The 72089-nt window shown below is 41.0% G+C and overlaps 1 long non-coding RNA gene across 1 annotated transcript; it reads left to right on the top strand.

Moving 5' to 3' along the window:
• The first annotated feature begins 26568 nt into the window (after positions 1–26568).
• On the top strand, positions 26569–46091 carry LOC122465331. The gene is made up of 3 exons (XR_006290080.1): positions 26569–26854; positions 27917–28006; positions 45957–46091. It is a non-coding gene; the product is annotated as an uncharacterized LOC122465331 (long non-coding RNA).
• Positions 46092–72089: the final 25998 nt, after the last annotated feature.

The raw sequence follows: 72089 nt of genomic DNA, 5'->3' as shown, positions 1-72089 counted from the left end.
ATCATTCTTGTAACTGGCATTGCTGATGTGGAAGTTTAAGTTGGGGATGATCTGGGAAGCGTTAGATGAGTCATAGATCATTTGTGAGAGGGTTGGCAGCTCAGTGGGGCAGAATTGTGCCACTTGTTGCAGAGGGGGATGAAGGAGCTGGCAGGGAGGACAAGGATGAGGGAGGTTAGTTTGTTTGCCACTGAAAAATGTTTTGGTAAGGAAGGCATTGACACTTGTAGCTGAAAGACGACCTCCATGGCTTGTTGCTGAACCCCTATAGCGAAACCTAATATCTCCCAACCCTAAAAATAGAACTTGGTGCCTAGATACACGGTGACTCCTCTTTGAATTTCTGTCACTTGCAAAGGCCCTGGAGGTCAGGTCAGGTCAGGGTGGGCCTTAAGTTCATAATGGGAAAGGCTGTGCAATGGCCAGAGACAAAAAAAAAAAGGGGGGGGGGAACACCACATCAACCAGAATCACTGCTGATTGCTCCGTCTTACTCACACATCATTAGTTGTTCTTCTCTTGCCTAGAATATAGTCTAATTTGGGAGCAAAAGGCAATTCTGTTTCCTCAAATTCACTGTACTTGATTATTACTATTACCCTAGATTACATGTTTTCTCTCCCTCTGCAGCTGGAATCTTAATTGTCTGCTCTGTTTCTGCAACAGCTGCTAGAAGTTTTGCTCCTCCCCAAGCTGCTCTGTTGCTTCCATGTAACACCAGATGCAATTAGACTTTGTTAACCCTGAATACTTTTTTTTGGTCTCATCCCAATTCATTTAGCTACTTAAGAAGTGGAAGTAAAAGTGCTTTAAAAGTGTCGGTGGCTTTTTCAAATTGACAGCCACTGGCATACTGGCATGTTTGTGTATAGATGGTGCCTAAATGTGCCAGCATCACTATTAGGCATGCCAGGGCTCACTAGATTTCTGCAGAGAAAGCAAGTTACCTTGGATGTGTGTTTTGTGATGATGTAGGAAAAGTTGGATCCAATAGGTGAGGCGGTTGACCTATTGATATTTCATCACCAGCAGGTGTAAGTAGTCTTTCAGAGGCACCAGCTGCACACTTCCTTAGTCTGAGTCTTATTCACCCTCTCCCCCCCCGCCCCCAGTTGAATAGTTTTCCCTCTTGGAAAACCAGCAACATCTCCTTTCCAAGCATCTCCTCTTCAGATTAAAATTCTGGGCTATATTCCAGGGATTCATAGTGTGATTTGGATCCTGGCCAGCATACACTTCGTGCTGCACATTTTCTTATCTGAAGAGGCAGCAAGCAAAACTTGATGCAAAAACAAGACCCTCCCCCCTGGCCCCCTTTCACTTAATTTTTCATAGCTGTAGTGTTCTCTGTCTCTCTCTGAAGCTGGTTGGAAAGTCTGACAAAAGACTGTAAATGAGCCAGTCAGCTCTGTCAGCAAATGGGAATATTTAATATAGGGAGCAAGAGATTTTATTGGCTTCCAAAGGACTGGATTAGTTTGCTTACTAATAAATTAGTGCTGATGATTTGCTTCATAAAGAAAATACATCTGGCTGGCCTTTTGTGTTTCATAGATTCATAGATATTTAGGTCAGAAGGGACCATTATGATCATCTAGTCTGACCTCCTGCACAACGCAGGCCACAGAATTTCACCCACCACTCCTACAAAAAAAAAACCCTCACACCTATATCTGTGCTACTGAAGTCCTCAAATCGTAGTTTAAAGACTTCAAGGAGCAGAGAATCCTCCAGCAAGTGACCCGTGCCCCATGCTACAGAGGAAGGCGAAAAAACTCCAGGGCCTCTTCCAATCTGCCCTGGAGGAAAATTCCTTCCCAACCCCAAATATGGCGATCAGCTAAACCCTGAGCATATGGGCAAGATTCATCAGCCAGATACTACAGAAAATTCTTTCCTGAGTAACTCGGATCTCACCCCATCTAATAGCCCATCACAGGCCATTGGGCCTATTTACCACGAATATTTAATTACCAAAACCATGTTATCCCATCATACCATCTCCTCCATAAACTTATCGAGTTTAATCTTAAAGCCAGATAGATCTTTTGCCCCCACTGCTTCCCTTGGAAGGCTATTCCAAAACTTCACTCCTCTGATGGTTAAAAACCTTCGTCTAATTTCTAGTCTAAATTTCCTAGTGGCCAGTTTATATCCATTTGTTCTTGTGTCCACATTGGTACTGAGCTTAAATAATTCCTCTCCCTCTCCGGTATTTATCCCTCTGATATATTTATAGAGAGCAATCATATCTCCCCTCAACCTTCTTTTAGTTAGGCTAAACAAGCCAAGCTCCCTGAGTCTCCTTTCATAAGACAAGTTTTCCATTCCTCGGATCATCCTAGTAGCCCTTCTCTGTACCTGTTCCAGTTTGAATTCATCCTTCTTAAACATGGGAGACCAGAACTGCACACAGTATTCCAGGTGAGGTCTCACCAGTGCCTTGTATAACGGTACTAAAACCTCCTTATCCCTACTGGAAATACCTCTCCTGATGCATCCCAAGACCGCATTAGCTTTTTTCACAGCCATATCACATTGGCGGCTCATAGTCATCCTATGATCAACCAATACTCCAAGGTCCTTTTCCTCCTCTGTTACTTCTAATTGATGCGTCCCTAGCTTATAACTAAAATTCTTGTTATTAATCCCTAAATGCATGGCCTTACACTTCTCACTATTAAATTTCATCCTATTACTATTACTCCAGTTTACAAGGTCATCCAGATCCTCCTGTAGGGTATCCCTGTCCTTCTCTAAATTGGCAATACCTCCCAGCTTTGTATCATCTGCAAACTTTATTAGCACACTCCCACTTTTTGTGCCAAGGTCATTAATAAAAAGATTAAATAAGATTGGTCCCAAAACCGATCCTTGAGGAACTCCACTGGTAACCTCCCTCCAGCCTGACAGTTCACCTTTCAGTAGGACCCGTTGTAGTCTCCCCTCTGGTCCTCTCGGCAAATAGATAACACTAAAGAAATGGAAAGGGTCAGCAATATAGACAATAATTTGTCCTTTGCAAATAAAAATGTGGATTAAGTGTATACTTCTACCTACTCTTAAAATGCAAGTCTGATTGTAGGAATATCAATAAGAAAAGAAAAAAATGTAATGATCTGTTTTTCTTTCTCACTTCACCCATCTTATTTTCATGCTTTTGTCTTTATCTATTGCTCTCTTCCCATCCAACCCTCTTTTATCTTTATGTTGTCTTTTTTCCCAGGGTTCCTTGGGCTTCCATCTTATGGCTGAGATTCTCAAAAGTGACTACTGATTTTGAGTGCCCAATCTGGGGCACCTTTATATATGTACAATTTTCATAAAGTGTTGAGCACCCACCCTCTGAAAATCAGTCCCCTTAAAGAGTCTAAAGTCAAGCACCCAAAACTGGAGGCACCCCAAGTCACTAGTCACTTTTGAAAATCTTAGCATATATTTTTGCTTCCCTTACTTGATTGCCTCAAGTCTTTCCCTTCCCATTCTGTACCTCATCTCTCTTGTCTTCTTCACATCCCTATTCAGCCTCTCTCTCCTTCCTTGCTGCTCATAGCCTCCTTCTTTCCCATGGCACCAGAACTTGAGAAGCAGATGTGAATTTCTTTACCTGTGCATTTAAGATCTCAATAACTATGTAAACAATAATAATATTGTGCTGGAAGGTGTTAATTGCTGGCATCAAGTGAGTGTTTGATCCATGGACAATCACAGACCTGGTTAAAGCAGGTGGTTGTGCTAAGCACCCACCTTTCAGGCTAAAGGGAAGGAGCAACTGAAAGCCTATTTAAGTAGTGGTAGCTGAAACAATAGGAAGCTACTGCCCAAGGCACTGGGTCACGTAGCAAAACCTGAGCAGGGCTAATTTTGTGGTCTGTGGGGTTTTCCTGGGACTGATTACAAAATAGGGGCTAAGGGATCATTTCGCAAGCTTTGAGTATTTTGGTGGCAGAAAGCCAAGGGACATGAACAAAGTAGTCATGTGTATGGCCCTGGGAGGGAGCGAAGACAGAGCTCCTTGGGGCACAGGGCAGGCCAGACAGGCAGACTTGGAAATTGTGAGCAAGAAATGTCCTGCTGTTGTTTATTCCTCTTGTGTTCTGGGGAACAGGACTTTTTGTATTTTTCTGTAAATAAATAGAATTGCACTAAAGAATATACCAGACTTGTATCATCCATTTCCCCTTTTAACAGAAACAATCTTTCAAGGCCTCGAATATTGATTAACTGCTCAGGTTAAAGGGTAAACAGTAACAATCTTATCTCATTTGTGGCACTTTATTTTGTAATATGAACAGTAGTTAAATAGATTGAAGCAGAGGGAACGGTCATCACATCAGTCAGGGATGAGGGGAAGCCCTCACTACATTTTTAGCAGTCAATGAGGTGAGGGAACTGTGCTCCATCCCCCCAGCCTCCCTCACATGAATTCATAAAAAAAGAATATGTGTGTGAAAAGATGTCCTGAGGATAAAATGAAGTAAACAGTGATGCAAACATAGTATCTCCACAATCAAATGTACATGATGCCACATCCGACTCTAATAGGACCGGATTCAAGAATGGTGGGGCCCTGTGCACTACAGCAATTAGAAGGAGGAGGGACAGCTCGTTCCCTGTCCCCAGAAGGTGGTAGTCAGGTCCTGCCCCTGAGAGGTTTGAGTCTTGGGAAGAGCAAGCCCACCCCGCACTCACCGTGCAGTGGTTTCTGGCCTACACTCTAGCCCACTGGCTCTCATCTTAGAGTGTAAGTGATGCCCTGCCCCTTTCCTGGCCCTCGGTTGGGTTTTGTGTGTGTGTGTTTTTCTAGTGGTTGGGGGTGGCCCTGTGCAAGTGCACCTCTTGTAAATTGGTTAATTTGGGCCTGGACTCCAAAGTACACTGCAATTCTGCAAGTCACCAGATTGCTGCTATGTTTGAGGTACACAAATCTTTGTGGAAGGCACACACAGGAGGCAAAAATTCTGATGCATGTTACCCCATTACAATTAATGTAGGTTTTGCTAGAGAAAGGACTGAATCATTGGGACCAAAGAAACCCTGCTTAGAATAGGTTTGCAGTGCCTGAAGTTCTTCTGAAATTTCCATTTTACAAAGTAAAGGCCAAATAATGGAATGAGTGGGCACCTTGAACTCCTAGTGACTGCAGGTTCAGACTCCAAGAAACAGTAATGTTACTATACTTATAACATACACAACTTGCCTAGATTTTTTTTTACTTATACCATGAATGGTCTTGAAATACACAATACTTGAAATACAGTATAAGAAACTAACAAGGACATTGGTGTATTGGAAGTGTTGGTAAATTAAATGTGGCTTTAACAAAGTGCACTGACATTTGACTATATGCTTACTGGGAAACTGTTGTCATCAGAGAGAGGTTTTTTTTTTTTAATCTGGCATAAATTCTGTACTTTTGCAAATCACTTCCGGAAACTGAACAAACAAGGAGGATTATCTGTCTGGATACTGAAGAACCAAATGTGTAATTTTGAAAAAACAGAAATTTGATGGGAATTAATTAGGTAAACTGAAGCTAAAGCTTATTATACATACAAAGATAAAATCCTTATTTGAATGCAAATACACTTTTCCTATGCAAGTAATGTATGAGGATATACTTTTGTGTCCTTTGAATACATCAGAGACATAGATTAATTTTTGAAAATGTCACATAAATAACACAAGACTTAGAAACCCCTTAATGAAAGAGAGAACAACCAATGTAGGGCCAGATCCTCAGCTAGCATAATAATGCCACTAAAGTTCATTGGGCCAGCATAAATTCTCACCTGGAATTCAGTGGAATCATGAGTGTAGCTGCGTTGACATCAGTGGATTTATGCTGATTTATACCAGGTGAGAATTTGGCCCAATGAACTTTAATGGTTTCATATATTGGAAATGTAGTAGTTTAACTGTTTTTTTGGGGGGAGGGGGAGAGGCAGGCTTGGGGATTAGTTACTTATGATCCCTTAGGCTCAGGAAAGCATTTAAGCACACGCTTGAATACACATGCGGAATAGGGATTCTTTCTCTCTTTCTTTTTTGAGTTGGGACTATATCTTGCGTTTAACAATTATGGCGATATGCAAAGGTCCTGGGAAAACATGCATGATTCCACTGAACAACACAGATGAACAGTAATTGAGATTATTGTTACAGAAGATGGAAGATTGGATATTAAAGTCAGCAATAGAATAGCAAGAGCCAAAGAGACATTCTGGAAGAATATACATATGATGAGAAGGGTCATAAAACTAAAGACTAACTTCCAATTCTTAAACTTACATTTGGTTTGTGTTAAATTATGGTTGTGAAACATGGACAATCAAACAATCAATAATAAAGAAATTAGAATCCTTCAATTTATGGTGGAATAGAAGAATTCTGAAAATATCATGGATAGACCAAATAACCAATGAAAAGGTATTTGAGATGATTGGAACTCAGCAAATGCTAGTCAGAGATCTTATGAAAAGAGATTCGATTTGCAGGGTGTATTTTAAGAGGTTCAGAGGCTCAGTCCCCCGAGCACTGGAAGAGAAAGTTGATTGCAGGGGAACACAAGACCAAAAAAAAAAAAAGATCTTGAATGGAGGATGTGGTATCCTGGGTGTATCAAAAGGATTATTCATCCATAAAGAGATTAGCAGATGATTGTATCATGGTTGCAAACCTCGAGTAATGGAGATGCCACATAATAAGAAGAAGGCAGGGACCTCCTCCAAATCCTGTTTTGAAAAGAAATTTGATCTGTGGACCTGAATCTCCTTTCATTTACACAAGTGTAAATCAGGAGTGATTCCATTTCAGTCAATGGAGATATACTTGTGTAAAAGCACTGTAAGTGAAAGCAGAATGAAGATCAGTTTTGCATTTCTTATTAGGATGATTACCAGAAAATTTAAGACTCAGATCCTTGGTGAACAGTGACTTCTCTGTGTCCTGGCATTGCAGGATAAGGAAACAACAAGCTTTCGTGGGTAAAAAAACACTTGCAGGCATTATTATACTTACACATGAAGAGAAGGGAGTTACCTCACAAGTGGAGAACCAGTGTTGACAGGGCCAATTCGATCAGGGTGGATGTAGTCTTGGATGTAGCTGTCAAGAACAGTATTCCTGATGAGGCCACGGCACACCTGATGGCTGAGCTTTGTGACTTTGTCCTCACCCACAACCATTTCAGATTTGGGGACAATTTATACCTTCAAGTCAGTGGAACTGTAGTGAGGCGGTGTGGTGCCCCACCACCCCGCCGAGGGAAGAACCTCCCCAGACACCAAAGTGGGCAGAGCCAGAGGATCCTGCGCCCACCCCCCAGAGGTCAAGGTGCAGGACAGGAAGTAGAAAAGCCCAACCCCGGAGCTCAGTTGGGCAACAGCAGCCGGAGAGGCCAGACGCCCGTGGCCTGGCTCCGGCTTGGGAGACCCCAGTAAGCTGCGGCCAATCCGAGGACTGGCTGGCCAATGCCTGATGACGCTGACCGATGCCCAGGGGAGCTGCCGAGCCTACCCCTCGCCAGCTACCCAGAGGAGCTGCCAAGTCTACCCCTCGCCGGCAACCCAGAGGAGCCCATGGTGCTGGAACCCTCCGAGGACACCACCGTGATTCGGGTACCCTACAAGGGGGAGTCCAGAAGTAGCCCGGGGGCAGCTGACCCTAGTCTGGCTGCAGAATTGCCAGAGCCAATGTCAGTGTGTTGCGGTCAGGATCCCCACGGACACAGCAGCGGGTCTTCGGCCGCTGCTAGGGCACTGGGCTGGGACGCAGTGGAGTAGGTGGGCCTGCGTCCCCCCTGCCACCCACCTATCGGTGCCACCCACCACCCCTCCCCCTGGTTGCTAAAGCTAGGAGCCTGGGGTTTGCTGTGGAAGTATTTTGCTCAGCCCCTGCCTGAGCTTTTGACTGTTTGTTTCCTGCCCTGCCCTGACCCAGGGCATGGGCTTACCTTGAACTATTTGCTCAGTCCTGACTCTTTGTTTGCTGACCCGCCCTGACCCAGGGCCTGGGCTTATATTGAACTGCTTGCAGGGCCCAGCCTGAGGGTCTGGGCCATAGACTGGGTATTCCCCAACCCAGCAGAGAGTGTAGTGAGGTGGAGTGGTGCCCCACCACCCCGCCAAGGGACGAGCCCCGGCTAGGTTCTCTTACAGGCACTGCTATGGGTACCCGCATGGCCCCACAATCCCCTCGTGCCCCTTCTGTACTTGCGCTACATTGATGGCATCTTCATCATATGGACCCAAGGGAAGGAGGCCTTTGAAGAATTCCACCTGGATTTCAACAACTTCCACCCCACTATCAACTTCAGCCTGGACCAGTCCACACAAGAGATCCACTTCTTGGACACTACAGTGCAAATAAGTGATGGTCAAATAAACAGCACTATATACCAGAAACCTACTGACCACTATACTTATCCACATGCCTCCAACTTCCATCCAGGACACACCACATGATCCATTGTCTACAGCCAAGCCCGAAGATGCAACCACGTTTGCTCCAATCCCTCAGACAGAGACAAACACCTACACGATCTTTATCAAGCATTCTTAAAACTACAATACCCACCTGCAGAAGTGAGGAAACAGATTGACAGAGCGAGGCAGGTACCCAGAAATCACCTACTACAGGACGGGCCCAACAAGGAAAATAACAGAACACCACTGGCCATCACGTACAGCCCCCAGCTAAAACCTCTCCAGCACATTATCAACGATCTACAGCCTATCTTGGAAAACGATCCCTCACTCTCACAGACCTTGGGAGGCAGGTCAGTCCTCGCTTACAGACAGCCCCCCAACCTGAAGCAAATACTCACCAGCTACACACCACATCACAGAAACACTAACCCAATCCCTGTAGCAAATCTTGTTGCCTACTCTGTCCCCATATCTACTCTAGCAACACCATCAGAGAACCCAATCACATGAGCCACACCATCAGAGGCTCATTCACCTGCACATCTACAAATGTGATATATGCCATCATGTGCCAGCAATGCCCCTCTGCCACGTACATTGGCCAAACCGAACAGTCCCTATGTAAAAGAATTAAATGGACACAAATCGGACATCAGGAATGGTAATATACAAAAGCCAGTAGGAGAACACTTCAATCTTCCTGGACATTCCATAACATATTTAAAAGTAGCTATACTTGAACAAAAAAAGTTCAGAAACAGACTTCAAAGAGAAACAGCAGAACTAAAATTCATTTGCAAATTTAACACCATTAATTTGGGCCTGAATAGAGACTGGGAATGGCTGGCTTATTACAAAAGCAGCTTTGCCTCCCCTGGAATTGACATCTCCTCATCTATTATTGGGAGTGGACTACATCTACCCTGATCGAATTGGCCCTGTCAACACTGGTTCTCCACTTGTGAGGTAACTCCCTTCTCTTCATGTGTCAGTATAGTAATGCCTGCATCTGAATTTTCACTCCATGCATCTGAAGAAGTGGTTTTTTACCCACAAAAGCTTATGCCCAAATAAATCTGTTAGTGTTTAAGGTGCCACTGGACTCCTTGTTGTTTTTGTGGATACAGATTAACACGGCTACCCCCTGATACTTGCGGATAAGGAAAGTATCAGTCAATTTATAAAGCTTAAATCCAAAACACCAAATTCTGTAATGATTTAAATACAGGGCAACTCTATTGATGTCATTGCAATCAGCCCAAAATGTGGCCAAACCTTTTTTTTAATTAAGGAAAATGTGCACATGGAAGTGCTGTTATAATTTAAGAGAAATTATCACAAATTAAAAACCAAAGCCCTAATGAGGAGATGCAGCCAAGGTAAACAAAGTACTACTTTCTTTTCTGCAGTGTCATAAGTTTTTCATTAAGTTTTTACAAAACAAAGCTGAGAGGCCGATGACTGGTTATCCCATAATGCACAATAATAAATTACATCATGTTACAGGGCAATCAAAATGCATAATTGTTAAGCAAAAGCCTATACATGCTCTGGTGGAATCTAAATAGCTATGTGGGCTTGAAAACTAAAGCTTCAGCTTGGGACTTAAGCATATGAACTGGTTAAGCATGTGTTTAAATCAGTGGTAGGCAACCTGTGGCCTGTCAGGGTAATATGCTGGTGGGCTGCAAGACAGTTTGTTTACATTGACCTCTGCAGGCACGGCCGCCCGCAGCTCCCAGTGACCATGGTTCACCGTTCCTGGCCAATGGGAGCTACGGGAAGCAGCCTAGGCTGCAGGGATGTGCTGGCTGTTGCTTCCCGTAGCTTCCGTTGGCCATAAATGGTGAACCGTGGCCACTGGGAGCTGCGGACGGCCGTGCCTGCAGACGGCCAATGTAAACAAACTGTCTCATGGCCCGCCAGCGTATTACCCTGATGGGCTGCGTGCGGACTGTGGGCCACAGGTTGCTCACCACTGGTGTAGAGGCACAGAGATATTCTACTGATTCACCTTGCCAGCTATAACACGTGTATCTCTTTAGCTCCAGGTATGTCCAGAAGGATAGAGGCCATGCAAATGGGAGAAGCTCAGGGAACAGTCTGTTTAGGGGAAGATTTATTATCTCAGTCCTGCAAATGCATCATTGTAGAGACTCATTGAAGTCCCCATGCCATTTGGGGTCATATACACAAACACAAAATTATTCTCAGTCCCCTCCATGTTAGACAGTCTTCACAGTCAAGTCTACCCTGTCTCTATAGACGATGGGGAAAGACCTTTGCTCTGAGCCTGGGCTTTGGACCCCCCTCAGGCAGGAGCTTCTAGAATTCTCTGCCTTCAGCAGCACTCACTGCAGCCTCCAGTTCTCCCTTTGTAGTGAAGCTCTCACAGGATTTGTAAAATAATTTTAATTTAATGTCTCTTAGTTTCTTCAGTGGTTCTCAGGTTTTTCTTCTCAAAATGGCTAAACATAAAAAAAATTTTTGGCTTTCTGAGGAGGGTTTGGAGGACAATGCCTCTCTTCCCCTCCCCAATGAGAAATGGCAGAGACAGCAGGAACCCAGCTTCCCGCTGGCAGGTGGGTGAGGTCCATGCCCAGAGAGTTTACCAAGCTGCATGGAAGTTCCCTTCACAGAGACTGGGTCAGAATCAGTGACGTGGAATCAGGGGTTACATTTTTAAATGCCCACTAAGCAGTGGATCCCTATTGTCACAGCTTGTATAGCAAACAGGAAAACTTCATTGGGGCCTCCTGAATCTCAGGGGAATGCACGGTCTCCCCCTGGCAATTGTGAAGAAGAAATTCTGCTGCCAGCCAGCACATAAGCAAACTCTGCGCTGAGAAGGCTGCAAAGCATCCCTCCTTCCTACAAGCTGGGTTACTTGCAAGGCCTCAAGCTGCCATTAAAGATGCCAGCTCTGCAACCTCTGTGATATCAGAGAGTCATTTGTGTCCAGTGACTCCACCTCACTACTCATTGTGTACAGCCTTGACCCAGCAGCAGAGGTCACAGCGTGAAGTGATTCAGATCACATTCCCTGGGAGATGGACTTCCATGGGTCCCATAGGAGGTCATAAAGTGGCTACTATTTTCCTTAGGGAAACATGAAGGAGATATGGCTGCAGACTCTCCTTTCTGTCTACCTGGTAATGCGCTCCCACTGTTTCCCACCATCTGGGAGAAAAACCTCAGGGGGAAGAAGTCCTGCTGCACTTAACCATCTTGAAATGACTCCATGCCCAGATGTAGGTGCTTAGTAGTAGATGTAATGTTTACACTGGAAGAGATTCGCTCTACCATAAAGGAAATGAAAAGCATTCCCAATATTTTCTTGAGGTGCTGCTGCCCCGACAACATAACATCCAAACATCTCAGGTTGCCATAGCGCCCATTTGCATAGTATTACACCAACTTTTTGTCTCATCACTCCACTTTATATCGGGAAAGACTTATGCACTGAATGCAGCAGCTTCCAGCCCAATAACTCTGCTTTCTGTTCCCAGAAAAGTTTTTACACATGTTGTCAGGGTTCCTTCCCCACTCTGAACTCTCGGGTACAGATGTGGGGACCTGCATGAAAGACCCCGTAAGCTTTTTCTTACCAGCTTAGGTTAAAAACTTCCCCAAGGTACAAACTTTGCCTTGTCCTTGAACCCTATGCTGCCACCACCAAGCATGTTAAACAAAGAACAGGGAAAGAGCCCACTTGGAGACATCTTCCCCCAAAATATCCCGCCAAGCCTGACACCCCCTTTCCTGGGGAAGGCTTGATAATAATCCTCACCAATTTGTACAGGTGAACACAGACCCAAACCCTTGGATCTTAAGAACAATGAAAAATCAATCAGGTTCTTAAAAGAAGAATTCTATTTAAAGAAAAGGTAAAAGAATCACCTCTGTAAAATCAGGATGGAAAATACTTTACAGGGTATTCAGATTCAAAACACAGAGGATCCCCCTCTGGGCAAAACCTTAAAGTTACAGAAAATAGGAATAAACCTCCTCTTAACACAGGGAAAATTCACGTAAAACAAAAGATAAACTAATCCACCTTGCTGGCTTATCTATACTGGTTGCAATATTGGAGACTTGGATTAGGATGGGTTGAAGAAGGTGGATTTCTGTCTGGCCTCTCTCAGTCCCAAGAGAGAACAAACATGTAAACAAAGAGCAAAAGAAAAGCCTTCTCCCCCCCCCCGACAAGATTTGAAAGTATCTTGTTCCCTTATTGGTCCTTTGGGTCAGGTGCCAGCCAGGTTAGCTGAGCTTCTTAACTCTTTACAGGTAACAGGATGTTGTCTCTGGCCAGGAGGGATTTTATAGCACTGTATACAGAAAGGTGGTTACCCTTCCCTTTATATTCATGACACATGTCCTACTCGCTCAGCTCCAGCCTCGACGTGTGAAACACCATTGCACAGAGCAATTGGACTTCACTGCTGGGCGATCTATAATGGATGCTGTACTTGCTCTTCAACTTTTATCTGAGATCCATAGTGAATTCAATCATCTGTTAACAGCAGCATATGTAGACCTAAAGACAGCCCTCTATTCTGTCGATAGAATAGACAGAAAAGCCCTATAAGGCACTGGCGTTCCCAGCATAGAGAGGTTAATTCAAAAGCTACTTAATGACTCAGGGATACAGGTGTGATGAAGGACACATAGATCCAACCAGTTTTATACTAGATCCAAGGTGAAGCAGGGTCCTGGGCAGGAGAGTGAAGAAGTAGTTGGGGTGGCGCACAGATAAAGTACTCATTCTGCGGACTCTCGGTTTTCAGCTGATTGGTTTTTAACGTAAGTCTCTAGCTGTTGTTGTTGGGGAAAAATACTTCAACATATGACCGGAGTATAACCAATACCTGAGTCTGCAGAAAGAATGAAACAGTAGCTCTGAGTGTGATTTCAATGGATGCTAACTCAAATGCTAATGATAAGGTAAATGCTCTATGCAATGTTGTTGTAGCTGTGATCAGAGACAAGATTGGTGAGGTAATATCTTTTATTGGACCAACTTCCACTGGTGAGAGAGACAAGCTTTCAAGCTTATACAGAGCTCTTCTTCAGGTTAATCATTTCATTGCTCAGCAAGGCATTTAAGAAAGAAAAGGAAGTATCATTTTATGAAGAAGTCTGCAACCTATTCTGTGTGACAATCCATTTTGACCAGGCCAGGTCTGAAGGGGGGTAAGAGAACAGACTGTTTTCATTTTCCTGAAGGAGGACCCAGCTTTCCAAAGTTTGGGAAACAGTGAATTAGTTAATGGGCTTGGTTCACTACCACAGGCTGAACCCAGACAACTGGCCCTGATGGGGCAAGAGTGATCCAGGGAAGGTTTCTGTAGTGCATACTGCCTGAAACTTGTGCACCACTCAGGGCGCTTAAGCATATTGAAGAACTATCATTAATTTTGTAACTGACATGGTGTAAGGTTTTCTGACCCACTGCAACGTTCATTCACATTCTCACTTTTCATTTAGCTATTTTTATTCTGACTAACTTTTCACATGACTGAAAATAGTCTTAACTGTGTGAGAAAGAAACAGCAATTTATAAAACATCAAAGCACATTCCATGCTTCTTCCACGTAAATTCAGAAAAATCATGGTCATAATGCAATCCTCCCTTTTCATAAATAGGTTCCTTTGAAACCTTTGTTATCACATAACATGCTTGCAGAATTCTTACTTAACCAAGTAACTGTTTTCATCCAGAGATAATTTACTTTCCATCTGTGGTTGTTTTTATCAGCATACTATGGTTGGCTTTTGCTCAGTAGGCAATGTGCTTAAAGTGTGTGGGATGCTATTGTATTCTCTGTATTTCAGTTCACGTTGTTTTTAAGGATATTTTTAGAATAACATACTTCCTGCATCAGATTCACAACTACTGCCTCATGTTGTTGTTTAAAAGTTTGTATTTATTGTAATATAATGGATAAACAAACAATTTAAAGGGATTTAAAAAAACAAACACACACCTCTGCTTCATTCTCTACACAGTTGTAGTGAACTTGCAAATTATTTTGCATAGGTGTATCTACCCACAGTGAGCTGCAAGTTCAAGGCTTAAGAACTTTGATTTCAATGGGATTTTTGGATATGTAGAGACCGCAGGATTAGTCTCTAAATCTGTGGCAAAAGCAGCCACCTTAGACAAAGGAATGTGGTTTTCCGTCTGGTACATTAAAAGCCAATGGGAATGCAATTTACACAGAAGGTAAACAGAACCATCAAGCCAAGAAGGGGAGGAGATAACCACTTAGCATCAATGTAGGTGGAGGAGATTGAAGGAAACAGATCAGTTTGCCTGATTTTATCAAATGCCAGCAGGAGAAGAAAACAGCATGAAACTTCCTTCACTAGGAGTCTCCATGTTGCCTTCCCACAGCTTGAATGAACTTCACTTGGGGGAGTAGCCTTCAGAAAAATCCATTTCAAAGGTTCATTGAACTATACAAGAAAGGGGCAAAAAATCCCATGGTTTTTTTCACCTAAAACAGAGGATCCAAGTGTTGTGTACTTTGTGGGAGATCCTAACCAGAGGGGTTGTCAGGCACTTGCTGGAAGGTACATTGGTAAGGAAATTACCTTGTTTCATTACGTCTTAGCCTCTAGAAAGTATTTTTCACTTTTATTTGTTGTAAACATTTCTAACTGTATCCTTTGTACTTGAACTCACTTAAAATCTATCTTCTGTTGTTTTACTTTTAATCTAAACCAACCCAGTGCTTTGTTTGAACTGAAGTGATAGTTAACTTTGGTTAAAGTGATAAGTGGTGCATTTTGTCTCTCTAAAGGAGCAAACAAACCTCATTATTTCTCTGAGTGTTCCAGGAGAAGGCTGGACACTTCAGGGCAGATGGTATTTGGAAAATTTGGGATGGGGAGTGTGTTGGGGGTAACCCCTGCACAAGGTAACTGGGTGATAGAGACTAGAGTGGGGTTGCTGTGTTGTAGGCAGGGCCCTGGAATCAGAGTTGTTAAGTCAGAGTTGCTTAACACTGAGACACTCAGTGCATGCTTGTCTGCAGGCTGCCAGTGTCCAGGCTGTGTCACAGAGCATTTAAGGCACCCACAGTTATAGGGCAGGCAGAGACACAACCATTCACCGATCTAGATTGCACCAATGAATGTGACAGTTTCTTTATAGGCTTTTTTAGAGATTTCATTATCAAAGTGACTGAACACTTTACAAGTATTAGTGGATTTGGCCTCACAACCAATGGGAGATAGGGAAATATTTTTATCCTCAATTTATAAAAGGGGAATTGAAGCACAGAGTGTGTGCATTTTGTGCAATGTTACCTAGTAACTCTGTCACAGAGCCAGAATAGTACTTAGACCTCTTGAGGCCTAGTTCAGTGCCTTAACTTGAAGGCCACTTTTCCTCCATAGAGCAGTGGGTGTTACCAGAGAGAGAGAGAGAGACCTCATGGAATCATTTTGTAAGCACCTGGAGGATATGGTTATAAGGAATAGCTAGCATGGATTTGTCAAGAACAAACAATACCAAAACAACCTAATCTCCTCTTTTGACAGGATTAATGGTGTAGTGCATAGGGGGAAAGCAGTAGTTGTTATATATCTTGATTTGAGTACTTTTGACACAATCCTACATAACATTCTCATAACCAAACTAGGGAAATGGGGTCTAGATGAAATTATAATGAGGTGGTGTACAACTGGTTGAAGGACCATACTCAAAGAATAGTTATTAATGGTTTACTGTCAAACTAGCAGGATGTGTCCAGTGAGGTCCTGCAGGGGTCAGTCCTGGTACGATTCAATATTTTCATTAAGGACTTGAATAATGGATTGGAGAGTATGCTTATAAAATTTGCAGATAATACCAAGATCGGGGGGTTGCAAACATGTTGAAGGATGGGATTAGAATTCAAAACCTTCTTGACATATAGTAGAATTGGTTGGAATTCAACAAGATGAAATTCAATAAAGGTAAGTGCAACGTACTTCAGTTTGGAAGGAAAAATCAAATGCACAACTAAAAAATGGGGAATATCCTATTAGATAGTAAGTAGTACTGAAAAGGATCTGGGGTTATAATGGATCACAAATTGAATGAGAGTCAACAGTGTGAGGCAATTTAAAAAAGGTTTAATATAATTCTGGGGTGTCTTAACAGGAATGTTCTGTGTAAGACACAAGAGGTAATTGTCCCATTCTATTTGTCACTGGTGAGGCTTCTTTCTGGACTACAAAGTCTAATTCTTTAGTAAATACTTGAGGAAAGATGTGGACAAATTGGAGAGAATCCAGAGGAGAGCAACAAAAATGGTAAAAGCCTGACCTATGAAGAAAGGTTAAAAAAACTGAACAAGTTTTGCCTTGAGAAAAGAAGACCGAGAAGGGAAACCTAATAACAGTCTTCATGTATGTCAAGAGTTGTTATAAAGAGGACTGTGATCAATTGTTCTCCAAGTCCACTGAAGGTGGGACAAGATGTAATGGGCTTAATTTGCAGCAAGAAAGATTTGGAGTAGATATTAGGAAAAGCTTTTGAATAGGGGTAGTTAAGTTCTGGAATAGGCTTCCAGCAGAAGTTGTGGAAAGTTGGACAAACACCTGACAGGGATGGTCTAGGTTTAATTAGTCCTGCCTAAGAACAGGGGGCTGGACTTGATGACTTCTCAAGGTCCCTTCCAGCCCTACATTGCTATGGTTCTGTGAATTCAAGGTTTTGTCAAAAACAAACTATTTGAAAAACTTGTTCTACACGTTAGGTATAGAAGATGTCTGCTCTTCTTTCCCTGAAGCTATTCTGATGCACGTGGGGTCCTTAATATGGCATCTCTATAGTACTGTATCTGTTTTTTATTCTCTGCTCTTTTTTCTCTCACTCTGCTCACTCTTTGCTCCATTTTCACCCTATATTTTCAGTATAATTTGTTCTCTCTGTCTCCCTCTCTATTCCTTTTGGGAGAGATGGTGATTAGAAACTCAGAGTGCTCAATTTTGAACCAATAATGTCTGAGTGCGTTTAGGCAAATATGAAACTGTCCATCCCTGATACAAGCTCATTCTTTCTGGCATTTGGCACAGGATACCAAATATAGTCATTTCAATGAATCAACCAGTTTCCCTTTGGTAAATGCAAATCCTTCCCAGGATAATAAGGAAGAAGAGCTTATGCCAGTCATTAATTAATGGTCAGTTCATTGATGCTTTCACTGATATAAGTATAACAGATCTGAAAAACAGCAACCAACTTCACTAAATTTGAGGTGAAAGTTAAGAACATTGTCAAGTGTAAAATGGAAGCTGCTGACTGTAGTACAAAATTGTACTTAACCATTCAGAATTGGGTTACATATTTTATATATAACATGTCTATTATATGTTATCTATTATTATATCACATAATATATATTGTAATTTATGGACTAAATCTTCTCCCATTGATGTAGATGGATCTCGACCGAAATATTTATACATATAATGAGGGTAACATGATCACTGAACATGATGCTGATGGTCTCTTTAGTAAAAATAGAGGTCTCCCCTAGGCCTACTACTGATGTTTACAAATGAGTGCTAAAGAAACCAAAATTGCTAGGGAGTAATACAAGACTTCATATTAGAAGCCTCCATGCATTTTTAAATATATTGAAAGTATCATTCTGAGAGAATTTATATGTTTCAATATGCAATATTCTTATTAGCATTTAATGTTATGCAGTAGCCATGAGAGTTTCAACAATCTGTAACAGACAAACATAAACCATTTGTGAAGTAAATATGATATCTAAAGGCAGAATCAGTCCCCAAACTCCTGAAAACAAGAGGAAATGGGAATATGCCACTTTTTGTTCCAATGAGCTACAGTTGTGTGATTGCAGCATGCTGCCAAGAATTTTGGTCTGCCTGTGTGAGCTTCATACTCATAGATTTAGTTTTATAGTCTTATAATGATGGTTCTTCCTTCTGCTATAGTTAGAGGTCTGTCAGCATTCCCATTACAAATGGGGTGTCTGGTTTTTAGTTTAAGCTGGTTTTTGCTGGTAAATGCTTTCTGACTTAGAAAGAAAGCTCATTTCCAGTACATGTTAGCTTGTACAGCTGCACTTCCTTGCACAAAATATTTCAGGCTGTTCTTGGTACCTGCATCTTGCCTCAGCTTCATGCCACTTCTGAGAGACACAAGTTATGTCTACCCATTTTTTTTAAAATACACTGGTGATAGCAATGTTAGGAGTGTTCTTGCTAGCATCTCTGCCTAGACTTATTCTGTACTAGTGCTTTCATTGTTTGCACCATTCTTAGCAACAAAGGAGGGAGGAACCCTCTAGTGTAGACAATGTCAATGATGTGGTGAAGGGACCATGTAGAGCTGAAGTGCACAGAGTTTGAGATTAAATGCTGAAAATATATCTGGAAACTGGGTTTTCTGATTTAATTTTATTGGCAGAAAAATACCATTCCACGTGTATTAAAATGTTAGAAACAAGAAGCCCTAATTTTAAAACCAAGTTTTCATTGTTAATTTGATTCCGTTGATGTCCCTGACATTTTAAAATCAAAAGATTATGGGGTCAAAGTTCTACTGAGGATGTGGGACTCTCAGTATTCAAGTGCTGACACTGCAGTTTGGCACTAGGAGTAGGTGTGGTTGAGGCATAGTAATGAAAGAAAAAGTTTGCATTGTTGTATTATGGACTCTTGAAATGAGATAAACCAAAGTCCTTTCTACTCATGTCAGATGACTGTCCTTATGGAAGTTCAGACAAACCTATGGCACTTTAAACTATTAGAAATCTTTATAATCTCTGAAGGTCAAATCCTCATGTGGGTGTAAAGGGCAAGTGATGGCCTGGCCCTCAGTGAGTCAGTGAAATGGAGCTTGAATGTTTACTATATTTTTCATATGTGACAGAACCTAAACCAGTGCCTGTAATATAGAATAAATTTACTTCCCACTTTAAGGTTTTGTCTTCTCCTGTCAATCTGTAACTTTTCTGTGATGGAAGCTCCTGTTCTCCTTTTGCATATGACTTTGCTACATTTGGAATTTCCAAACCTACGTTTCTTAATGGAACCCTGTGATAAATAAAGCTAAATACCTACTAGCATTTGGTTATCCATTTAGTGCTTTCCATGTTTTTTCCGTGTAAATTCAGCAAAGTTATTAACGCAGTGCAGTTCTCTCTTTCTGAAATTTGCTATTTTGATTCTTTCATAATAATTTCCTTGCAGAATTCCTACTTATTATTTAAATTTGTTCGCTGAGCTGTCAACATATTCTTCAACTAAGCAACTGTTTTCATTCAGATAAAATTACAATTCACCCTATACTTCCTTTTATTAGGATATTATAAGTGTTTTATTATGGCCAAGTTATCATCATTTGAAAACTGGCTAATTTGCATGTACAATAATTTCTTTTTATAGCATTTTTAATAGTGTGTGCTTATCCATATTAACAGTGTAACAGCTCCATATCACAAATTGAGACAATGTGATACCATTATGAGATATCATGTAAAAATCCATTTAAGGACCTTTTCATACTGCAGATGGATACTGTAGCTCATAATATCTCAGAAGAAGCTGGGTATATACGCTTTAGTTATTATGGTTTGTGATATCCTAGGTTGCAAGTTTTAAGGTCTACCAAAATTGCCTATGCACAATCGAGACTCTATAGTCTTCCATATAAATAAAATATATTTTGAAAAGTCTCTAAACACATACTTTTCAGAAATGGTTGTTATGGTTATTTATAAAAATATGTATTCTCAGCATGTGGAATTCAGAGCCACAGGAAATCATAAATAAAATATTAGAGTTGGATTTAAAAAGCAGATGGACAATTTTATGACCGCAACTAATACATGTATATGTAATAATTGTACACACTAAGATGAGATCATCACACTCCAGCAGAAGTACATCAGCTGATTCACAGAATTTAAGGACAGAAAGGACCATTATGATAATCTAGTCTGACTTGCATAACACAGGTCATGGAACCTCACGCAGTAATTTCTGCATCATACCCATAAACATTTATTTGAGGTATAACATGTCTTTTAGAAAGATATCCAGTGCCGATTTAAAGATTTCAAGTGATGGAGAATCTACCATGTCATAGGTAACTTGTTTGAATGATTAGTCCCTTTGTGACAAAGTTGTATCATATTCTGAATTTGTCTAACTTCTGCCTTCCAGGGTTGTACTGAATTATTTATGTTTCTTTTTGCTAGATTAAAGAGCCCTCTATTAGCAAAAATATTCTCCTCATGTAGGTACTGATGAACTGTGATCAAGTCAACTGTTAACCTTCATTTGGGTAAACTAAACAGGCCGAGTCGCTCACTATGAGACAGTTTTCCAGACCTAAAATTATTCTTGTAGCTCCCTTCTGAACGCTTTCCAACTTTCAACATCCTTTTTGTAATGTGGCTACCAAAACTGAACATAATATTCCATTCATGGTCTCACTAATGCTGTTTACAGAGGTAATGCCAACTCTCTACTCCCTCCCAATATTCCTCTGCTTCTACATCCAATGATTGCGTTAGCCCTCTTAGCTACACATGATTCTGGGAGCTCATGCTCACTCACCTATTCATCATACTTTCTGAGTTCTTTTCAGTGTCTCTGCATTCCAGATACAGTCCCCCATCTTGAAGTGTGACCCATATTTTTTGCCTCTAAATGTCTGAAGTTGCATTTGACTGTTTAAACTGCATGTTGTTCCAATGAACCCACCTTACCAAGCAATCCAGATTGGTCTGTATAACTCTCCAGTCCACATCATTATATCACTCTATCAATTCATGTGCCATCAGCAAATTTTACTAGCAATTATTTTATATTTTCTTCCAGATCAGTGATTAAGATATTGAACAGCATTTGGCCAAGAACAGACCCACAAGAAACATCCACATTTGATGATTCTCCATTTCCAATTATTTTCTAAGATCTATTAGTTAACCAGTTTTTACTGTTTTTTTACTGATTTTATATAGTGTTAATTTTTTAAACAGACTGTCATGTGGGTCTTAGTCAGATGGCTTACAGAAGTCTGTTGTTACAATGAAGGGCTAGAGTCACAAAGAGCGTTGCAACACTCAACACTGCGGCACCTAATTTTGATGTGTCTCGGCACCTGCTGGGATTCACAGACTTTGAGTTAGGCACCCAGGCTCTCTACACTATGCATGGGGAGAGAGAGGCACCCAAGCATGGGATTCACAAAAGCCAGCACACTGAGCGGGGAGACACCTAAGCTAGCCAATAGGAGAGGGGTGAGTCTCAGGGACATAGGGACCTAATTCTGGGCTGGAGGAAAGTGCCTATCTCTGCTTGGGATTCACAGCCACTAACTCTCTCCTGAAGTTGTGTCTTTCTTGCAAGAAAGATGGTGGCACATGCCTAAGTCAGTATTAAACACTGTGGGGGGAGTAAGCCTCCCTTATAGGCACTAAGGTGATTTTATAAATCTCTCCAGGCATCTTTAAAAATCTGGCCCTGAGCACCTAAATTTTTTCCGTAAGAGTCCCTAGCTGCCTATGTTCCTGCCACCGAGCATGCCCACTTCTACCCAGGCAGATGCCTAGAGGTCTTTCTCTCACCAAAGCCCCTGTCAGACACGCCAACTCTCATGAATGAATTGTGAGAGAGGAGATTTCTGAGTAAAATGAAGCCTCATTCATGATCTCGCTATAGAACTCTCAAATATCAGGGTTTATTTTTTCAGCTGTGGCAGCTGGGCCTCCCACTGCCAGCCTGGGAAGTGGGAGAGGGGATCCCAATGCAGAACCCGCCCCCAGGCCAGGGGAGGGTGAAGAACCCTAAGAGGAGCAGAAGTGAGGCTGGAAGAGCTGAACTATGGCCTGGAGGCTGCAGGGGGGCTGAAGTGAAGGTGGGGGCTGATATGGTGGAGGGGCTGTATTGATGGTGGGTTCTGAGCAGATGGGGTGAGTGCTGGGGAGGGTGAACTGAGCGTGGTGGTCACTGGGATGGTGGGCTGAACTGATGGGGTGGTGATGATGGGAGTTGGGGCTGCTGAATTGATGGGGGTTGAGTGGGGACAGAATTGATGGGTGACTGGGAGACGGGATTAAACGCTGGGCAGGAGATGGGCAGATGTGGAGGTGAGAGCTCCTGTTGCAGGGGCCAAAATCACCTTATCCAGTATGTGTGGAAGAGTGGGAAACACTAATTGTCACATGCACAGACCCTGGGGATGGGAAGGGGGGGATCAAAAATCAAGAGACTGACTTAAAAAATACAGTACAATCCTTTTTGAACATCTCATGATTTTTTGGTCCCATCTAATGATTTTGGGGGATCTAACTCATGATTTTTGATCTCTTGAAATTGCACTACTGGCCCCCGTGGGATTCTCAAACTAGGTGTTGTCCTGCTTAACTTGCCTGCAGGGCCTGATCCAGTAGGTGTGCCCAAAACAGCTGTGGAGGAGGCCTCCTTTAGAACCTTTAGCCCAGTGATTAGGGCACTTTCCAGGGATGTAGAAGACTCAGGTCTTTTTTTGGTGCAGTTTAATCCAAGGTCAGTAGCTAATAAAGTTAACACTATCTGTGATTTCATAACAAGTGAGGCCGGTGATCTGCATGAATAACAAAGACACTGCAAGACTTCTGGCTGGGTATGTTGTTAAGCAAGAAACAACGGAAGATCAGGAAGGGCATGCAACTTTGCTGTTTGCATGAGTCCTCAAATGTACAGTACGAGATGTACTTTCACAAAGTTAGATTTGTTCGAGGGTGTCCACCTGAGTCCCAGGATGGTGATGATCTGTAACTTATCCTTCTACAAACCAAAGGTTTGGGTAGGTTCCTTATTATAGTGACTTGTGTTGGTCAATTCACTGTCCCTGTAGATGACTCTTCTTCTGGATCTACACAGAATTTTGTGATAGCTGTAGGGTCCAGTCATAAGGCTGAGCACATACTGCATCTGGCTTTTGGATTCAGAGTGGTGTTGGGAGATTGATGTCTCTGTCTCTGTCATGTAATGATCACTGTCTCCTTCGATTTGAGGTAGTCATGCATGTATCCCATGAGAGACCAGTTTTGACAACTTGTCCTGGAAATTGACAGAACCAGAAAGCTTCCAGTCATTTGTTGAAGGAAGGTGTCATTCATCTGACTGACAACTTTACTGAAAGACAGATAGGATTTTGTCATTAATCTTTTGTTCTCTGCTGCTGTTAGGGTTGTCCTTAAATACTTTCTCTGCCAACTTTGCCCTCGCAGGGTACCACGGCTCACAAATGGTCTGTGACAGATGAAAGTGAGAGGGCAGATATCTAGAGCTCCAGCTGTGGAAGTTGAGTTGAATTTGAATTATGGAAACATACAAAATTTTAAAGATCATACATATACTGTTGCTGTGCAGTAGACAAGGAAAGAGTTCTTTGCTATAATCAAAATGTCTGCCATCTTACACGGCAGAGTGATTCTTGCTGGTTGATAGTTTGGTTTGATAGCTACCTTGAGTTGCTGTCACTGTGAAGGGTGCCATTCTTAAAGAAGCTATTTGGTGGGTTGCTGGGTTTGATAGGCTGTGGGATGCCTCCAGAAGAGTCAGTGGTGTGCATTTTAGTATCCCTAGTTAAGAGAATGTGATCGCCTTTTCAAACTAAAGTGCCCAACTTCTCCTAGATACCCAGGTGACAACTGTGAATAATTTTTTTTACTCCAGTGCTGACCTTGTCACAATTATCTGTGCCTTTGTCAGTTTGAAATTAGATTACTGTTATGTGCTCTACATACTGAGACCACTTGGAAACTGAAGCCAATACAAAATGAGCTGCCCACTTAAATAAGCAGAGCTTTATGTTAGTAGCACATTACACTACTGCTCTGGGAACCACTGACTGCCAATGAGTTTCTGGATGGATTTAATCTATAAAGTCATAAATAGTATTAGACCCATTTATCTGAGAGACCTCCTCTCTCCCTGTGTCATACTGCTGCAATTACAGTCAGTTGGAGATGCCTCAGCTGGAGCTCTCTGATTAAAAGACAGCGAGCTGCCAGCAAGATGTTCTTCATAAGGGGTTCTTGAGTTTGAAAGAAAGTCAATCTGCCAGAACTCTGTTCTATCGACTTTCAAGGCAAGCGGCAAGGTTAATCCTTTTGACCCAGCATTTGGGGCCTGGGAAGATTGAAGGTTAGGGAGATCATGTGGTTTGCTGTGTGGGTTATTTTATCTGCTGGAAAGTATTTTACATTGGAAAGAGCAGTCCACTTTAGCTGAGCTTTTGACATTGAATTATCCCTAGGTGCTCACTACTTACTTACATTTTTAAAATATGAAAAATTAACCTAATAAGAATATGCAGACCACTATAGAAGGGGACTTGAGGAGAGGCTAGGGCATGGCCCATGTCCTTGTGAGTATATGGATTCACGAGTCAAATTCTCAGTATGAAGTGGTGCAGTGGCCATGGCTACTACTTAAGCCTATGGACTATAGTAGTACTATGTTGGTGCTCCACATTACTGGGGTGGATTACACACATACACTCACTCACTCACCCTTATGAAGTTCCCCTGGAGGAGATATATGTATCTGGTGTTCACACAGGGTCTTGGATTTGGTCCATAATAGCGCCTTTGTATTTACTGATCCTAGTTCCTTTGCTAAGCTTCTCTTTTTAACTCTTCTTAAAAGTCTGTGTGGTTGTGGTGATCTTGAGAGTGAAGGGCTGTTATCACCATCTGAAACTACACATAGTGCAGGTGCATGGCGTGCAAGCTTCACTTCATTAATTTTTCAGATAACCTCCATTTAGAGCTGTAATTTATATGGCAAAACTCCAGACCTGGGCTTCTACTGAGCTGACCCAGTTGTGTCAATTTTTGCAAAACTATGTGGTGCTTTGGTGAAGTGGACATATGTTCACAGGTAAGCGAGGAGTTCACAAGTTCATTTCCATTTGTTATCTACTGTAATTCATTACATGAGTCAAGGTCTTGTGAGGTCACAGGCTAATACACTAACTCACAGTGATAGCTGCTAGTTTGCTAGTAGTTTTAAAATAGTCAATAAAGAGTGTATTTTGTACTTCCACCAGTGCAACTCATTGGTTCTAAATGGGATTATTGATGGGAGTTTTGCCTGTGGGAGAAGGGGAGAATATGCATCCTATTATGAAACTCCTTGTTCAGTTGAAATGTTGTTCTAACAATATCTATGGTTTTCTTGTTTGCTCATTCACCATCTTGAAAAGGGAAAATGTACCACAAATCAGAAACTCTATAATGTACCTTTTTTTCCTCTCGTTTCTATATGTTAGTGCAGTGGGTGAATATTTGGTCCCCTTTCTTTCATTTCCCATCCTATGGATTGCATTCAGAGAGATCTCAAAAACACAGTCTACCACAGTGAATAATTTCCTCTTCCTCCTACATTCTTTATGTCTCACTGTAGAAAAAATCTCTAGGGACATTGAGTTTCTATCCACTTCCTCTTCCCCACATACAGACACAAACCACATTCTCAATAAGTGGGTAAATGTTTTGTCCCGTTACAAGATTTTAAAGGCCAAACTTCTGATACTGAGTGGCTTTCAACCTTGAAAAATATTGTTCATTCTTAATATAAATGTCATTTGATGCAGTTTATTACGAAGCCTTGTTTGCTTATAAATATTGCAAAAGAATGCAAGGAATTATTTTGGTTTCAGAGTGAAGGGAGGATTTTTTTTATGAGTTAGTGGGGGAAGTATGGGGAAAAAAAAGCCTTAGAACAGAAAGGCAGCCTTAACAGTGGGGTCACTACTGAGCAACTCTGTGTGTCTAGGTCTGCTTGGATTTCTAAACAGCCCATCACCATCAGAGGCAATGTATAATTAAATCTGAACTGTGTATCTGAAAAGTGGATCTTGTTCATCTTCCTATTTTTAGCTGCTTTCCCAAAGGAGATTGGTCTTAATGGTGGTTATCTGTGAAGGAACATTATAGTTAACACACAGAATCTTAAGAACATCCTTTAACATTAAGGGCCACATTTTACAATTCTGAGGCAGGCAGAGCCTCTGAAGTTGACGGGAGATAGCAGGATTAGGCCCTAAACTTCTATGTGTTTAATTGTTTTTTTTTTATATCAGGTCCAAATGAAAAATGACTTCCCTCAAACCAGCAAATAGTTAATAAGCATAGAATTTATTTCCCTTTCACCAGACAGAGTGATCTGTTAGACATTTCAAATATTGCCTTATCACAATAATAAGTTGTTTATCCTTTTGTTGCAGCATAAGCAAGCAGAGGTGTTTCAACTGATTTAGAAGCTGACATTGAATGAGTGTTGGGTAACCTGTTAATGGAGCTATCTAATAACACAAGGCACATATGCAAAACTAAGCTGAATGATAAAGAACATTCCTGGACAATTTCAAATGCGTGGGCCAAATGTGTGAGGTATTAATGTTACCTAATGAGAAACTCTATTTGCTTAATTAAAATACAATGCCTGTGTGCTAATACAAATCAGAACAGTCAATATGTAGCTAGCAGGCATAAACAAGAGAGGATTACTTTACCTGAAAAAACACATTTACCTTAATTACAGCACTCAAATTCTGAAAAACTTTTCCTAATGAAAATGAGAGAGCTTTATATTAAGAATTGAAGTTAGCATAGTATTCATGAAACTCATTAAAAAAATTAAGCTTCTCATGCAATGATAGTATATCTTTGCCATTTTTCTGAATCCAAGAATGTTGCTCAAGAAACTTTATTCGTGTTTTATTTTAATTAAGCTTTAACTTTGATCTAATTTACTCATGCAGCTACCCTTTGTGACTCTCAGGGGACAAGAAAGATTTTCCTGTAATTTATACTAATGAAGCTGATAATAGAATGATCAGTGCTCTGAAAGGGACAAATTAATCCAAATATAGATACCTGCAGCATGGTAATCAGCAGGAAACACAACAATTTGTCTTTATACAGAAAGTAAAAGTATGATCCTTCAGACTCAAATGCCCACTTCTGAAGCACCACCATAGAGAGGAAAACATATTTTGGCATCAGCATGTCAGTGTTTTTGGCAATGAAATGTTCAGTATGAGGAGTTATTACTTCTGAAGGTGACAATGAACTTTATACAGGCATGACACTTTTCTCACCAGGCACTGGAGCTGGTAAAAAGTTACCCCACCTTATTTGTGATCTAGTATATTTTCCCACCTTGGGAGGTGTTGCAAGGATTTTTGCTGGAGGCCGATCTGATCAGAAGATCTCGGGGAGCCTTACAGTTTACCTCCCGCTGAGTCCCCCTGTTAAGCCCGTCTATCAAAGCTGGATTCCCATAAAAGGACACACACACCAAATGTAAAAGTAAACAACAACAACACTTTATTTAACTAAGGGAAGAGAAAGGAAGAAAAGGGGAATGGATTAACAATACTGGAGATTTGGGTTGACACTTGCACTTACACATACACTCAATGGTACCAAAATGTTCTTCTACCTTTCCAGACATCCACGATGAAGATTGTAGGATCCAGATGACTGAAGACAGCAATGGACTGATGGACACCGACTGTGAATGGCAGATGGAATGAACAGGTATGTATCCCTATCTTAGCTGCTACCCTAACCCGCTTTGTGTCATCTGTGCATATGAGATTAATATAACTAATCGGACCAAGTCTGTGTATGCAAGTCCGCTTTCCCAAAATTAAAGAATAAACAAACCCAAACTAATTAGTATGTAGCCATTGCAGGCCAATAGCTAGTGCCAAGATGGTATCACACCACGAGAGAGAACTGGACACTTGAACCTTTGACAACTTGAAAGCTCCAGAGACCAAGATCCCCGAGCTCCTCCCCCCATACAGTTTTATAGGAAGCTGTTGCCGGGCAAACCTAGTTTCCTGCCTTTGTGATTTCCCACCTTTCCTTTGTACCAAGGAACAAGAACCTGACACAAAATGGAGGTCACCTTGTCCTTTTATCAAAACAAAATGGCCTTTGATTTACAGAACTTTATTTTAACTTTATACACATATGGACATGAACAATTTGGCAGAAATAAACGGGGTTTAAAACCAAAATTAACAGTGTGTAATGTTCTTACAAATGCCTACAGAGTGATGCTTTCACATATATGCTGTATTTCTATATAGCAAATATATTTATTCATTGTCTTTGAACAAGTGAATGAATACCAGGGTGAAAGAAGAAATGAATGATTATACAGGTACTGTATTCCAGAGCTTGATCTAAGAGCAGGAGAATTGTGTGATTCTATCCCAGGGCAGGTAAACACCTCACATCCCATGCAGGAGGTGCAGCTAGCCATGACAGCCAGACTCAGAAGTGCTTCATAGAGCCTATGGATCCCACTGATACAAATGAAAGCTGCTGAAAATCACCTTTGAAAATCAGACCACATACATTTAGATTCCTAAATATGGATTTAGGAGCCTAACATTAGGCAGGCACCCAGAGTTGAGAATTTTAGCCTTAAGACTTTTTTTAAAGTCCAAACATGTTAGAAACCACTCCTAAAGCTGTTCAAGTCTGCTTATCTAAATGCAGATTAATGAAAAACATTTCTCAATATGATCTGTACTAGCGTATTTGCATCCAGTCTCAACCATTTAAAAAAATTGGCTGTGAATACATTTAATTGAGATTACATGATAAATATCATCATCAAATACTTTAAATTTGGTCACTAATGCTAAGGTTGCTAATGGACCTTTTGCTGACAACATGTCAGAGTCAGTTGTGCGGTTTTCCACACGCATCGTTCATGGGGCAGTGAACAGCTGTGCTTCCCCAGAAGCAGATTCGACATAGTAGGTATCTATCTCATGGTTTCCCCTGGCTCTGGTTGAAATGTATCCTGCACCACCTGGTGAGATGTACATTCCCTGGTAGTCAATATAGCTGTGGTGCTTGGAGTTTGGCTGGTGGATGTCAGGCTGGTGGATTTTGCCTCACATGCTCAGGGTCTAACTGGTCACCATATTTGGGGTTGGGAAGGAATTTTCACCTCGGAGTCAGATTTCAATTGCATCAAACTCCATTTAAAGCAAAGCACTAATGGCCTTGTGTCACCAGATCTTTAAATGAACATTAGTCTGTAATTGGTTCACCCATCAGTGTGAACTTTTCATTCACTTGATGTGATAATTACCTTTGGCTCATATTATTTTATCACTACGTTCTCAGAAAACAACCTGATGATTGCATGTAGACTTTTAATAAACAGCTGCACACAAGGCATACTTCATTTGCATTTTATGGGTCCTAGTTCTACATACTTTAGCTTCCGAGTGTGCTCTTCATGGACCTCATTGGGACTAGGAACAGAAATAAGTACTTGTTGTAAAGTGGTCTTGACAGGGTTAACTGGGTTACCCATAGTATTATGAGATGGAGCCATGCTTTACCCCTTCCTTACTTCTGCTGCTAGTTAGTGGGATTAGCTCACTCTGTAGTGATTCAGTTAAATAAAACAGCAAATTCCCATCATTCACTCTTGGGAATAGCCTTTATTTTAGTTGAGTAGTTCCTTTACAAAAGTACTGTAGATGAAAGTAGGGTTTGTGGATCAGGCTGTGTTTGTACCGGGAAGTTATCAACTACCGAGCCCAGGAAATTATAATATTATTGCAGGTAAAATGTTAACTTTGGTGGCTGTAGAAATTCTCTCAATAGAAGAGACATAAGATTGTCACTGTAAAAATATGGATTACACCTACAAACAACTTCAAGATCTTTATCAAGCATTCTTAAAACTACAATACCCACCTGGGGAAGTGAAGAAACAGATTGACAGAGTGAGATGGGTACCAGAAGTCACCTACTACAGGATAGGCCCAACAAGGAAAATAACAGAACACCACTGGCCATCACTTACAGCCCCCAGCTAAAACCTCTCCAGCACATCATCAACGATGTACAACCTATCCTGGAAAACGATCCCTCAGTCTCACAGACCTTGGGAGGCAGGCCAGTCCTCGCTTACAGACAGCCCCCCAACCTGAAGCAAATACTCACCAGCAACTACACACCACACAACAGAAACACTAACCCAGGAACCAATCCCGGTAACAAACCCCATTGCCTACTCTGTCCCCATATCTACTCTAGCAACACCATCAGAGGACCCAATCACATGAGCCACACCATCAGAGGCTCATTCACCTGCACATCTACGAATGTGATATATGCCATCATGTGCCAGCAATGCCCCTCTGCCACGTACATTGGCCAAACTGAACAGTCTCTACGTAAAAGAATAAATGGACACAAATCAGACATCAGGAATGGTAACATACAAAAACCGGTAGGAGAACACTTCAATCTCCCTGGACCTTCTATAACAGATTTAAAAGTAGCCATCTTTCAACAAAAAAACTTCAAAAACAGATTTTAAAGAGAAACTGCAGAGCTACAATTCATTTGCAGATTTAATACCATTAATTTGGACTTGAATGGGGACTGGGAGTGGCTGGCTCACTACAAAAGCAATTTCCCCTTCTTGGTATTGACAGCTCCTCATCAATTATTGGGGTTGGGCCACATCCACCCTGATTGAATTGGCCTTGTCAGCACTGGTTCTCCACTTGTAAGGTAACTCTCTTCTCTTCATTTATGCCTGTATCTGTAATTTTCACTCCATGCATCTGAAGAAGTGGGTTTTTTACCCATGAAAGCTTATACCCAAATAAATATTTTAGTCCTTAAGGTGCCACCGGACTCGTCGTTGTTTTTGTGGATGCAGACTAACACGGCTATTCCTCTGATAATGAATTACATCAAATTTTAATTTCTTCTGCTTGTTTCCTGTTCTTTAAAAATCTATGCTTTATGCTAATTCCTATTCAAAAAGAAAAAAAACCCTCCTAAGCCCTGTTTTTCAGTGAATTCTAAATATGAAGCAGATAGATTTTCTTCTGTCTTTCTGTGCATTTCCAAAAGGAAAAGATCATCTACAAAATTCTTCCTGCAGAGTTTGAAAATTGACACTGCCTGTTGTCTTCTTGAGATATTGAAAATCATTACAGGCTCCCTGCACTAGCTCAATATTGTCCACAGGATGCTAAAATACTCTCCACCCACAAACTCCCTCCAACTAGTTTCCTTCTATATGCAGTAGAATCGAAGCACATATACCTTTGCAAATGCACATGACAATGTCCTTTCTTTCTGGGTTTTTGCACATTGTATTCAACTGCAATTTTATAAGCTTTCCTGGCCCCTATTGCTATATTACTAATGCAATTTAGCATGGATATTTTATTACACAAAATTCCAAACCTTCTAAAAAAAAAGATGGAAGCATCTTGTCAGATCATCTTGGAAATTAGCGGTGAGGCCCATACTAGAAGGACAAATACTATTCTGTCATGATTGATTTGCTAGTTGAGAGTATGATCTGCAATTGCCATGAAATGGCTAACCTGGTAGCATATAAAATGATACCAAGTATTTCAATGTGATGCAATTTGGGTTTATTTTTGTTATTTATAGGAATAATGCCTCTGCTAGGAGGATTAGATTGGTTACTGGCAAACTCTCGTTTGTCTTTATAGTTGTGAATCCCCTTAATCTTTGCCCTTGAGTCCTTTGGGCTTGATTTTGTATTTCATGTACCCTATCTTTTTTGTTATTAATACTGATTTATTTTTAATTTACTTTTCAAGTAAGTTACTTTGAATTTTGTACAAACAAAGCCAGACCACAATTTTATATTTTCAGCTAATCCAATTGAAATTTATTTAATATAGATGACATTACCCTTCTTGACTTTTTAATAATACTTATCACATCTTCATATTTGCAAAGTTATGTGTTCATATTAATTAGCAAATCCCCCTATGCAGAAAGTAGAAGGGTTTCAGAGTTTTCAGTGCAGAATATTAAGGTGAAATCCTGGCCTCATTGAAGTCAATAGGAGCTTTGCTGCTGGCTTTTAGTGGAGTCAGAATTTCGTCCTTAATGTGGCTCTTTCTCCACTTTGCATGAGGTTGGGGGCCTTTAAATTCAGAGACTACGTGGAGAAATGGATATATAAATATGTACATGGTTCTGTAGATTGGAAGAAGTTAAGAGGTGGCGCCATACTGCAGTGGTACATTTTCAAAAGTTGTTTCAAAAGGCATCTTGCAGTCCCTGAACTCCCAGACACACAACAACTCTAGGAGCACTTGCTGATGCAGTGTGCTGCCACATCACTTCCTCTGAAGGCTATGACTAAAAGTCACAATTTAGACTATAATCCTGGAATTTTCATCATTTGAAGCACAACTCTTATTAACTCTAAGGAAACTACATATATAACCTCCCAATTGTATTATTGGTAAAAGAGACTCTTTAAGATGTAGTCAGAAACTTTGTTTTGTCTTTAGATGATTATTTTTCCTTACTGAATTTTTCCTTTCTGCCACCACCATGAGATTCCTTTAAAGCTGACACAGCAGAAGTGGATCTTGAGAGAAGGGATTTGAAAGAGGAAATAGCCTTGCAATGATTGCAGGGGAGAGCGTAAAGGTCTATATGAAAGAAGAGGCTGAGACGTAGGTTGAAGAAACTGATAAGTGGGCAATGGGGCTGTCCTAGTGGCTGGCAGCATAGCCATCTCTGGCTCAGAGAATCTCTCTCTTGGAATGTCAGTGTTCACATTACAAAAGTACTGTATTAAAATGAGAGCAAAGTGTTGGCATACAAGGAGATATTGTCAAATATATTAGCAGGCTGGGGGATATCTTCAGATGACCAAGTGTAGACTCTTTTGTCACAGACCTCGCCCATTACCTTCTTCACTTTTTTCATTCATGGTTTCATTTAAGGTATTAATCTATAAGGAAAATAAAATTTAATAGTCATTCTAAGAACATTATGGGAGGGAGGTGGATGTTTCTTATTTTCCTTCTTGGCTGGGTCACAATGCCATTTTTTCTCTATGATCATTTTTTAATGTTAAACTTTTTTATCTCTATTTTCATTTCTTTTTCACATGGTTGTTTTTTGTTGTCTGATCCAATTTTATTTATAATAATAACAAACTGTGTATATTCAATACACCTAATAGAACTAAGAGAAAACAAACTGACATTATTATCCACTTTAAGCACATTCAGAAAGGTACATTTTGCTTGCCTTTGCTGTGAAACAGTCATTTTCTGATTTGTAATGCTGGCAGAGGCCACAGTTTTAGGTTTATCAGTTACTGCACTCAGTCTAAGCCAATAGGCTGCCTCTTTGATCATTTGCTGCAACTTTCGAAATATCAATGCAGAGAGCCCAGAGGTATTCTGGTTGGATCAGATTGCCAGCTTAAAAATATTTGACTCCTTGCTTGATGGTGGCACTTCACTAATAAGCAAGAAGTATGACAAATGCTTATGTTGGCACAGAAAGCCCACTAAGTAATGCTTCTATTTTACTCTCCGTGAACTTAAGAGTGAACCTGCCTTCCATTACACATTATTTACTGGTTCTAGGCAGACATAAAATACAGAGGCCTCAGAAGGAATAGGTGCAGCGACAAGAACATTTAAACAATAAATGACATTACCTCAAACAGATTTTATATCAATGAGTAGTGAAGGATCCTTTAATGAACTGTCTTGTACTAATATTGCAATTGTGTATATTGGTACCTGTCGAGTGCCATAAATATACAAAGTACTTTACCAGCACATATGTTGACAAGGGTCAAGTCATGAAGCACTTTCAGTCTGACTCAGAAAAATACAATATGGACCAATGGTTACGGCTCATGTCTAGAAGCAGATGTTGAAGAAAGCACCTAACAGAGAAAAAAGACTTTAAAAGTGGGATTTGGCTAATAACAATTGGTAACTTGGTATTTAATCAGACTAATAACTATCCATAAAATCTGTATACAGAAATAAGGTATCCCAAAAGAATCCAGATTGGTAAAATGACATATAATACTACTTATCTCTTATATAATGCTTTTTATTCCTAACTATCAAAGTGTTTTTAAAAGGAAGATAAATATCTTTAACCACATTTTAAGGAGAAAATGAGGCACAGAGAGGTAAAGTGACTTGTCCATGTCTATGTATACAATAATCTTCTGATGTTTATTTAATAGTTGCACATTTTAATGTATTCCCCTCAGGTTGTTGGGCTCTCTGTGCCTAAACCTTCCGAGTCCTCCTTAAATTGGCTTCTCGTCAGACTTCACAGTTTCTTGTAGTTAATGAAAAAAGGAGTACCTTAGTCTCTAAGATGCCACAAGTACTCCTTTTCTTTTTGCGAATACAGACTAACATGGCTGCTACTCTGAAACTTGTAGTTAATGAGAAGCACAAAGACTACCTCATCCACATACCCACCCCTGTGTTACCTGCCTGTGTGTAATAGGTTAGCAACCACATTCCCCTTGAAAGTGTTTACCACTATTTTCCCCCAGTGTAAGTGAGAATCAGCCCAAACAAAAGCCATTCCAGAAAATATTTATTTAGAGATGCAGTACAGGAAACATAAAATAAATGAAATAATTAACACCTGACAGGAAGTCTAAGAAACAATCTTACAAATTACATTATATTGCAAAACTTCAGAGACAAAATGTTGTGTTGTATGGTTCACAACATCATTGTTTTGTGATGGCCTAAACTATTTTTCATTGTTCCTCCCAGATAGCATACCTAATCTATGGTATAGATAAGGCTGTCTTTTGGAAAATGTACCCACCTCCTGTGTCTGTGTCTCTGGATTTACCTTTTCTACTGGCAGAAAATACTATTTTCTGCCAGTCATTTCACAGGAAGAGAGCTTGTCTCTTGCACGGGAGAGGCCAGCACTTTCAAGACTGATTTTAGACAAGACATTCAGTCTAGATTCAGCCAACCAATCCCTGTGTGGAAGAGGCTTCCCCTTCTCCCCTGTGAGCAGACTTTGTGAAAGCAACTTGGGACTCTTGCTTTCCTTAATGGAGATTATCCCTATCACTGACATTTGAAATCCCCAAGTGCCACACAGGTGAGGGGATTGGTGGAGCACTCTCTTCCCTCAAAAATTCCTTCTTTCAGTTAGCCTTCCACTGGTGACCTGTACCCTGGCCTCTGCTGTGGACATTGTCCCTTATGTCACTATTTTCTTTAAAAAAGGAACAACAAGATGTGTAGATGACAATAAAACTAGCACATGATCTGTTACTGTTGTAATCCTCATCCTCATCCTCTTTGAGCTGAAATCCCTTGACTGCAGAATTTAGCCCTTTGTTTATTGCCATGCTATGTTAAATCATACTGTCTCCTCAGGACAGGAGTCTGTCAATTGATTGAAGACCCATGCATACCTGTGGCTCTGTGTAAATACTTGCAGCCTAATCTGTAGTTTTAAAATTAATCTTAATTTGGCATGCAGCTGCCTGAGGGGGTTTGGCCCCCAGATCAGCTACAGGAATGAGGTTGCCATTTGAATGAGGACCCTGAGGAGCACACGAGGCAAAATTCAATACTTTTGTTTGCAATTTGATTAACAAGCAATGTAGGATTTCACACACTGCAGTACAGCGAAGAAGAGAGAGATAATACAGAATACTTCATCCCTTGCAAAGATACCCGACAGTCAGGTGGGTATTAGCATATCAATCACACCTTTCCCTAGTAGGGATTATCTTTTATAACATTGATGCCCTCTTTATTTCATGCATATTTATATGTCTCTTAGCCACTTTTTTCCTTATCTAAGCTTCTACATCCCATATCTTTGGGGGTTCACACTGTTAATTGGTTATTTACTTAGTGATCACATTGTCATTACCATTTACATCAATTAGTTGCTATGGTGTTTCTATGGTATTCCCACAGTTTATACATACAAGTTTTGGTTACAGTTACTCCTTAAACTTACCCTAAAATACCAATAACATTGATTTTGTACCTTTTACCAGTTAATTGCTTTATGATTTGCTTAATCTTGTAACTTTCTGCCACTGGCCTGTCATTTCCTCATGTCAAGCTAAACCTATCCCTTAATTAGCATTGCTAAGCAAACTGCCTTATAGGTCTTGGGCCCATTGGTTTTCTATTTGCATTACATCATTAATCAATACCTCACTTAATTATAAATATATATTTAAGGCTACATACTCATAATTAGCAGTGTATGTGATTTAATCTCATCTTGTATGTATAGTCTTATGGAAGACTACGATTTTTTGTTAGAGCTAGGATAATTAGATTTTGAGGAGATTCGTTTCCCTGTTTCATTTCATTACATGAGATCTCCCTCACCCCGCATTCCAACAGTTCTTGTGGTGCTGCATTATATTCTCATTTCATAATGGTATTTTGCAAAATGTTTCCTTATGGAAAACAGTGCCTCATTCTTTTAGATATCAGGTATTTAATGGGATATGGAGGGAAGATAGGGTTAGGCATATAAAAGGGCAAGGGATGTTTCATTAGCCCCTGGGCTCTCTATTTGATCATCAGTTGTTTTTTGCACAGGGCTAAGCCTGACTGTCAAGGTTCCTTCCCCATTCTGAACTCTAGGGTACAAATGAGGGGACCTGCATGAAAGACCCCCTAAGCTTATTCTTACCAGCTTAGGTTAAAAACTTCTCCAAGTTACAATCTTTGCCTTGTCCTTGAACCATATGCTGCCACCACCAAGCATGTTAAACAAAGAACAGGGAAAGAGACCACTTGGAGACGTCTTCCCCCAAAATATCCCCCCAAGCCCTACACCCCCTTTCCTGGGGAAGGCTTGATAAGAATCCTCACCAATTTGTATAGGTGAACACAGACCCAAACCCATGGATCTTAAGAACAATGAAAAATCAATCAGGTTCTTAAAAGAAGAATTTTATTCAAAGAAAAGGTAAAAGAATCACCTCTGTAAAATCAGGATGGTAAATACCTTACAGGGTGATCAGATTCAAAACATAGAGAATCCCTCTAGGCAAAACCTGAAGTTACAAAAAGACACAAAAACAGGAATATACATTCCATCCAGCACAGCTTATTTTACCAGCCACTAAACAAAAGGAAATCTAATGCATTTCTAGCTAGATTACTTACTAATTTAACAGGAGTTGTAAGGCTGCATTCCTGATCTGTTCCTGGAAAAAGCATCACACAGACAGACCCTTTCTTCCCCACCCCCTCCAGATTTGAAAGTATCTTGTCCCCTCATTGGTCATTTTGGGTCAGGTGCCAGCGAGGTTACCTTAGCTTCTTAACCCTTTACAGGTGAAAGGGTTTTGCCTCTGGCCAGGAGGGATTGTATAGCACTGTATACAGAAAGGTGGTTACCCTTCCCTTTATATTTATGACAATGACTGAAATGAATATTCCCAGATGCCATTACAAAACGATGGCTTCCACTATAAACACTTGTTTCTGAATCCAATTGAATTCCACACTGGGGCAAAAATCCTAAATCCGCTACAGATGAAAGCTAGGGTTTCAGCACAGAGAATTGCAATAGAATGAATTAATTTTGCTCTCTGTACAGAACAGTCTAATTTTACACTTCCTATGGTTGATAAGATAACCCATTGGTGAAGATAAAGATACTCCCTGTCATGCTTTAAGGATTCATTTTACTTTTTATTACTCCTTCTCCCTCCCACACCTCACCAAAGGAAAGCAGAAAAGGTCCTGGTGTTCTCACAATGTTTGATTCTACTCAGTATATTAGAATGACTACATAAAAGCAATTTTAGATGCTGAGGAGACAGATTTTTAGAACACTGAATGAGACGTAACATCAAGCGTATTGCAGTAAAACTACATATTTTAACATATAGGGCTGATGCCACTCTACTAAAGTCAATGGTGTTGTATGTAACGGCAGAATTTGGCCCATTAGCTCCAGCTTTCAATGGCTGCTAGAATTTATAAAACTTAAAAATACAAAATCTTTGGCAAATCTTTTTACACTTTTACATTATTTGTGTTCTATGCTGTACATCATGGGGTCAGATATGCCATTATGACACAACCCTGAGGAATGGGAAGTACAGAGTTGTATTGTCCCATAGGGAGCTCTGGGAGGGATTATGCTTCAGGAGGTACAATGCCTTCAGCAGCTGCAGGAGGCATGTTTAGCATACTTATCCCTCATGATGGTGCTGCAACATTCCCTTCTCTATGACTGATCAGTTCTTTCTTTATTCTCTGTGTTTGTGTATGTGAAACGCTGTCTCCTCCTCAGCCCTCCCAAACCTTTGGCCTCTCTCCAATGGGCTGACCCTGGCTTGGGAGTGGGGAAGTCTCCTTGGGTTATTGGGTTTTTTTTTTTTTTTTTTTTTTTGCACCTGCACAGAAGCCAATGACTAGGGCTCTACCAAATTCATGGTTCATTTTGGTCAATTTCATGGTCGTAGGATTTTTAAAATAGTAAATTTCATTATTTTAGCTAGTTAAATCTGAAATTTCATGGTGTGGTAATTGTAGGGGTCACAAGGTTATTGTGTGTGGAGGGAGGGGGGGTGTCACGGTTCTGCTACCCTTACTTCTGCACTGCTGCTGGTAGTGGCACTGCTTTTAGAGCTGGGCAGCTGGAGAGCAGTGGCAGCGGTCATAAACGCACACAAAAGACCAGATTTCATGGAGGGAGAGCAGATTTCATGGTCCCTGATGCATTTTTCATGATCGTGAATTCGGTAGGGCCCTACCAATGACAATCTCACCCCATATATTTGCACATATAAACGTATGGCACATTTTATAAATTGGTTTAAGCTAACTTTTCCTTACGTTTTGTGATTACAGCAACTAAAACATCTGTCTGCAGAATTATATAGACAGTATAATAAAGGAAATGAGATGTGTAATTACTATATACAATAAAACCGCAATTCTCCTGAAATAATAATCTGCCTTTGGGTGTAGTTTGGGAGGAGACTGGATTGTCTATAATGCATTCAAGCGTAGATCATTGGGCAGCTAGGATTACAACTAAACAATACATTGCTTTCCAGTGAAAGAAAACAGAAAGATATGATTTTATATAGTATTCACTCATAATTACTGAATTTATTCATCTTTACTCTTACCATGTAGCAAATCTGCTACAGTCAAAAATCATGAAAACGATGTCATGGCAAAATGTATTTTGTCTCGTTTTCTTTTCCTTGAGTTACTGCTACCAGTGCACTGTGCATCTCAGAATAGGTCTGTTGGCTCAGATCATCTGTCACAATCGGATTCCTCATGAGCTGAAGAAATCAAATTACAGAGAGTAATGAAAGAAACTGAGTGTTGGCGCACAAGGTCCCATACTGCAGGTTAGGAATGAAGCTTTCTTTATGATATTTTAAAGTGAATTTAGTGCTTGTGAAAGCTGCTGGATTGATATTTTCAAACAGGGACAGAACACAGATATTATCCTCAGACCAGGTGTAGGTACAGCAGTGCCAGACCACCCTGCCACTGTGCTTTAACAGCTTGGGAGCCCACCTCCATGAGTGAAAGGGAAATTCAGCCTCTGGCGCATTTGGTCTTTGGCCTCTCCACTGAGACTGCTAACAAGGTTTTCAATTAGTTTCAACTGTAGTGGTTGTTTTTGTGATGTGGAACTATGCTTTGAAGGACATTAAACAGGACCAGTTGTAGCTGGCAGAGTTTCTGACCCCAACTGCTACTGCTGGTACAGGGGGTAGAAGGGAGTGGGGCACACAATCACTGGAGACTAGCTAGGCTGCAGCCATGTTGGTAGAGTGCCAACCCTAGCCCTGGCTGCTTCTGGTCCCTAACTGGTGGGTGAGGGGAATGGCTGGTCCAGTGGCTTGCAGTCTTGGGGCAGAAGGCGGGTAACAGTCATAGCTTTGCAGTATTCAGAAAATGATCAGACTCTAGGTGGCTGCCAATCCATCTCCTCTCTAATCTGAGAGCATAGGAGGGAGAGAGAAAACAATATGAAAACAAAAACAACCCCCCTGCTCCCCTGTTGGAAAAATTAAATGTTGATCCACAGATTTGGAAAGCTAGGTTAGGTCTATGATACTTATCACGAGGGATAAGTACTCTAAACAGCTACAATACCTTACAGGTTTCAGAGTAGCAGCCGTGTTAGTCTGTATCCGCAAAAAGAAAAGGAGGACTTGTGGCACCTTAGAGACTAACAAATTTATTTGAGCATAAGCTTTCGTGAGCTACAGCTCACTTCATCGGATGCATTCAGTGGAAAATACAGTGGGGAGATTTATATACATAGAGAACATGAAACAATGGGTGTTACCATACACACTGTAACCAGAGTGATCACTTAAGGTGAGCTCTTACCAGCAGGAGAGCAGGGGCGTGGGGGAAAACCTTTTGTAGTGATAATCAAGGTGGCCCATTTCCAGCAGTTGACAAGAATGTCTGAGGAATAGTGAGGGGTGAGGGGGGGATAAACATGGGGAAATAGTTTTACTTTGTGTAATGACTCATCCACTCCCAGTCTTTATTCAAGCCTAAGTTAATTGTATCCAGTTTGCGATTTAATTCCAATTCAGCAGTCTCTCGTTGGAGTCTGTTTTTGAAGTTTTTTTGTTGAAGTATTGCCACTTTTAGGTCTGTAATTGAGTGACCAGAGAGATTGAAGTGTTCTCCAACTGGTTTTTGAATGTTATAATTCTTGACGTCTGATTTGTGTCCATTTATTCTTTTACGTAGAGACTATCCAGTTTGACCAATGTACATGGCAGAGGGGCATTGCTGGCACATGATGGCATATATCACATTGGTAGTTGTGCAGGTGAACGAGCCTCTGCTGGTGTGGCTGGTGTGATTAGGCCCTATGATGGTGTCCCCTGAATAGATATGTGGACACAGTTGGCAATGGGCTTTGTTGCAAGGATAGGTTCCTGGGTTAGTGGTTCTGTTATGTGGTGTGTGGTTGCTGGTGAGTATTTGCTTCAGGTTGGGGGGCTGTCTATAAGCAAGGACTGGCAAGAAACTCCCTGAAAAAGGACAAGAACAAATCCGCACAGACACACCCCTGGAACCCCGACCTGGGGTATTCTATCTGCAAGGGAGAATTTACAGAGAGGAGGGAAGGAGTAGGGACCACTTCCTGACATTAATTACATATTAAGGAAAAAGAAAATACTTAAGACAAGAATAATACCCCCACTTGGATACTAAATACAGCAAATCAGAATCTGTAGACACAAAAGTGAGGAATATGTGAGTGAACAGTGTATAAATGAGGATATTGAGGAATTCTGTGATAATATTAGTAAGGGAATTGTAAAGCCCGCCATCTAGTTATTCCTAGGATACCAATTCTAAAGATAGGAAAAGTGTACATTGGTGGAACAAGGAATGTGACAAGAAAATTAAAGAAAGGAACAATGCATATAAGTAAGCATAAACTACACTAAATGGTGAGGACTTAACGACATATAAAAAAGTGAAAGCTCAAAAGCTTGTCTTTTTCTTCAACAGAAGTTGGTCCAATAAAAGATATTACCTCACCCACCTTTTGTCTCTCTAATATCCTGGGACAAACACAGGTACAACAACAGTGCATATAAAAAATGAGACAGTTGCATAAAGGGCTATAAAAAGGGCAAAAAGAGAAAGCTGGAGGAAATACTGTGTGGGAAAGTAAATAAATATATCAATATATCAGTGGTATACAAGCAACTTCAGACAATGAATGGAATAAAGAGTAAGCAGAATAAAGACCAACCTTGCAGTGGAAAGCTATAGAGTAATAAGCCCCAGCAAAGAAAAAGCAGAAATTCTGTCCACCATGTTTCGAAATGTCAGTAATAACAAGAATCAGAGGAAAGAAATTAGAGAAAGGAAAATAATATTCCTTAATGATGAGATGATGAAGAGGTGGGAGGAGGATGTGCATTTTATTTTAAATGAAAACTTCAGTATGAGGCAACTCCACAAAGCAATAATAAGGACCAAAAGCACTGCACCAGGCAAGGATGAAATAAGCTTTGAAATGCTCAGACCATCTAGATGATGAAAGCCTCAGGGTAATATTAAAATTATACAATAGCGTATGGAGGAAAGATGAAGAGCCTAGGGACTGTAAAAGTGCAATTATTGCTTTAGTGAGGAAACCAGGCAAGTGCGCTATTGCCCTCTCAACATGTTGGGATGGTGCCAAATTATTATGAATTGTGATTGATATGAATGAATGTGGTAACCATGAGTTTGGTATGGCTTGCTATGTCTGAATTTGCTAGAGGATTCTGGGAGCAGGATTCTCTTAGCATCAGATAGTTGGTGTGGAAATTTACTGCGAGTGATTAGAAACCCTATTTGCGTGTATGTTTCAACATCGAACATTGGAATATATCAGGCAGGGGACCAGCTTACCAAAGTAAAGAAGACATAAAAACATGCGATCAGTGGGCTTGGTACAGGCTGACCCAGGTCAAAATGACCTCTCTGGATGGCATCACGCTAAGAGCTCAAGTGAATGATTGATGAGAGGGTAAATGTTGATTGAGCTTTGTTCTGTGTCTGTTTTGCAGCCCCTTCCAAAATATTGGGGCAAGAACCTGTCAACCCTCAAACTGATAACTGGGGATTCTTAAGTAATCAATATAATTAATACATAACCTAAGATCATTCTATAGAAAGAAAACAAGTCCCCATCTAGAATCGGTAGATATACCTGCTTTGTTTGCCAATCAAGATACTGTGTAAGGTCAGCATAGTTACTGAGGGTTTATGCTTGGGGAATTGAAGCTTATTAGGGAGATGTATTATGTAACCTTTACTGCTTGTGTGATTCTTTCTCAAATAAATTACTATGCATTAAGTATATTGTTCCCAAATCTTCACTGGTACTGGTAACTATCTGGCCAGCTGTGGACTGTTAAAGATCCATTTCAACAGCATGTATAGGTAAAAGTATGGAAAAACTGGTGACTGAGAGATTAGAAACAGACGTAGAAAGAAAGAGGTTCATAGATGGAATGCAAACTGGGTTCAGAAGAGGTAGGAGTTTGACTGCCCACATTGAATAGATAGAGTCAGAAGCTCTAAAAAGCTTGAGAACCAAGGAGTATGTGATAGTAACCTTTCTGGACATAGAAAAAGTCTACGATGTGTTCTGGAGAAAGGGACTATTATATAAAGTGCAGGGTGAAAATAACATTCCACACTTACCGGTATGGAGGCTGGCTCCGGCCCCCGGAAGGGGCAGAGCCTTGGGCAGAAAGGTCCCCCAGCCAGCCCATCCACACTGCCTGGCCGCACCACCCGGGACTCCAGCGGTGATTTAAAGGGCCTGGGGCTCTGGCCACTGCTGTGGTAGCGTCAGCAGCAGCTGGATCCTCGGCCCCTTTTAAATCACAGCCCCAGGGCAGCTTCTTCTTCCCCCCCCCGTCATGTTGGCAGCCTGGGTGCGGGGCAAAAGGGGCGATGACGTTAAAGCGCTGATGCGGCAGCGCTTTATGCAGGGTCCTTTGCCACAGCAGCGCTTTAATGTTGCTGCCCCTTTTGCATCCCTCGCCTCCTCCCCCTCATTGGTGGCCCTGCTGGTAGGGATCCAGTGCTTTAATGTCTGCTGAGTACGAGCCGGTACCAGCGGCCCCTTTTTACCAGTACGCCATACTGGCTTACTTTCACCCTTGGTAAAGTGGCAACCATGGGTACTGCAGGAAGAAGGTACAGATGGATATGGGATTTCCTAAGCAAAAGAATTATATAAGTCTGGGTAGAGAAGACCTTTTCCTCCATTTATTCCATTACAAAGGGAACTCACGGGGAGTCTCATTAGTGCAGTCCTTTTAAACCTCATGATAAATGATCTTCCAAAGGAGATGAGCGCAGGAGTAAGCATCATATTATTTGCTGATGACTGCATCATAGGGACCAAAAGAAGAAACTTTGAAAGTGCCACCAAAAGAATCAATTATGCACTTCAAAGGAGTACAGTATGGGGAAACAGGTCGGGGCCTCCAGTTCTTCATTGACAAAATTAAGGGAATGATCTTGACAACATGGAAGATTCAAAAGGACGTAAAATTATATATATATGATCAGCAGATAATTATAGTAAAAATATCTTTGGTGTGATATTTGATAACAAGCTTACCTGAAGGAATCATATTGAAAGTATTATAGATTAGTGCAAAGGAAGAATCAATTTACTTAAAAATGTACCTGGAACCTCCTGTGGAATGGATAAGAAAACAGGGATAATGCTATACAGAATGCTGATCAGACCTATTATTGACTATGCCTCTCAGGCCTTCAAGTCTGCATCAAAAACAAATTTGAGAAAAGTAGAATGTATCGAAGTATAGACATTGCGTCTAGTATGTGGTGTTTTCATTACTACGCCTCTGTGTAATGCAGATAGCAGCCAGAGAAATGCCTATCACTCTTAGACTGAAGCTCCTAAATGTAACCTTTTGGGCCAAAGAATTAAGTAATAGTGAAGATGATAATACTAAGCTAATATATACTGATGGCTGGGAATTAAGTGGAGACTGGGTAGGACAAAAACCTCAAAATTCTTCATGTAGGTAGGGTAGCGAAATGGATAAAGGATCTCAGTGAAAAGAAATACTTAAAAGAGGAGAAAATCGATAGTTATGGGAAAATATTCTATTACTGGGAAACCACCCCTTCAGATAGACATGTCATTATATAATAAAATAAGCTAAAGAAGAATGATAAATATACAGGATATAGCAAATCAGTTTGTCTGTGATAACTGGGGACACTGTCAAATGTAGCCTGGTGGCTGCAAAGAGGAAGAGTGGGAGCAGTTTTCTGTGTGCTCATGTTTGGACTCAAGAAAGCCATATAAGGCTAACTAACTTTAGCTTCATCTTAATATCTGAGCTAACTGCGATATTGCTGGAACTAACTTGGACCTTAGCTGTGTGGCCATATAGTGTGGCCATTCTGTCTGATTCCTTATCAGGGTTACAGGCATTATACAAAGGGAAGTCTGACAGCATAAACAATATACTTAATGAAATATTACTGCTAACATCCAAATTTGCACAATTAGATGTGACCATAGTAATAGCATGGATCCCTGTGCATGTAGGGATAGCTGGTAATGAATTGGCGGACAAAAAGGCAAAATTATGCTATTAAGCATAAACAAGTTGACTTAGAGATCTCCTTAAGCAAACTAGAATTTAAACTTAATCAAAAATTAGATAAATAAGGAATGGCAAATACTATGTGTGGGCACATGAAATGAAGGGGAAAAAAATCTGTGAAGTCGGCCCAACAGTTGAAAATGTTGATATAAACCAAGGCCCTGAGAGGAACAGTAAAGTGGCTCTATTCAGAATTTTAACAGGTCATTGTGAATGTCTAATAAACAAACATAATGATGGATTATGTTAAACGTGTTCAGTCCAGGAGAAAATAGATCATCTCCTGTGTAATTGTAAAGACTGTACCAGTGAAATGAGATAGTTATATGGAAAACTCAGAGGCCCTGGAGTAACAAAAAGTCTTCTTTTTGCAATACCTATCTAGAATACATGGAAAATGGGAGCCAATTAAAAAAGCTATTCTGCAATTCTTTAAAAATACTGGAAAAGGCAACAGACTTTAAGTCGTAACCTATCTATCAAATCCAGTGAATGGTGGTCATAGACTCAGGAAATGAGTCTGCTGAGCCACTAAACCCAAGAAGAAGAAGAAGAAAGAAGGGAAACACTGAGGAGAAGAAAGCCTGAACTCCAGCTGGAAAGGGCTGAGACTGGTGGCTTGGAGTAGAGCAGACTGGAAAACAGAAAGGGGTCTGTGTGTGGCAGAAGAACCAGGGCTAAGTATTGGCTTTTGTATTATGGTGATGGACTTTATTTTGGGGACACTCTGGGGATGGTTGGAACCTTTTATTATTAAGGACTCAGAGGACTGTTGAATCTTATCTATTATTAAACCAGCCCCAGGTGGGGTTCTGTTAAACACAACAGACTGTGTGGAGTACGTAAGAGACCCACAAGAGAGAGCTAACAGAAGAAGCGTGCTGGAAAGTGACCCCCTGGTCATGAGGGGATGTTCAATAAGTAGCCATCCCATTACAGTTACCCACCGACTATTATTTATTACCTTATGTTTACATCTATATAAACTTTCAGCCTATCCCATCTATATTAAATTTAAGTTTCTCTTAGAATACCAATGTTAACTACTCATTCACCTATGAAACCAAAAAAATGTTTCAAATTGGCTTTATTCTTCCTAGATTTTGTTACCTGGTCTATGTCTGCTGTCAAGATAAGTAGAAGGTTTATTATTATTATTATTATTATTTTATTATATACTTTAAATTTCTATAGTACTATTTTATACTTGAAAAAATATTTTTAAAAATACAGAAGTGGACCTTTTCAGATCTGGTTAATGCCAGATGAATTTTGGCAAATGTTTTTACAGCTTTTGTTTTTATCATACAGTCTCAAGTTTTATATTACTTTCATGCATTGTGAAACCACATTTGTCTTCCAAGCCATCCAAAGGTTTTATTATATACTACCAAGCAGGAGTCTTGTTACAGACTACTAAATGATCTCTTGCACCTAGAGGCTTGAATTCACTTTCATTGAAAGAAATGGGAGTTTTATCATTGACTTCATTGGAAGCAAAATTGAACCCTAAGCCAGCAGAGGCTGGAAGCACTGTGAAGATGACTCATTTCTCATGCGGGAGATAATGTGAAAGGAAAGGAATCATACTACTCAATAACAACTGCTAGCTAGCCCTCCTTGAGAGACCTTGAAAGTACTCTGAAGGAAGCACAGTACAGGCCTCTCAGTCTGGTACACTTTGGTGATATGAAGCCTGTGGTCAGTAGTCATGACAGGGATAATATAGAAAGGTAAACATTTAATTCTATATCCAAATACATCCTTCTTCCTGCAGATGATACTTCTGGGAGAATTCTGTGCCAAACATTTAAAAATTCTGCAACAAAAAATTAAAAATTCTGCACACAATATTTTAAAATTCTGCATATTTTATTTGTCAAAATAACAATATAATTACACCATTTTCAATTATTTTTGGTCATTTATTTCAAAATACCTATCAGCAAGTACATCTGTAAAAATACAGACAACAAAACAGATTCAGGAAATATTTTTTGACAAATAGATTCCTTACTAGGCATATTAATACAGAACTCTGCGTAGTAATTCATTTAAACTACAATACAGAACCACATTTCCTGCAACCCTCAGAAGAAGTGCAAAGGCTTGGGGGAGAGGGAAGTAAATTGCTGGGAAGCAGCCTGGATGTGAACACGGAGGGTTGTTGGGTACGGGTGGGGAAAGTATGGAACCGGTTTTTTGGGTGGGGGGCAGAGAGGGATTGTTAGGAAGCTTCCCCCATGCAGACTCTGGCTGACCCCTAGCCTCTCCTATTCAGTCAGGCACATCTGCCCTATCCCCAAGTGTTTCTGCACCCCCATGTGTCCTTGCACCCCCTGTTCACATGTGTCCCTCCATCCACATGTGTCCCTGCATCCCCCATCCCCATGTGTCTCTGTGCTGCCACCCAGCCACTTCCCTGTCCCTATGTAGCTCTGCACCCCCTCCCTCATGACCATGTGGCCCTGCACTCCCTCCCCTCTGTGGCCCTGTGCCTCCACTCCCATTCAGCCCCTTCCCAGTCTGTCCTCCCACACTAGCCCTTACAAGCCCCTGTGTGACTCCCCAGCAGCCCCAGACTGTCTGTCTAGCCATATCCCCTCTCTCCAGACCTGGCCTGACAGGCGCTGTGAAGAAGACAGGCTCTTTCTCTTTCCTAGCTGTCTGGGAGCTGCTGCTTTGTTTTATCACAACAGCACCCTCTGGTGGGCAAAAGGCAGAAGTGCAGCAACATTTCAGCAGAAGCTTTTTTCTGCATCAAATATTTTAAAAATGCATGTCTCATTAATTATGTGCACGTGCAGTAGCGCACAATTCCCCCAGGAGTAATATGATAACCCTAAAGAGATTAACGCACTCAAATCAGCGGGACCAGATAATTTCCATCCCTGAATACTTGAAAGAATTGGCACATGAGATTACTAGTCCAGTAGCAAGGATGTTTAATAAATCTGCGTTAGTACCATATGACTGAAAAATAGCTAATGTCATACCTCTATTTAAGCAAAGGGAAAAAAAGTGATTCCAGCACTTACAATCTGTTAGTCTGGCTTCAGTGGTATGCAAGACTTTAGATCAAATTGTGAAGGAAAGAAACAATTACATTCATGGAGATAAAAGGAATGTAATAGAACACAGGTTTACCCTTCTCATAACACAAAAGCTAGGGGTTACCAAATGAAATTAATAGGCAGCAAGTTTAAAACAAACTAAAGGAAGTATTTCTTCACACAATGCACAATCAACCTGTGGAACTCCTTGCCAGAGGATGTTGTGAAGGTCAAGACTATGACAGGTTTCAAAAAAGAACTAGATAAATTCATGGAGGATAGGTCCATCAATGGCTATTAGTCAGGATGGGCAGGGACAGTGTCCCTAGCCTCTGTTTGCCAGAAGCTGGGAATGGGCGACAGGGGGTGGATTATTTGTGATTACCTGTTCTATTCATTCCCTCTGGGGCACCTGGCACTGGCCATTGTCAGAAGACAGGATACTGGGCTAGATGAACCTTTGGTCTTACCCAGTATGACCATTCTTATGTTCTTACCACTGGTAGACCATACCAGTCTAACCTGATTTCCTTCTTTGAGAAAAGTAACTGATAAGAGCAATGCAATAGATCGAATATACTTGGACTTCAGTAAAGCATTTGACATGCTACCACATGGAAAATTATTGGTTAAATAACAGAAGACAGGGATTTGTACATGAATTATAAAGTGAATAAGCAACTGGCTAAAGAGGAGAAGGCAATGGGTTTTGATGAAAAGTGAATTATTAAACACGAGAGCCGTTACTAGTGGATTTCCTCAATATTTTTTTATGAATGACCTTGGCACAAAAAATAGGAGTGTGCTGAAATGAAACTTGCTGATATAAAGTTTGGAGGCATCACCAAGACAGAGGAAGATCAGAATATTATATAGAAAGATCTGGATGACCTTGAAGACTGGATTGACAGAAATGGGATCAAATTCAATAGCACAAAGTACAAGGTCACACACTTAGGGTCGAGTAACAAGAATTTCTGCTATAAACTAGGGGCTCATCATTTGGAAGTGACAGAGGAGAAGAAACCTAATTGTGTTGATCACAGGATGATTATGAGCTACCAATTTTATATGGCTATGAAAATGGCAAATGCAATCCTAGGATTTATCAGGTGAAGCATTTCCCATAGAGATAGAGAAGTAGTAATGTTGTTATACAGGACACTGGTAAATCCTCATTTGGAATATTAATGTTAAGTGCCTAGTCAAGAAAAACTTAACAGACAATGGATCTTGGAAGGCTCCAATCCATATAAGATGTCTACTTGAGGATGTTCAAGGTAGCATGTGAACAATGGCTGCTACCTGTAAGTTCTGAGAAATGCATGGACATGTGACTTGCCCATGTGACTCCAAAACTTCATCTTGTAGCTAGGATTCTACACTGGGGGAAGGAAGGGGTGTCCACCCACAAGAGAGAGTCTATTTAAACCTCTGGCAGACCCCTCCATTTGGCCTTCAGCTGGCTCAAGAGATAGACTCTCCACCCCCAAAGGATACCTGAAAGAATCTGGAACAAAGGACAGTAACCACGGGGGTGTGAATGATTGCTGGACCCAGACTAGAGGGAGCCTAGTGTGTAAAAGAAGCTTACTGGAACATCTCCGAGGGTGAAATTTCATCTGTAATCACTTTATTACTGTATTAGGTTTAGACTTGAGTGTTTTATTTTCTTTTCTTTGGTAATTTACTTTGGTCTGTCTGTTATTACTTGGAACCACTTAAATCCTACTTTTTGTATTTAATAAAAGCACTTTTTACTTAAAAAGAAAAGGAGTACTTGTGGCACTTTAGAGACTAACAAATTTATTTGAGCATAAGCTTTCGTGAGCTACAGCTCACTTCATTGGATGCTTCACGAAAGCTTATGATCAAATAAATTTGTTAGTCTCTAAGGTGCCACAATACTTCTTTTCTTTTTGTGAATACAGACTAACACGGCTGCTACTCTGAAACCTGTCACTTTTTACTTATTAATTCATAGAATCATAGAATATTAGGGTTGGAAGGGAGCTCAGAAGGTCATCTAGTCCAACCCCCTGCTCAAAGCAGGACCGATCCCCAACTAAATCATCCCAGCCAGTACTTTGTCAAGCCTGACTTTAAAAACCTCAAAGGAAGGAGATTCCACCACCTCCTTAGGTAACACATTCTAGTGCTTCACCACTCTCGTAGTGAAAAGTTTTTCCTAATATCCAACCTAAACCTCCCCCACTGCAACTTGAGACCATTACTCCTTGTTCTGTCATCAGCTACCATTGAGAACAGTCTAGATCCATCCTCTTTGGAACCCCCTTTCAGGTAGTTGAAAGCAGCTATCAAATCCCCCCTCATTCTTCTCTTCTGCAGACTAAATAATCCCAGTTCCCTCAGCCTCTCCTCATAAATCATGTTCTCCAGCCCCCTAATCATTTGTGTTGCCCTCCACTGGACGCTTTCCAATTTTTCCACATCCTTCTTGTAGTGTGTGGCCCAAAACTGGACACAGTACTCCATATGAGGCCTCACCAATGTCAAATACAGGGGAACGATCACGTCCCTCGATCTGCTGGTAATGCCCCTACTTATAGATCCCAAAATGCCGTTAGCGTTCTTGGGAACAAGGACACACTGTTGACTCATATCCAGCTTCTCGTCCACTGTAACCCCTCGGTCCTTTTCTGCAGAAACCCCGAGGTTTAACCTAGAGTATGTATTAATACCTGGGGAGGGGTGAAGGGGGGCAAACAGCAGTGCGTATCTCTCTATCAGTTTTCAGAGTAGCAGCCGTGTTAGTCTGTATTCACAAAAAGAAAAGGAGTACTTGTAGCACCTTAGAGACTAACCAATTTATTTGAGCATAAGCTTTCATGAGCTACAGCTGACTTCATCGGATGCATTCAGTGGAAAATACAGTGAGGAGATTTATATACACACAGAACATGAAAAAATGGGTGTTATCATACACACTGTAAGGAGAGTGATCACTTAAGATGAGCTATTACCAGCAGGAGAGGGGGAGCGGGGGAGAAAACCTTTTGTAGTTATAATCAAGGTGGGCTATTTCCAGCAGTTAACAAGAAAGTCTGAGGAACAGTGGAGGAGGGGGGGAATAAACATGGAGAAATAGTTTTACTTTTTGTAATGACCCATCCACTCCCAGTCTCTATTCAAGCCTAAGTTAATTGTATCCAGTTTGCAAATTAATTCCAATTCAGCAGTCTCTCATTGGAGTCTGTTTTTGAAGTCTTTTTGTTGTAAAATTGCAACTTTTAGGTCTGTAATCGAGTGACCAGAGAGATTGAAGTGTTCTCCGATTGGTTTATGAATGTTATAATTCTTGACCTCTGATTTGTGTCCATTTATTCTTTTACGTAGAGACTGTCCAGTTTGACCAATGTACATGGCAGAGAGGCATTGCTGGCACATGATGGCATAGATCATATTGGTAGATGTACAGGTGAACGAGCCTCTGCTGGTGTGGCTGGTGTGATTAGGCCCTATGATGGTGTCCCCTGAATAGATATGTGGACACAGTTGGCAACGGGCTTTGTTGCAAGGATAGGTTCCTGGGTTAGTGGTTCTGTTGTATGCTGTGTGGTTGCTGGTGAGTATTTGCTTCAGGTTGGGGGGCTGTCTGTAAGCAAGGACTGGCCTGTCTCCCAAGATTTTTGAGAGTGATGGGTCGTCCTTCAGGATAGGTTGTAGATCCTTGATGGTGCGTTGGAGAGGTTTTAGTTGGGGGCTGAAGGTGATGGCTAGTGGCGTTCTGTTATTTTCTTTGTTGGGCCTGTCCTGTAGTAGGTGACTTCTGGGTACTCTTCTGGCTCTGTCAGTTTGTTTCTTCACTTCAGCAGGTGGGTATTGTAGTTGTGAGAATGCTTGATAGAGATCTCGTAGGTGTTTGTCTCTGTCTGAAGGGTTGGAGCAAATGCGGTTGTATCGTAGAGCTTGGCTGTAGATGATGGATCGTCTGGTGTGGTCTGGGTGAAAGCTGGAGGCATGTAGGTAGGAATAGCGGTCAGTAGGTTTCCAGTATAGGGTGGTGTTTATGTGACCTTCACTTATTAGCACCGTAGTGTCCAGGAAATGGATCTCTTGTGCGGACTGGTCCAGGCGGAGGTTGATGGTGGGATGGAAATTGTTGAAATCATGGTGGAATTTCTCAAGGGCTTCTTTTCCATGGGTCCAGATGATGAAGATGTCATCAATATAGCGCAAGTAGAGCAGGGGCATTAGGGGATGAGAGCTGAGGAAGCGTTGTTTTAAGTCAGCCATAAAAAAGTTGGCCTACTGTGGGGCCATGCGGGTACCCATAGCAGTGCTGTTGATTTGAAGGTATACATTGTCCCCAAACATGAAATAGTTATTGGTGAGGACAAAGTCACAAAGTTCAGCCAGCAGGTTTGCCGTGACATGATCGGGGATACTGTTCCTGATGGCTTGTAGTCCATCTTTGTGTGGAACATTGGTGTAGAGGGCTTCTACATCCGTAGTGGCCAGGATGGTGTTTTCAGGAAGATCACCGATGGATTGTAGTTTCCTCAGGAAGTAAGTGGTGTCTCGAAGATAGCTGGGAGTGCATTCATAAACCAATCGGAGAACACTTCAATCTCTCTGGTCACTCGATTACAGACCTAAAAGTTGCAATATTACAACAAAAAGACTTCCCACCTCCCTCCACTGTTCCTCAGATGTTCTTGTTAACTGCTGGAAATAGCCCACCTTGATTATCACTACAAAAGGTTTTCTTCCCCCCCCCCCGACCCCCCGCTCTCCTGCTGGTAATAGCTCATCTTAAGTGATCACTCTCCTTACAGTGTGTATGATAACACCCATTTTTTCATGTTCTGTGTGTATATAAATCTCCTCACTGTATTTTCCATTGAATGCATCCGATGAAGTGAGCTGTAGCTCACGAAAGCTTATGCTCAAATAAATGTCTCTAAGGTGCCACAAGTATTCCTTTTCTCCCTATGTGTTATAGAGGGCAAACAATTTATGAGTTTACCCTGTATAAAGCTTTCTAAAATGGATTTATTTGGGGTTTGGACCCCATTGGGAGTTGGGCATCTGAGTGTTAGAGACAGGAACACTTCTTAGGCTGTTTTCAGTTTAGCCTGCAGCTTTTGTGCGACATTGTTCAGACTAGGGTCTGGATTTGTATCAGGCAAGTGTGTCTGGCTCAAGCCAGGCAGTGTTCTGAAGTCCCAAGCTGGCAGGGGAAATGGCTCAGAGGTAGTCTAAGCACATCAGTTAGCAGTTCCCAAGGGGGTTTCTGTGATCTAACCCGTCACAATTAGTTTTAAGAGAGAGCTGGAAAAATGTATGAATGGATTGTACAATGGGGTTGCTTGTGATAGTAGGGAGCTGGGCTCAGCAGCCCTTGGGCTCACTTTTGGTTTATATTTTATGTTCCTAAAAGCTCATGCTTCAGGGTTTCAGTTAGCCACCTGAAGGGGTCAGGATAGGTTTCTTCCTGACCCTACCCATGTATTCTGCGTATTTTTTTTTGTCTTATCTCTTTCCTCTGAAGCATCAGAGATGCTGGAGATGGGACATTTGGCAGGGTGGGCCAGGGTTCTGAGGTGGCACTGAGCATTCTCTCTCAGGTGTTTGGCTGGCTGGTTCTTGCCCACATGCTCAATTTCTGACTGATTGCCATATGTGGGGATCAGGAAAGAATTTTGCCTCAGGTCAGATTGGCAGTGACCTTTGGGTTTTTTTGCCTTCATCTGCAGAGCCTGCGTGTGGATTACTTGCCAAGATTATCTGGGTATTTCTCACTTAATTATTTTCTGTCCATTGCAGCAGCCTTGAGTGTTGATGCACGTCAGTGCCTCCTAGTCTCTCCCTGTGGCATATAATAGTTTAGCCTCCTATAATATTTTTGTTTAATTTCAGTTGTTGAGTTTAGTGTGCCTGCGCTGGGTAGTGTTTGTGGCCTGTGATATACAAGAGGTCAGACTAGTTGATCTCGTAGTCCACTCTGGCCTTAAACTCTATGACTCCATAATTCAGACAAGTTCCATTCACCTAGAAAAGACCCAGCCAAGTGTGGCAAAAAATAGAAAAAGGGAGGTGGGTGAAGGAAAGACATTTTCTTGTTTAGGTTTTTGCTTTCTTTTCTGACTCCTGCCAGTTTTAAGAACATTTTACCTGCTTCAATGAAATGAAAAAAGATTTATATCACAAATTGTACAGACATGGGCTGCTGTGAATAGAGATCTATATGCATATAATTTTACTCAATCTGATTTGTGGCACCTTCAGACATTTAAATAAAACATGATAGAAAACAAATGAAGTTGGGCAGCTGTTTTCTGTGGATAATGACAACTCTGCTTTGTCATCACTGGGTCTCTGGTGTGTCATCTGTGTCATCAGTGGAGTCATTCCTGATTTACGCTGGTGTAAGCAGGAAGAGAATCAGGGCCCTATGTTTCAAATGACAATGTTTTTTCCCCACTTGCTTGAAAAATTGTTTACGGAAATTACATTTTCTAGTTCTACACTTCAGGGCAAAAGTTTTCCCTTTTCCATTCTCTTCTTTTCATTTTCTCTTCCTACTCTTTTTCAGGGTTAGCAAATATACAGGGCTTTTCAAAATACTCTGTTTCTGTCTCTTCTTTCAGTCCTATGGCAGGATTTTTAAAATTAATTAATTAAGTAGCCGGATTATACCAGTTCAAACCACAACAGTAACTCATACCGTCTGCAGACTTCATCCGCTGCTTCTCTTGCAGCCCTGCTGTTCTTTAAAATCAGTGGTAGAACCCTTCCTCTAGTTGTTGTTCTGTTTTTAGCTGAATTGGCATTTGCAGCTGCACTTCAGTCTCCTTCATGTTTTGTTCAGTGCCCTTTTTAAAGTTGATAAAATTACTTTTAATTAATTCTGCTGCTTTCTTTAATAAGTAGCCTTGATTAAGGCCTTTAACTAATCTTTCCATGCTGGATTGCTGCTTCTTTGTGTAGTTCTCAGAGAATAATTTTTAAATTTAATTCAACATGTTTGTTTCTTTAAAAAATATTTTAGTCATTCTGTCAGCTTTCCTGCAGTATGTTAGACATTTAAGGTCGTACCTACCTTAAAATGAAAACTGTAAACAAATCTTTTAGATAGAAATCTAGGAGTAACAATCACGGTATCTCTTTGGGTTCTTGTTGATTCAGATGGTAGTTATTCCCAGTGTAAATTTCATTTTCAATTTAATTTGATAAGTATATTTATCATAATAGGAAATCATCTATGGTTACATTCATGGTACATTACTCTGGATATTGTATTCAATAAAATATTTGTAAAGTGTTGAGGTTGCCTGTCTGTCTTTTTCTCTCATATGAATTTGTTAAAATTTCAAAAGGTCTCAGTTTTGTTTCACATTGGAACAAAAAAAAAACCCATACTTTTAAATCTCAACATTTTTCTTGAAACGGAATTAATTTCCAGCCAGCCATCCTTCACATCAGTGGAGTTACTCCTGATTTATGTCACTTTAAGTGTGAGAAAAATCAAGCCACCAGAATGCTGCTCTCTCTGTGTGTGTGTGTGTGTGTGTGTGTGTGTGTGTGAGAGAGAGAGAGAGAGAGTGTGTGTGTGTGTGAGAGAGAGAGAGAGAGTATTTTGCCAGAAAGTGAGGGAAAGGGTTGATGATGTATAGATAAAAAGCTTGTGGCTTTAGACACAGGTGGGTGAGAGAATGGGAATGTGTTTTTTTTTTTTGAGGGGGTGGGGACAGAAAGAAGTCCGAGAGCCATATGCCAGTCAACTATTTTTTAATACAAACAGCACTGAATAGTTTCTCTGCTATAGTAAATCAATGTAGCTCTCTTGTCTTCATCGTAGCTATGCCAATTTACATTTGCTGAGAATTGGATACATATGTGTTCTTCTTATTTTTATTCTTTGTGGCTCAGACATATCATTCTAATGAAAAGTTTCAGACTGGAAAGGAAGTATAACTAGCCATTGGTCCATAAAGATTTTTGCTGGTTATATCATTCTTCTTAATTAGAAGAACAGTGATAGAATGAATTAATTTGCAATAGGTATATTATATAATAGGTGCTCTAAACGACACAATTTCTATCTTTTTCAAGATCTTAGTTCATTAAGAATAGTAAAGGTGGAAGGGTTAATCCTAAAAACAATTTATACTTCATTATGGAAATCTTGGCAAAATAAAGAGATAATTCTGCCAAGCACATTCATGTCAATTAGGGCTGTCAAGCCATTAAAAAAAATTATCATGATTAATCATGCGATTAATCGCACTGTTAAACAATAATAGAATACCATTCATTTCCACATTTTTAAAATATATTGATTTCACTTATAACACAGAATACAAAGTGTACAGTGCTCACCTTATATTTATTTATTACAAATATTTGCACTGTAAAAAACAAAAGAAATAGTATTTTTCAATTCACTTAACACAAGCACTGTAGTGCAATCTTTTTATCATGACAGTTGAACTTACAAATGAAGAATTATGTACAAAAAAACCTGCATTCAAAAATAAAATAATGTAAAACTTTAGAGCCTACAAGTCCACTCAGTCCTATTTCTTATTTAGCCAATCGTGTAAACAAGTTTATTTACATTTGCAGGAGATAATGCTGCCCGCTTCTTGCTTACAATGTCACCTGAAAGTGAGAATAGGTGTTCGCATGGCACTGTGGTAGCTGGCGTCGCAAGATAGTTACATGCCAGATGCGTTAAAAATTCATATGTCCCTTCATGCTTCCACCACCATTCCAGAGGATATGCGTCCAAGCTGATGGTGGGTTCTGCTCGATAACAATCCAAAGCAGTATGGACCAATGCATGTTCATTTTGATCATCTGAGTCAAATGCCACCAGCAGAAGGTTGATTTTCTTTTTTTGGTGCTTTGGTGCTGTAGTTTCCGAATCGGCATGTTGCTCTTTTAAGACTTCTGAAAGCATGCTCCACACCTCATCCTTCTCAGATTTTGGAAGGCACTTCAGATTCTTAAACCTTGGGTCGAGTGCTGTAGCTATCTTCAGAAATCTCACATTGGTACCTTCTTTGCATTTTGTCAAATCTGCAATGAAAGTGTTTTTAAAATGAACATGTGCTGAGTTATCATCTGAGACTACTATAACATGAAATATATGGAAGAATGCAGGTAAAACAGAGCAGGAGACATACAATTCTCCCTCAAGGAGTTCAGTCACAAATTTAATTAACGTGTTATTTTTTTAATGAGCGTAATCAGCATGGAAGCATATCCTCTGGAACAGTGGTCGAAGCATGAAGGGGCATACAATGTTTAGCATATCTGGCACTTAGATACAAATGCCGGCTACAAAAGTCCCATGCCAATGTCTGTTCTCACTTTCTGGTACATTGTAAATAACAAGTGGGAAGCATTATCTCCTGTAAATGTAAACAAATTTGTTTGGCTTAACGATTGGCTGAATGAGAAGTAGGACTGAGTAGACTTGTAGGCTCTAAAGACTTACATTGTTTTGTTTTTGAGTGCAGTTATGTCACAAAAAAAAATCTACATTTGTAAGTTGCACTTTCACGATAAAGAGATTGCACTACAGTCCTTGTATGTAATCAAAAATAATAATATAAAGGGAGCAGTGTACACTTTGTATTCTGTGTTGTTATTGAAATCAGTATATTTGAAAATGTAGAAAAACATCCAAAAATATTAATAAATTTCAATTGGTATTCTGTTTCTTAACAGTGTGATTAAAACTGATTAATCGCGATTAATTTTTTTTGAGTTTGTCAAGGTTCCTTCCCCACTCTGAACGCTAGGGTGCAGATGTGGGGACCTGCATGAAAAGCCTCCTAAGCTTATCTTTACCAGCTTAGGTCAAAACTTCCCCAAGGTACAAAATATTCCACCCTTTGTCCTTGGATTGGCCGCTACCACCACCAAACAAATACTGGTTACTGGGGAAGAGCTGTTTGGAAACATCTTTTCCCCCCAAAATACTTCCCAAAACCTTGCACCCCACTTCCTGGACAAGGTTTGGTAAAAAAGCCTCACCAATTTGCCTAGGTGACTACAGACCCAGACCCTTGGATCTTAAGAACAATGAACAATCCTCCCAACACTTGCACCCCCCCTTTCCTGGGAAATGTTGGATAAAAAGCCTCACCAATTTGCATAGGTGACCACAGACCCAAACCCTTGGATCTGAGAACAATGAAAAAGCATTCAGTTTTCTTACAAGAAGACTTTTAATAGAAATAGAAGTAAAGAAATCAGCTCTGTAAAATCAGGATGGTAGATACCTTACAGGGTAATTAGATTCAAAACATAGAGAACCCCTCTAGGCAAAACCTTAAGTTACAAAAAAGATACACAGACAGAAATAGTTATTCTGTTCAGCACAATTCTTTTCTCAGCCATTTAAAGAAATCATAATCTAACACATACCTAGCTAGATTATTTACTAAAAGTTCTAAGACTCCATTCCTGGTCTATCCCTGGCAGAAACAGCATATAGACAGACACACAGACCCTTTGTTTCTCTCCCTCCTCCCAGCTTTTGAAAGTATCTTGTCTCCTCATTGGTCATTTTGGTCAGGTGCCAGCGAGGTTACCTTTAGCTTCTTAACCCTTTACAGGTGAGAGGAGCTTTCCCCTGTCCAGGAGGGATTTCAAAGGGGTTTACCCTTCCCTTTATATTTATGACACAGTTAATCACTTGAGTTAACTACAATTAATCGACAGCCCTAATGCCAATATAAAAATAAAGATGAAATTGGTTTATTTGAAATTGTCTGTGAGTAGTTTTTTTTAGAAATTTAAAAGACTAAATGGGCAAGTATTCAAATATATGAATACTAGAGTCTTAATGGGACCCCACCAACTTAAAAAAAATCAGGTTTCAGTCTGAAAATGTTTTATCTGAAAATGTGGATACAAGCAACAGCTAACTTACTAAAACTCAGAGATAAGAGAAAATCAGTTATTATTTTTTTCAATTTGAGTCCTTTGTGTATTTAACAGCAGTTTTTGTACAGTCAGTTTTACTTTTTCCCCTATATAGTCAGTTATGTCCCCTGAGTGAGTCAGCCTTCACCCAACAGAGGAGAGAGAAACATTTTTTAAAATAGGAAAAGGTGATAGTAAAAACACAAACTACTTTTAACGCGCTATTTCACCATGACTAGAGTTGACATTCTCAGTGTCCCTTTAAATTGACGATCTTACTTTTGTTATCTCTAGGATGGATGTTACGGTGTTTTGCTTATCACATAGGCACTTGAACATTGTGGAGCAGAGAGTCATATAAGTGCAGTCTGTGTAAATAATTAGCCACAGAAATATCAAACCATAAAATTCACTGAAGAGTAAATTGGTCTTCTATCACATTTGGACTGTTCTGTTTTACAAACCTACACTGTAGTTACCATCACTACAATTGTCAATTCTGTGATTCAAATTTCGCTATTGGAAGGCTGGAAAGTTTTTCTCTGGTGTGGATAACTAGATCTTAAAACTATTTGTATTTAGATGTTTTATTGCCATGCAGGTATGGGTCATGTTCATGTGATGACTTGTTTTATCATTCATCTTGGACCATCTTACCGTCTATTTATCTACTAAATCAACTCCACTGACTTATTTTAACTTCCAAACTGAAGAGAATCCAGAGGAGAGCAATGAAAGTGATTAAAGGTTTAAAAAAACTGACCTGTGAGGAAAGGTTAAAAACATTGGGCATGTTTAATTTTGGAAAAAAGAAGACTGAGGGGACCTGATAACAGTGTTGGGATTCCCTCAAGACCTTTCCCACTGGGCTTATCCAAAACAATTTGTTCAGTTCTGGGAGAACACTTCATCCAATTTTCTGAGATCCAAAAAACTCAGTTCAACTCCAGATTTCATTACTCAGATTCCTTTATTTGACATACAGCAAAGCTATGCTGAGTTAATCAGACATAAGAGTAGGGGGTGGGTATAGGGCATACCACACATCCAAAGTTACACAGAAACCCTCTCCCTTCATATACATTTACACATTTCATTGCATTTACTATATATTACATCACACATGTTTGGATAGGCTTGATCACTTTGCAGGAACCAAACCCTGTGCACCTTGCTCTGTCCATGCATTGTCCATGCTCAACCTATTTCTTACCTCATGGCTATATTCTTAGTAAATGGTTCCTCGGTGTTCTCCCTCTTATCTTAGCTGGTTCAGACATTCTGTCTTTTTCAACCTAATGTTCTATTTAAGTTCCTAATTCTATCCTCCAAGAAACGTGGCCTCCTTCAGTTGTTAAATACTCATGTCAGGCAAGGGAATGAACAGGTAATCATCAAGTGATCCATTGCCTGTCGCTCACTCCCAGCTTCTGGCAAACAGAGGCTAGGGACACCATCCCTGTCCATCCTGGCTAATAGTCATTGATGGACCTATCCTCCATGAATTTATCTAGTTCTTTTTTGAACCCTGTTATAGTCTTGCCCTTCACAACATCCTCTGGCAAAGAGTTCCACAAGTTGGCTGTGCATTGTGTGAAGAAATACTTCCTTTTGTTTGTTTTAAACCTGCTGTCTATTAATTTCATTTGGTGACCCCTTGTTCTTGTGTTATGACAAGGAGTTAACAGCATTTCCTTATTAACTTTCTCTACACCAGTCATAGTTTTATAGACCTCAATCATATCCCCCCTTTAGTCGTCTCTTTTCCAAGCTGAAAAGACCCAGTCTTATTAAACTCTCCTCATACAGAAGCCATTCCATACTCCTAATCATTTTTGTTGCCCCTTTCTGAACATTTCCAATTCCAATATATCTTTTTTGAGATGGGGCGACCACATCTACATGCAGTATTCAAGATGTGGGTGTACCATGGGTTTATGTAGAGGCAATATGATATTTTCTGTCTTATTATCTATCTCTTTCTTAATGATTCCCAGCATTCTGTTTGCTTTTTGACTGCCGCTGCACATTGAGTGGATGTTTTCAGAGAACTATCCACAATGACTCCAAGACCTCTTTCTTGAGTGGTAATAGCTAATTCAGACCCCATCATTTTATGTGTATAGTCGGGATTATGCTTTCCAATGTGCATTACTTTGCATTTATCAACATTGAATTTCATCTGCCATTTTGTTGCTCAGTTACCCAGTTTTGAGAGATCCTTTTGTAGCTCTTTGCAGTCTGCCTGGAACTTAACTATCTTGAGTAGTTTTGTATCATCTGCAAATTTTGCCACGTCACTGTTTACCCCTTTTTCCAGATCATTTATGAATATGTTAAGTAGGACTGGGCACAGTACAGACCCCTCGGGGACACCATTATTTACCTCTCTCCATTCTGAAAACTGACCATTTATTCCTAACCCTTTTTTTCCTATCTTTTTACCAGTTACTGATCCATGAGAGGACCTTTCCTCTTATCCAATGACAGCTTACTTTGCTTAAGAGCCTTTTATGAGGGACCGTGTCAATTCGAACGGTGTAAACATTCAGGCTTGAGCTGCATCCTGAGCTCTCGGACCCTCCCACCTTGCAGGATCCTAGAGCCCAGGCTACAGCCCAAGTTCAGAAGTCTACACTGCAATTAAATAGCCCTTCAGCCCAAGTCCTGTGAGCCTAAGTCAACTCAAACAGGCCCACCATGGGTTTTTAATTGCAGTGCTGACTGTGACTACTTCTGAATCCCTGTAGCCCTGGACAGGAGCATGCACAGTCATTCTGTGGGGATGGCTCATGTCCAGTCTCGGCAGCACTAGGAGCTGTGAGAAGCTTGAGCATGCTCATTGAAAATGGAATATTTGGAGATTTTAGCTGTTAAATTCTAAGAAGTGTCTACAGAGTATGTGAAAACTTACAATTTTTTGAAGACTTACAACTTGTCCTAAATTGCGGAGATTTTCACAGGGATAGCAAAAGGCAAATCCCTCATTCAATGGCTACCCCCTGCCAAAATTCAAGTTCCTGATTCAAAGCACGGGAGTGCTAGAGCTCTTTAAAAAAAGTTTGTCAGACTTTTTAACATGGGCAAACAATGTAGCCTAAATTTTGTACATAGCTAGACCATTTTGGCTGAAATTCTTCCCTCCCTCTTCACCCCCACAAAAAAGAAGAAAACAAAACTACACAGCCTGAGTCAGACACCCAGCATGGAAAATTTTGGCAAAAATGGTTCAAGTTTGGCAAAGGTATAAGCAACGGAAAATAGGGTCTTTAGAATGTGAAGTGTTGGTCATATTTAATAATGGACTGTGCTACCAGCTCAGAGTATAGCATGCATGTGTATGAAATGAATTATCCCTTATGCATAGTCCCACCCTCCCAAAGGACTCTGTAACTAAGCCACACTCCCTTCAGATCTCTCCTTTTCTACTCTGAGGACCACAGGAAATAGCTAACTGCTAATGGCTAAGAAGATAGCTACTAGAGATTAGTGATTTAGAGAGTCTGTTGTTTATTCACATCTTATAATTAAAGAGAAATGTTAAATGATACACTAAAAACTAGTTAGTTGTGCATATCACTGCCACATTTTCCTGTTCTTGTTATCCCTGTCCTCCCTCTCCAATTCCTTCAGATTTTGTTACATTCACTTAAATTAGGGGCCTCTGATTGCCACCGTAATATATACCAATATCAACAACCTGCCACAGAAATGTTTCCTTTTTCTCTCTCCCAAAATGTGGAACTTCCTTTCACAGTTATACCTGCCAGAGACCCAGGATGGGTAAGATTCAGTCTTGTCCTGATACCTGCTTTCCTGTATGTATGGAATGATATTCACAACCTTTAAGTACAGTACCTTGGAGCTCTGCTGGAATAAAAATAGGAGCATCACAACATTTCAAACGCGAGCTTCTTGGCTTCCCAAAGGGATCCTCTTGGCTTCTAGCCCCAGAAGGGCTCAAGATATCAGATTTCAAAGTAGTGGCATTTTTAAATGTAGAAAAAGCCATTTTATGTCATTTTAGATTTTTGGCTTCCTCCACACTGAGCTTTGTACAGTTGGATTCATGGTAACTAAGGCACCAGACTAAAAGAAAAGGACTATGAAAACTAGTAGCAACGACATTTAAAAAACGTTCTAAAACATTTCTAAAATAGTGTTTCAGTAACCTTTGGCATTTGGAGAATACATGGTGGGGTGTTTTGGTGTAAAAGGTTTTGTTAACACTTAATTGGCGTGGCCTACTTCACCACCAGTGAGTAATGCAGCCACCCCAATCTCATGCCAAGGGAACTTTTATACCATACCATAGACACACACATATGTATGTGTGTTTAATTTTCAAGTTTATAAAATAAGAACAAAGAGAAGTAATAAAATATATTTACTGAACTTATACCAGTAAAATATATGTTCCCTATCTTCTTATCTTATAATACTTTTCTAGCTTTTCAAAATTGGCCAGATGGTCTCTATGATCTCCTCTCTCTGAGTGGAATTGTCCAGTGATCTGTTTATATAAATGTTCAAATCCGTGATAAATGCCGTGGCAACTGAAAAAACCCTCCCAAAAGGAGATGAAAAATAAGACCAGAGAGTTTAAATAGCTCAGGGTTTCACACATCCACTTCAGCTCCACAGGTGTCAGCATTACAATATGAAATGATTACACACTTCATAAGCTGTAATGTTGCAAGGGTTAAACTTCCCAAAAAAACCCCAACTCTAACCCAAGTCAGATTATATGGCCTGTTTTAGGGGTGTAGTAGGTCCCTTCCATATTGACAATCTCATTTCTGTGTGTGCACTTGGGCAGTGTCAGCCTTCTCCAACACAAGGAAAGTGGAGAGTAGAATTCCTCTTCCCTGAAGGAGGCTGTTTAACAGAGAAACACGATGTCTTTACCTCTCTTGCTCACCCCACTTCTGTGTCTGTCTCTCCATGCTGGGAAGCATGTTTCCCACTGCAGTGTAGACATACCCTTTGAATGAGTGTCAAGATTTTTCAGAACTTTTTAAGCTTCATCACGAAATGTTACGCTATGAGGAAAGCAAAGTTTCAGTTTCCCAGGCAATTGGATCCACACTAGAGCGTAGCTTGAGGCAGAGGGTAGCTACAAAATAGTTCCTGCTCTTTTTTTCCTTGGTACCTGCAACACTTGGGGGATGAAGTGACACAAAAACAATGCCTGCCCTATCTGTATGACAGGAGTTTGGCTTAGATAACAGATAAATGTGCTTTCTTCAGCCTGAAGTGCACGCTGTCAAATTAAATATGAGCCACTCTATCAGCTGTCAGCTTAGTCTTTGTTCCAACAAATGACAGGTATGAACAGCTACTCGTATTTTTTTCCACACCCCAAGAGCATGTGATGACATGGTGCTCATATAGAATGAGATGCAATATTCCATTGGGAATAGCATTCAGCGTGCAAAAACTGTCACAGGCATGAGAAGTCATTCCTGATGTGGCTACACAGTTGCATGGCTCAATTATGGGTGCTGTGGGAGCTCCGCATGAGTGCATTGAAGCCCATCTGGGAATAACACAGTGTAACATTTTCTTTTTGTGACACTTGACCCATGGTATTTCATTTCACTGTAAAGAATGACTTTTGAATAACGCAGAAAATCAAAGTCCTCACCACTTGTAGTCATTAAAGCTTCCCACGGTACTTTATAAAGAATAAGGGCTTTAGCCTCAGTGGCGTGGATGAAATCCATGTGGGGTAATTCTATTATGCCTAGCAAAATTCCTCCTATAGTTTCAATTGTACATATCATTCCTTTTTACCACCCTTGTAACTCGTATGCTAATGCTCTTATATACTGTTGAACAACTTCCATATTCTGGGTCAGATGTGGATGCATTTCATTGGTGGGTAAAGTGATTCATGTATATATTAAAAGCCCTATCCTGCTTCTTTGGGGAAAATGAGGGTTTTGCCGTTGATTTCAATTGCAATAGGATTGTAGCAAATGTTTTCAAGCATTTTGGGGTTCTTCAGGACAAAAAGTGATTTCTAAATGCTAGCTAATGTTATCATCAACAACATAGAAATAAGGCATAATATATAGAAAAGAGATGAAAGAAGCCTCTAAAAGTGAGTTTGGGAAAATGGGTTGGAAGGGAAATGGGTTTCCTATACTGCAAAATGTTTAGATTTTGAAAATAATTCCCATTCCAAATTGAGATGAAAAGTAGAAATCTCTCAAATCTTCACGACCTCACAAACTACCAACCTTATTTTGCAAATTTTCAGTTTTGATGATCGGCATCTTTTTCACAAAACAAACGTCCTTGAGAAATTCTCAACTGGCTTTAGTAATGACAGGTTTCAGAGTAACAGCCGTGTTAGTCTGTATTTGCAAAAAGAAAAGGAGTACTTGTGGCACCTTAGAGACTAACCAATTTATTTGAGCATAAGCTTTCGTGAGCTACAGCTCACTTCATCGGATGCATACTGTGGAAAGTGTAGAAGATCTTTTTATATACACACAAAGCATGAAAAAATACCTCCTCCCACCCCACTCTCCTGCTGGTAATAGCTTATCTAAAGTGATCACTCTCCTTACAATATGTATGATGATAAAGTTGGGCCATTTCCAGCACAAATCCAGGTTTTCTCACCCCCCCCCCCCCAAAGCCACTCTCCTGCTGGTAATAGCTTAGATAAGCTATTTTTTTGTGGCTCTTTTCTGCACCCTCTCCAATTCTTCAATATTCTTTTAAAAAGGTGGACACCAGAACTGGATGCAGTAGTCCAGTATCGGTCTCACTGATTCCATATCGGGAAGTAAAATCACCTCCCTACTCCTGCTCCCTGCTTGCCTGATTGAATAGGCCCTTTTTGCCTCAGCATCACCCAGGGAGCTCATGTTCAGTTGCTTGTTCACTATGACCCCTAAATCATTTTCTAAGGCTCTTCTTTCCAGGGTACTGTCCTGCTTTCTCTAGGTGAGGCCTGCATTCATTGTTCTTAGATGTTTAACTTTGTATTTGGCTGTATTAAAATGCAATTAGCTGGAATGGTTTATCAAGTGATACAGTCTTTTCAACGGTCTGTCTCTCAGGCAGGAACACAGTACTTCTCCTCTGGTGGCTGTCCCAGCCATCAGGCTTGTAGTGAAACTTGCCTCATGTACAGAGGCAGAGCTACCTCCTGCCTCTTCACCACTCAGCACTGAACTGAGCCAGATTCTCTCTTTTTCTTCCTCTCCAGACACAGCATTAGCTGCAGGTGTTGGGCAGAAGGGCTAGCTAGGCCCTAAGTCTCTCTTTGATCCCTCTTCTGCTGGTGTGAGGTTTCTCTGCTCCATCACAATGTACCTCTAGACCATGGATGAAAATATTGAATAGTGTAGGCCCAGCAGAACTCCACTAGAAACACCTCCATTCCGTGATGGTTCTCCACTGACAACTACTTTTTGAGATCGGCCAGCTAGCCAGTTCTTAATCCATTTAATGTGTGTTTTGCTCCTATTCTACAGTGCACAATTTTTTATTAGTCTGTTCATAGAATCATAGAATCATAGAATATCAGGGTTGGAAGGGACCTCAGGAGGTCATCTAGTCCAACCCACTGCTCAAAGCAGGACCAATCCCCAGCTAAATCATCCCAGCCAGGGCTTTGTCAAGCCTGACCTTAAAAACTTCAAAGGAAGGAGATTCTACCACCTCCTTAGGTAACGCATTCCAGTGTTTCACCACCCTCCTAGTGAAAAAGTTTTTCCTAATATCCAACCTAAACCTCCCCCACTGCAACTTGAGACCATTACTCCTTGTCCTGTCATCTTCTACCACTGAGAATAGTCTAGAACCATCCTCTTTGGAACCCCTTTTCAGGTAGTTGAAAGCAGCTATCAAATCCCCCCTCATTCTTCTCTTCTTCAGACTAAACAATCCCAGTTCCCTCAGCCTCTCCTCATAAGTCATGTGTTCCAGTCCCCTAATCATTTTTGTTGCCCTTCGCTGGACTCTTTATCCACATCCTTCTTGTAGTGTGGGGCCCAAAACTGGACACAGTACTCCAGATGAGGCTTCACCAATGTCGAATAGAGGGGAACGATCACGTCCCTCGATCTGCTGGCTATGCCCCTACTTATACATCCCAAAATGCCATTGGCCTTCTTGGCAACAAGGGCACACTGCTGACTCATATCCAGCTTCTCGTCCACTGTCACGCCTAGGTTCTTTTCCGCAGAACTGCTGCCTAGCCATTCGGTCCCTAGTCTGTAGCGGTGCATTGGATTCTTCCGTCCTAAGTGCAGGACCCTGCACTTATCCTTGTTGAACCTCATCAGATTTCTTTTGGCCCAATCCTCCAATTTGTCTAGGTCCCTCTGTATCCTATCCCTACCTGCCACCATATCTACCACTCCTCCTAGTTTAGTATCATCTGCAAATTTGCTGAGAGTGCAATCCGCACCATCCTCTAGATCATTTATGAAGATAGTGAACAAAACCGGCCCCAGGACTGACCCTTGGGGCACTCCACTTGATTCCGGCTGCCAACTAGACATGGAGCCATTGATCACTACCCGTTGAGCCCGACAATCTAGCCAACTTTCTACCCACCTTATTGTGCATTCATCCAGCCCATACTTCTTTAACTTGCTGACAAGAATACTGTAGGAGACCGTGTCAAAAGCTTTGTTAAAGTCAAGAAACAATACATCCACTGCTTTCCCTTCATCTACAGAACCAGTAATCTCATCATAGAAGGCGATTAGATTAGTCAGGCATGACCTTCCCTTGGTGAATCCATGCTGACTGTTCCTGATCACTTTCCTCTCGTGTAAGTGCTTCAGGATAGATTCCTTGAGGACCTGCTCCATGATTTTTCTGGGGATTGAGGTGAGGCTGACTGGCCTGTAGTTCCCAGGATCCTCCTTCTTCCCTTTTTTAAAGATTGGCACTACATTAGCCTTTTTCCAGTCGTCTGGGACTTCCCCCGTTCGCCACGAGTTTTCAAAGATAATGGCCAATGGCTCTGCAATCACAGCCGCCAATTCCTTTAGCACTCTCGGATGCAATGCATCCGGCCCCATGGACTTGTGCACGTCCAGCTTTTCTAAACAGTCCCTAACCACCTCTTTCTCCACAGAGGGCTGGCCACCTACTCCCCATGCTGTGTTGCCCAGCGCAGCAGTCTGTGAGCTGACCTTGTTCGTGAAGACAGAGGCAAAGAAAGCATTGAGTACATTAGCTTTTTCCACATCCTCTGTCACTAGGTTGCCTCCCTCATTCAGTAAGGGGCCCACACTTTCCTTGACTTTCTTCTTCTTGTTAACATTCCTGAAGAAACCCTTCTTGTTACTCTTAACATCTCTTGCTAGCTGCAGCTCCAAGTGTGATTTGGCCTTCCTGATTTCACTCCTGCATGCCTGAGCAATATTTTTATACTCTTCCCTGGTCATTTGTCCAATCTTCCACTTCTTGTAAGCTTCTTTTTTGTGTTTAAGATCAGCAAGGATTTCACTGTTAAGCCAAGCTGGTTGCCTGCCATATTTACTATTCTTTTGACACATCGGGATGGTTTGTCCCTGTAACCTCAATAGGGATTCCTTGAAATACAGTCAGCTCTCCTAGACTCCTTTCCCCCTCATGTTATTCCCCCAGGGGATCCTACCCATCAGTTCCCTGAGGGAGTCGAAGTCTGCTTTCCTGAAGTCCAGGGTCCGTATTCTGCTGCTTACCTTTCTTCCCTGTGTCAGGATCCTGAACTCAACCAACTCATGGTCACTGCCTTCCAGATTCCCATCCACTTTTGCTTCCCCTACTAATTCTTCCCGGTTTGTGAGCAGCAGGTCAAGAAAAGCTCCCCCCCTAGTTGGCTCCTCCAGCACTTGCACCAGGAAATTGTCCCCTACATTTTGCAAAAACTTCCTGGATTGTCTATGCCCCGCTGTAGTGCTCTCCCAGCAGATATCAGGATGATTAAAGTCGCCCATGAGAACCAGGGCGTGCGATCTAGTAGCTTCTGCAAGTTGCCGGAAGAAAGCCTCATCCACCTCATCCCCCTGGTCCGGTGGTCTATAGCAGACTCCCACCACGACATCACTCTTGTTGCTCACGCTTGTAAACTTAATCCATAGACACTCAGGTTTTTCTGCAGTTTCATACCGGAGCTCTGAGCAGTCATACTGCTCCCTTACATACAGTGCTACTCCCCCACCTTTTCTGCCCTGCCTGTCCTTCCTGAACAGTTTATAACCATCCATGACAGTACTCCAGTCATGTGAGTTATCCCACCAAGTCTCTGTTATTCCAATCATGTCATAATTCCTTGACATCACCAGGATCTCCAGTTCTCCCTGCTTGTTTCCAAGGCTTTGTGCATTTGTGTATAGGCACTTGAGATAACCTGCTGATCGCCCCTCATTCTCAGTATGAGGTAGGAGCCCTCCCTTCACAGATGTTCCTGCCTGTGCTTCCTCCCGGTATCCCGCTTGCCCACTTACCTCAGGGCTTTGGTCTCCTTCCCCTGGTGAACCTAGTTTAAAGCCCTCCTCATTAGGTTAGCCAGCCTGCTCGCAAAGATGCTCTTCCCTCTCTTCTTTAGGTGGAGCCCATCTCTGCCCAGCACTCCTCCTTCATGGAACACCATCCCATGGTCAAAGAATCCAAAACCTTCTCTCCGACACCACCTGCATAGCCATTCGTTGACTTCCACGATTCGCCGGTCCCTACCCCGGCCTTTTCCTTCCACAGGGAGGATGGACGAGAACACCACTTGCGCCTCAAACTCCTTTATCCTTCTTCCCAGAGCCACGTAGTCTGCAGTGATCCGCTCAAGGTCATTCTTGGCAGTATCATTGGTGTCCACGTGGAGAAGCAGGAAGGGGTGGCGATCCGAAGGCTTGATGAGTCTCGGCAGTCTCTCCGTCACATCGCGAATCTTAGCCCCTGGCAAGCAGCAGACTTCTCTGTTTTCCCGGTCAGGGCGGCAGATAGATGACTCAGTCCCCCTGAGGAGAGAGTCCCCGACCACCACCACCCGCCTCCTTCTCTTGGGAGTGGTGGTCGTGGAACCCCCAACCTCAGGACAGCGCATCTCATGCCTTCCAACCAGCGGAGTCTCCTTCTACTTTCTCCCCCCAGACGTATCATCTGGTCCACTCTCCACAATGGTACCTGTGGAGAGAACATGAAAACGGTTACTTACCTGTGTCTATTACACTTAAGCACTTACCTGTATACACTAAACTTGTAATCCCACCCAAGAATGAAATAGGTTTATTTGACAGGACCTGTTTTCTATGAACCATGTTGACATGCATTAATTATAACAAAATCACTATAACACTAACTTAAAAAGCATATAATTTGTTAACACATTTGTTAACACAAACAGCACACCTCCTATCCCCAGCCTAACGTCCTCAAACCCCATTTGTATATCACCTTCAAATATAGTTTGGGTAAACAGTTAGGGCTTTCAGTATGAAGTTCAGCAAACTTGAGCTCTGACAGCCCAAGAGGAGATTAGAGATAGACATTAGCTAGCAAGATTTTCACTTAAAATTTCATCCTTATAGACCTTCTCTGCACCTGTTCCAGTTTGAATTCATCTTTCTGAAACATGGGAGATCAGAATTGCACACAGTATTCCAGATGAGGTCTCACCAGTGTCTTGTATAATGGTACTAACACTTCCCGGTCTCTACTGGAAATACCTTGCCTGATGCATCCCAGGATTGTATTAGTCCTTTTCACAGCTGCATCACGTTGATGGCTCATAGTCATCCTGTGATCAACCAATTCACCCAGGTCTTTCTCCTCCTCTGTTGCTTCCAACTGATAAATCCCCAGCTTATAGCAAAAATTGCATGAGCTTGCACTTTGCACTATTAAATAGCATCCCATTTCTATTTACTCCAGTTTACAAGGTCATCTAGATCTTCTTGTATGACATTCTGGTCCTCCTCTGTATTGGCAATACCTCCCAACTTTGTGTCATCTGCAAATTTTACTAGCACGTTCTCCGTTTTTGTGCCAAGTTCAGTAATAAAAATGTTAAATAAGATTGGTCCCAAGACCGATCCCGGAGGAATTCCACTAGTAACCTCCCTCTAGCCTGGCAGTTCACCTTTCAGGATGACCCATTGTAGTTGCCCTTTTAACCAGTTCCTTATCTAACTTTCAATTCTCATATTAATCCCCTACTTCTCCAATTTAACTAATAATTTCCCATGTGGACTGTATCAAATGCCTTACTGAAATCCAGGTAGATTAGATCTACTGCATTTTCTATGTCTAAAAAATCATTTATTGTCTCAAAGAAGGAAATCAGATTGGTCTGGCATGATCTATCTTTTGTAAAACCATGTTGTATTTTATCCCGATTGCTGTTCAACAATATGTCCTTAACTACTTTCTCTTTCTAAGACCTTGCATACAACTGAGGTCAAACTAACAGGCCTGTAGTTTCCCGGATCACCTTTCTTCCCTTTCTTAAAAATAGGTGTTATGTTAGCAATTCTCCAGGGATAGGGTACGACCCCCGAGTTTACAGGTTCATTAAAAATCCTTGCTATTGGGCTTGCAATTTGATGTGCCAGTTCCTTTAATGTTCTTGCATGGACATGATCCAGCCCCCCCTGATTTAGTCCCATTAAGCCGTTTGACTTCCACCTTGGATGTGGTAATTTGTACCTCC

The sequence above is a fragment of the Chelonia mydas genome, chromosome 3 (genome assembly GCF_015237465.2).
Source record: "Chelonia mydas isolate rCheMyd1 chromosome 3, rCheMyd1.pri.v2, whole genome shotgun sequence".
Taxonomy (NCBI): Eukaryota; Metazoa; Chordata; order Testudines; family Cheloniidae; genus Chelonia; species Chelonia mydas.
This window is presented reverse-complemented; position numbering and strand designations above follow the sequence as displayed.